Source organism: Mixophyes fleayi, chromosome 10 (assembly GCF_038048845.1).
Source record: "Mixophyes fleayi isolate aMixFle1 chromosome 10, aMixFle1.hap1, whole genome shotgun sequence".
In the NCBI taxonomy this organism is placed as follows: Eukaryota; Metazoa; Chordata; class Amphibia; order Anura; family Limnodynastidae; genus Mixophyes; species Mixophyes fleayi.
The window spans coordinates 75,574,104-75,646,192 of NC_134411.1; the positions used below are offsets into that span (position 1 = coordinate 75,574,104).

General features: G+C 42.7%; 1 protein-coding gene across 1 annotated transcript; it reads left to right on the forward strand.

The window, feature by feature from the left end:
* The first annotated feature begins 35,087 nt into the window (after positions 1-35,087).
* On the forward strand, positions 35,088-54,527 carry LOC142104292 (C-signal-like). The gene is made up of 6 exons (XM_075188879.1): positions 35,088-35,336; positions 45,630-45,681; positions 50,373-50,560; positions 52,405-52,542; positions 54,015-54,125; positions 54,337-54,527. Exons 1-6 carry the CDS (start codon positions 35,190-35,192, stop codon positions 54,448-54,450), a joined length of 750 nt encoding a protein of 249 aa, XP_075044980.1. The 5' UTR covers positions 35,088-35,189; the 3' UTR covers positions 54,451-54,527.
* The last annotated feature ends 17,562 nt before the right edge of the window (positions 54,528-72,089 follow it).

Sequence of the window (72,089 nt, forward strand, 5' to 3'; positions counted from 1 at the left end):
AATTCAGTCAAGTCATCCCTAGCTCCTATGTTTAGAAAATATTAAACTGTGTTAATCCCTTGTATGTGCAAAAGATTAGTATACAGGGATTCTACATCATGAGATGCTAATTGTGCATCCTTCTTAACTGTTATATCATTCATTTTTAATAATACATCCAGTCTGTCCGTATTGTATGACGGTAGGCTGAGTGACAAATTGACGTAGGTGTAAATTGACAAATTTTTCTCAGTCAGGCTCCCCACCCCTGAGACAGTAGGTCTTCCTAGTAGACATTTTTCATTCTTGTGAGTCCTGGGTAGAGCATACAAAGTACTCTCGGGTTCTCAACTTTATTTTTATACTTTTTATAATACTGTGTATTTTTAAGTTGTTAGTAGATTTCTGTTTTGTATTCAGAGATCGACCATAAAATAATATTGCCCCCCTTATCGGAGGGCTTAATTATTGCATCCTCCCAACTTTCAATCGCATGGAGAGTTTTTATTTCCACTTTATTTAGGTTGTAATTGATATTCTAACGTTTCCCTGTTCTAATAAATTATTTATCTAAATCTTTAGATACCTTCTGACCTGGGGGCAAATAGATATGTCAGGAGAGAAAACTGATTTATCCTCAAGTTCCTCCACCATCAGTGGAGCTTGCTTCTCCTTCTCTGTTTCAAATGTCATGTTACTCAACGTGGCATCTCCATTAGTCAAATTCAGATTTTGTTTCCCATCATCCTTACTACAATTACTGAAAAAAAAATTCAACAGGAGTTTTTTCGAAAATTTCATTAAATCTTTCTCATGTGAAGCGATCAAACGATTGAGTTGGGGATGATCTAAAAGAAATGTGCAAAGCTAGGCTAATGCAGGACTAATATATACAATAACAATAGCAGCTGTAAATCAAAAAACCGTCCACAATCTTAAATACAATAGCAAAAAACACACAGATTCAGCGCTTAAATGTATAGCCTAATAATTGTGTTGGTAATTACTCCCATTAGGTTGAAGACTGACAAATTATATACAATTAGAGTGCCATATACCATTATGTACAATGATGTTCTAATTATATATGATTCATAAGTCTTTTTATATTATATATGCTGCTGTATCCATTTCAGACTAGACCAGTATGGTATTTCAAGCTGTAATTATTTCAGAATAGACTAATAACACATATTTGGTAATTTACTCATTACTCTTGTCTGTGTGTCAGTACATGTTTTTAATAGGATTGTCATCTCAATGGCTTATTATAATTAGCCATAAAATTAATGGCATACACTTATATGCCTATTAATAGTTGTAGTTATAGAAGTAATTGTTATTTACAGCTGTTATTATTGTGTTGAAGACCTGTTGATATAGTAACATTCAACTTATCTATGGGACGCTGCATTTAATAACTGCAGCTAATACTGATGGCTGCTATTAGATAGTCCCTGAGAAATGCTGTGTTGTTAGCAGCAGAATCTCAGACCATGTTAGGAGTACACTTGTTAGCAGCAAAATCTCAAACCCTATTAAGGGTAGACTTTCTCCTTCTGGAACTAAGTAATTCTTTTCCACCAGACGTAATCACGATATAGAATTACAATATTATATTATATCTGAAATGATATCACATAGCGAGGCATGGTAGTAATCTACCTTTTTAAAACACATTTATTAATTTGCACTTTTTCACAAGCACTTGTTCAGTTTTTAAATATTTCGCTACGAGCAATTATTTAGGAACAAATGGGAAATTTCTTTTAATAACTCTAATGAAAGACTAAGTTTTAATTGGTGCTATTTAACAACTCACAGAGTACCCCGTACCAAACACATTCTTCTTCTTCTTTGAGTTCTAGTACAAGTATTATTACGTGTATTGGTGAAATGCAGGACTTGAATCAGCACCATCTGCATCAGAACGTGTCATTTGCGTTCGGACATGAATTGCATGCAATTGTATTCATCGGCTTAAAGTTCATTTTTGATCATGCGCAGAGTTATTTCACACTAGATGCGCTACATAAATGGACATATGTCTGAACATGAGATATATGAGGCCCCTTGTCAGTCTAAAAATGACTATAAACTCCAAAAATGTATCTCACACTCAATACTAAAAATAAAAGACTGTCACCACTAAGAATTAGTTGAGCTGATACTCTAAAGCTGGGTACACACTACAGGGTTTTTGTCCAATAATCGGCTCAACTAGCCGACATACGACCGCTCGTTCGAAAGTTGGGTCAGTGTGTGTAGTGACACGATGGTCTAAAGTCTGCCCAAATAGACGATTGTCGCCTCATTTGGTTGGTCGTACCATTAAATATTTTCCGATCAATCACCTGACGATCATGTAGTGTGTATGCACTCATGCTGACGATCTCCATAGAGTTTACAGAGTCTGGCTCTTTCAGCCGATGTTAGCACTGAATGTCAGAGAGAATAAATGTAGATAGTGCTGTAGAAGGAATAATTCATTTGTTCGTTCTGAGACAGATCATTTCAGAGTCACAGAAGCTAACGAAATCCGTTAGAACATGTGGATAGCTATAACAAGGCAGTTTTAATCAGTGTAACAATGTGACAGTAGTGAATGAATGAATATTGTGCTCTCATTCTCCGGACTAGAGGACCAGACAAAGGACCAGATGAAGAGCACAGATCTGAAGGTAAATCGTGTCAGTGTGTATGCATGAATCGTCAGACTGATCGGACCTTCAGTCGTAGGTACAATCGTTTAAGATAGCACCTGGGTCTGAACAATTCTTCAGTGTGTACCCAGCTTTAGAAAGTCTTCAGTTATTGTCTCAGGGTCTGATTCATTAAGGAAAGATAAGCAAAAGTAAGTAAGTCAAAACCATGTTACATTGGAGGGGAGGTAAATTTAAAGTGTGTTGGCAGATTTATAGTTGAGGTAAGGCATGTCCTAGATCAACTTTACATTTCAGTGTAGAAATAAGCTATGAAGTATTTGTGTGCTACATGAGAAAACAGGCAGTATTTTCCTTATCTGCAAAATAATAAACTCATTTGCACCCCTTGTATTGTAACATGGTTTTGTCCAGAAAACTTGAGTAAGAAAACTACATTTTTTGCTTAACTTTCCTTAATGAATCAGGCTCTCAGTGATTTAATATTATCGTTTTTACGAGTTCTTAAATAATTCACATATCAATAAGCTTATTTTATTTATAAACAGTCACAATACATATTAACAAAAACAAATAGAAATTGAAATGCAAACATTTTTTTTTAAATGAAGCAGAAATCAAAACAGGAACTGCAGAATTATAGCCATGTAATTTCTATTGAAATTTGTGGTATGTGGAAATTCTAGAAATGTACATTTCTCAGCTGGTTCCAAACAGGTTTAAAACCCTCTCTGTGACCTGAAAGAGGTGTGCTGGTATGTTAATCCTTTTTACATTTGATCTGTGGTCCTTTTTGTCAAGGACATTCCTATATACTCTTATATTCCATTACCCTGAAATATGCCACAACTCCTTTCTCAAACAGAGCAAAAATCAATGTTTTGGACTATCTGATTAAATAGATAGCAAACCTAAATAAATTATTTGGATGGCCAGTGAAGTTATACTATTTCTAGGCTAACTGCTTAGTATTCAACATGTCGGATCAATCAAGTATCTGTACGTATTCCTTATGAGTAGCATAACTGATAGCAGTAATTTGTCTACGAAAACATTGGCCTGTCCAAGAGGCCCATAAACTATGTTTGAATATTCATCCATCTGATAACAGATCATCAACATGATAGTAACCCTTTGTTTGCTATAAAACACAATATTCTTTGTTTGGGAAACATTAACATATTATGTTCCTAATAAGTGGCGAAACAATTGCCCTTGCAGAGAGCCATAACTAGGGCAGTGAAATTACGGGCGACCGCCCAGGGCGCAATGTTGAACAGGGGTCCAGTTTATGAATATTTTAGGTTCATTTTGTTAAAATTGAGGGTAAGGGGAGCAGTGTTTTTCTTTCTCGCCCCAGGCGCTAAAATTTTAAGTTATGGCTCTGTCCTTGCAGGGGGCAGTCATTGAATACTCCGGGCGTACTCTGCTTTTCTGAGTGCAGATTGAGGGACCCGGAGGCTGGTGGGCCTGGCGTTGCAATGTTCCTCCCCTTATCTGAATTATCCAGAATATCAGGTTGCTATCCCAATGCACTTTTAAGCATACTTGCCAACTTTTACTCGCTGGCTTCAGTGAGATCCTGGGGCAGGTAGTCGTGCGGGAGCGGGGCTTGACGAATCGCATCATTTTGGGCCACGCCCCCATCGCAAAGTGGCCACGCTCCCATTGTGGCATGGTTACGCCCCCTGTTCCACTGTTGAGGACTTAAATGTTGGAGGAAGGAGCCGGGGGCCACAAGTGAAGGCTTGAAGGGTCGTATGAGGCTCTAAGGCCACCTGTTGCCCATCACTGAAATAATCAATTTCCTTGATTGCTAGTTGGTCAGTGCCAATAATTTAGTTGACTATACTCTTATCTAAGGCACGTTGATTTATTAAGGTGTAGCTTAGCACACATTGTAAGTCATTTCTGATAAGAGTCCAGTTTGTGTAGCATTAAAGTAATAAAAATCATGAGAATGGGTGCAGTCACCTTTGCAAAATATTTTTTATTAAATGGCTGTTAAAAAAAAATTATGTACACGATGCACACAAAATTCTTTAAGCTGAACTACCACCTACTAAAAGGTGGCAGTGAGTGCAGTGAATAGCAGAAAGTAGTAAATTCACCTCGGTATCTGGGGATATTTTTTATGTTCCCAATACTGTGAGACAACCCTTTTGTGTGACTCCCTAAAATGTTTATCTTCACTAGTTTATAACTAATCATAATACACCTTTATTCTAGTTCAGTTTCCTTTTTGTTTGTCCTATATATGTGCAATCTCATTTCAGTTAATACATAACCCATGTTGTATCACAATTGATAAGTTATCTTTTAGGTAACAAAATAGAATGAAAAATAATATTTAGGGTCAGTACTAATAAATTTGCAGATAGGCCAGTCAGAGAATGCATAGATTTTGGCATACCTCCCAACCGTTCTGATTTGAGGGCTGCCAGTTTTGTTCCAATCGGTGGGAAAGTTAGGAAGTATTCTGTTCACTACCACTCTATATCGATTTAACCAAATCCCAGACATCTTCTAAGATTGGATTGAAGTGACCACTTATTTCAGTGGACAGTTATGGCTTTTGGCCTGTCTATCGCCCCTTACATTTTTACACAGGTCATGAAAGCAGTGGTGCGTCAGCAGAGTGTCCAATGTATAATTTAAATGGACGAAATGCAATTAGTACACCCAGACCACGATACCCCTTTGAAACACAAGGATTAAACACTTTCTCTGTTAGCAAACCTGGGGTTCATTGCTAACATCCCAAAGTCGGTACTGACCCTTTCCAAGACCAACACATTTCTTGGGTAGATATCCATTATTTAACTCTAGCAGTACCACCAGAAATGGCTAGACACGAAGGAATGTATTCTAAAATCTTCACAAAACCGCACCATAGCAAGAATTATTGGAAAGATGATTGCAATGTCCTCTGGTTTTGGACACATACCCCTGTTATGCAGAGAGTCACAAGGTCTACTGAGAGCTTTGATTAAAGGCCCAGTAGTCCTGGTCAGACATAATACATCTCTACAGGAGAGTAAAAAGAGAGTTCTCCAAATGGGACAGTCTCCCCAGACCTCCTCCTCGTCCCTCTTAGACGCCCCTAACTTTATGACGATTACCACTGATGTGTCCCTGACAGGTTGAGGAGATTTCTCATAAAAGAAAGCTGTAAGGAGCACCTGGTCAACCGAAGAATCCTGGTTGTTCATAAATGTACTAAAGCTGCTCTACGTTTCGTGAAATTGCTCTGAACGCTCTAGTCCCCAACCTCTGTCCAGCTGTGCTTGGACAACATAACTGCAGCATCATATATGAAAGGAACAGGAAGCACCAAGTCAATATCCCTAAGCAAAGAAGTATTAGAAGTCTGAGAGTAGGCAGTTCAGAGGGATATGATTTGTTCAGTTCCCCTGGTATGTAAGTTGCAGTTTCCTTATTCCGCAGAAGAATTTCCCTAGACTCAGTGGCACTTAAAAGTCAAGTCTTCCAGAAAATAATTCACACCTTCACAACTTATATATAGATCTCTTTGCCAACCCCATAGAACATAAGAGAAAGCACCATTGACATTTAAATTATTTGGCCAATCATTATTTATTAAGGGGCAAAATAAATTTAATATTAACTTATGAGGGAAATAAATTTTCATTATATTGAGGGGACAAAATTATTTAATTATTATATTATTCGGGCACTATGTAATGCCAAAATGTGCAACATAAATAATTAAATCCACCATTAACAATATGTTAATATTATTATATATCAACAATGTCCCACATAATATAATGCTATAATAGTGTCCCCTTAAAAAAAATATATAAAAAAAAATTCCCTCATAAGTTAATATTAAATTAATTTTGCCACTTAATCAATTAATAATCAATAAATAATGGTTGCCCAAATAATTTAAATGGCAATAGTGCTTTCTCTTATGTTCTGAATGGCAAAATAGCTCAAACAGCAGCAGTTTGACCAATCTCGCTACTCAAAACCCAGTCTTTCATTTTGGCCGCTTGGATGGTTGTTTTGCGTTGGTTTTGAAAAACAAAGTTTAGTAAATCCTGCTGCTTGTATGTTCATCATTGTTAAAATTGGGATAGCGGTTTGTAAAGTGGTGGGTTTGAAAAATGTCTATTCTGGCCATTTTAACAGTGGTTTGGGCTTTAGTAAATCCGGCAGTTTCAAAACCACCGAATAAATTGCCAAAAAACGGCGGTTTGACCAAGCCGCCCTTTATTAAATTTAGCCCCATGTGTAAAATCTGCGCTAACTAAAAACACAAGTTCTTTCCAATAGGCCCCCCCACTCCCCTTTCTACCTCCACTCCCCCTTCCTCCTAATATTTTGGAACCAAAAAGCAAAACCTCACACTCTTACACAACTGTTAGATGTATTGTACTACAATTTTCTGCACATTTCAGTTTAACTAATAGTATGTGTAACTTGCTTGTTCTTTTTATGTTTTCTGTGTATTGGCTCGGGGAAGTGCACACTCCTTGCTGGATTTATACATTGTAATTTGCTATGCCCTGTTTCGGTCCTTACTTTGTTTGAGGAAAATATGTGTTGGTGTTTTATAAATAAAGTTCTTAAAAAACAAACCAAAACAAAAAAACTCCAAAAAGAGACTCTCGAGATGAAGCTTCAAGAAGGAACAGCACTAGGTTTCATTCATCCTTTCATTACGTTCATCCTCCAGTTTGTATGCCACACTCCTCTTGATAAAGTTCAACTCGTTCATCCATAACAAGTAACAACTGAAAGATCAAGGAACTGACCTCATCTCGGGAGACTCATTTTGGAGTCTCCCCCTCGGTGGGTAGCTGGCCTTCGAGTTTGGGTGCACCCCTTTCTTAACGAATGGTTGGATGAGGGTCCTGTAAAATATCTTCGAGTAAAGCATGGATACCTCCTGGCCTATGTGGTTCAGGGTTTGAAGGTGACAACGAAATGGCAGATCAGAGTGGGTTTGGCAAAAAACTCCTCTACGAGGGTGTTGGAGAGGAGGATTATACATTCTCACTTTGATGTGCCCCTCTTACTAAAGGCTTGCCCAGGTGATATGGGCTTCAAGGGTCTGTATTTGGTGAATTCCAAGCAGATTCCTCCAAAGTTTAGATATCTCATTTTGCTTGCATTTCACTGGAGCTCTACGTTGTCCACAGGAGAAATGTTATAGGGAGGTAGAGAATGGACGACTTCTTGCTTCAGTGTCTTTTTAATATAGATGTCTACAAGGGAGTGTCCCACACCTTAGGCCTTCCCTGTCTTTCGGGGCTTAGTTACCCTGACTGCGTGTATGGAATGCTCAAAAGGTGTGGGGATTTTGAGTTAAGCACTCGTTTTTTAGTTAGAGCAGTTGTTAGATTTTAAACGTGGAATGCACTGTGTTTAGTCTCCATTAGGGGCAAAACCCTTCCCTGTAGTGAGGTGGTGGATAGTATTCTGCACGAGGTTTGGAAAATAAGGGAAATGGAGAGGGGCCGGATGGATGCTCTGATTTGGGGTAGACTCTGGCAGGGGTTGAGACATCCCTAAGTGGTAGCTATCTACTCTGTTGCTGTAATCACCTATTACCTGCTCCCCTCGTTAGTGGTAACTCCTGCAGATCATCGCTGTCATCTCTCCAAGCGTGCTGATGCAATCACCTATTACCTGCTCCACTCGTTAGTGGTAATTCCTGCACTTCATCGATGTCATCTCTCCAAGTGTGCTTCAGCAACTCACCTACTGCCTGCTCCACTCGTTAGTGATAACTACTGCCGATCATCGCTACCATCTCTCCAAGTGTATTGCTGCAACTCACCTACTACCTGCTCCACTCGTAAGTGGTAACTACTGCAGATCATCGCTACCATCTCTCTAAGTGTATTGCTGCAACTCATCTATTGCCTGCTCCACTCGTTAGTGGTAATTCCTGCACTTCATCGATGTCATCTCTCCAAGTGTGCTTCAGCAACTCACCTACTACCTGCTCCACTCGTTAGTGATAACTACTGCAGATCATCGCTACCATCTCTCTAAGTGTATTGCTGCAACTAATCTATTGCCTGCTCCACTCGTTAGTGGTAACTACTGCAGATCATCGCTACCATCTCTCTAAGTGTATTGCTGCAACGCACCTACTACCTGCTCCACTCGTTAGTGGTAACTACTGCCGATCATCGCTACCATCTCTCTACGTGTATTGCTGCGACTCACCTATTTCCTGCTCCACTCGTTAGTGGTAACTACTGCAGATCATCGCTACCATCTCTCTAAGTGTATTGCTGCAACGCACCTACTACCTGCTCCACTCGTTAGTGGTAACTACTGCCGATCATCGCTACCATCTCTCTAAGTGTATTGCTGCGACTCACCTATTTCCTGCTCCACTCATTAGTGGTAACTACTGCAGATCATCGCTATCATCTCTTTTAAGTGTATTGCTGCAACTCACCTACTATCTGCTCCACTCGTTAGTGGTAACTACTGCAGATCATCGCTACCATCTCTCCAAGTGTGCTGCTGCAAATCACATATTATCTATCTGTGGACTATCACTGAGCATCACTCCTATTCATTTGTGGCTATCTATTTCCTACATTCTCTTCTGTACTTGGTTCACTATCGCTGCTCACTGGGAACTCCCCTCGAGGGCCGCGACCTGCAGGGTGGACGCTGCCAAGCCAAAATTTCCTTGCGGGAACCTCTGGTGAAAACCTTCTACTTTGTTAGATTTTGCGTCTCTGGGTGAAGTACCACCAATCCCAGGTAGAACAGAAGGATCCCACTCATCCTAGTGAATCCTGACACATATTTTGATTGGGGGCAACTGTGTGGCATATTTTGAATTGGGAGGCAACTATGTGGCATACTTTGAATTGGGGCGACTGTGTGGCATACTTTAAATTGGGGGCACAACTATGTGGCATAATAAGGATTGGGGGCACAACTATGTGGCATAACATGGATTGGGGTGATTTATGTGTGGCATAAAATTAATTGGGAGTATTACTGTGGCAAAATATGAACTGAGGGCATTACTGTGGCATAATATGAACTGGGGGCACTATTGTATGGCATAACATGAACGTTTATTTGTTGGTCCCATTACTATTAATATTATCATGATATTAGCGTAATAAAATAAAAAATAATTTAATACACACACTGGTCGAAGTGGAAATTTAGTAGTGGTGGTATGGAAAATGTAAGTGCATGGAATTGGCGGTGTGGCTTACCACCGTATACAGAACACTGCGACATATATATATATATATATATATATATATATATGTATATATATGTATGTATATTCAAAATGTTCAAAATGCTGTCTGTGCCTAATTTGCCACCTGATTGCATGCCCAAAACAGTGTAATATGAACTAGGGGCAATATTGTGGCATAACATGAACTGGGGGCACTATTGTATGGCATAACATGAACGTTTATTTGTTGGTCCCATTACTATTAATATTATCATGATATTAGCGTGATAAAATAAGAAATAATTAAATACACACACACACACTGGTCGAAGTGGAAATTTAGTAGTGGTGGTATAGAAAATGTAAGTGGATGGAATTGGCGGTGTGGCTTACCACCGTATACAGAACACTGCGACATATATATATATATATATATATATATATAAATATATATATATATATACACACACACACACACACACACACACTACAGGCAAATCAACCCTTGCACAACTGCAGCTACTTATTCAAAATGTTCAAAATGCTGTCTGTGCCCAATTTCGCACCTGACTGCATGCCCAAAACAGTGTTGGGCCATATAAAAGGTGTTTTATATGTAACTGACCACCCTGTGTTGATTCTCACTGTCAAATTGATGGCCCAACGGCATTGAGGTGTGCTTGTGAGCTCCTGACTTCCATACCGTTGTTTGCTATCTATCCAGATTTCATGGAGCCTCCTGGGGATCCTCCCTGGGAGAGTCCCCTGGCTGTTGGGCCTAGTCCAGGCCTACGCACAGAAACACCACTGAGTACCAGCAGCCAGGGAGTAAGGCCTGGCGATGAACCTGATCGTGGTTACCCCACCCGAAATAGGAAAAAGGGAGCTGAAGGTGTTTCAGGGATTTCCAAGAAGCCCCCCAAATCTGTGGAGGTAAAACCTGGAGGAAGAACTCAGCCTGTGCAAGCAAAGAAAAAGGGGGTTAAGGCCCCAGAAGATTTTGCGGTGGCTAAAGGTACTGGTTTAATACTGGGGGAGACGATGCAGTGTAAAAAGAAGGATACCATCACGACAGAGTCCACAATTTCAGCAGATGATGCCTCTGTAATAGACACTGACTGAAAATAATAAGGAGGAGAATGGTGCTTCTGATGACTGGGGTGATACCATGGAATTGGAAGAAGTGAAAGGTAAACTAGAAGTAGCCAAAAGTGAGGTGGAGAAGTTAAAGGTGCAGATACTGTTGCTTAAAAAGAAAAGAAACTAAGCATTTAGCTCATATAGAGCATTTTTTCCCCCAGAAATAAAAGAACTGGAGAGTGCAAAAAGATAAAGAAGCAACAGTGCATTTACTAAGTGCCTGGATAAATGCAGAGGAAGCTGAATCTACAAGTGCATAGGAAGAATTATTTGGCAGCATGCAAAGCTCAGAGAGTACACAGAGATCACAAATTCCACCTAATTTGCCTGTTCATTCAGACTATGTACAAAATACAGACAATGTGACTTTAGAATAGAGATAATCACTGACCCCTGTGTTTTGGTTTTGGTTTTGGATCTGGATTACCGTCGTGTTTTGGTTTTGGTTTTGCCAAACCGTGATTGCGTGTTTTGGTTTTGTTTGGTTTTGTTTTGCTATTTTGTGGAAAAATCTATGTTTTTGGGACTAAAATTACCAAATTTAGTGCTCCACCTGTTTCTTGGATAAGTTATGTAATTGTAAAGCTAATAAATTATCCAAAAAACAGTTTAATTCCTGGTAGACCTTCATTAATTCTACACACAGACCAGATTGTCTTCCTCTCCATCTATGAATATTGGCAATGCATCCATCGTCTTTGGATGTATATTACACCCTACACTTACACTTAAATATGTAAAGAAATGGACAAAGGCAGTTTCGTTTCTGTCTCTCTAGGCCCCCCTCCAGTTGTAGAAAATACAAAAAAATGCAGCCGTTATAGACTGTACAATATTAATAGAAATGGACAAAGGCAGTTTGGTTTCTGTCTGTATAGGCCCCCCTCCACTTGTATAAAATACCCAAAAATTCAGCCGTTATAGACTGTACAATATTAATTGAAATGGAGAAAGCCAGTTTGGTTTCTGTCTCTCTAGGCCCCCCTCCACTTGTATAAAATACCAAAAAATTCAGCCGTTATAGACTGTACAATATTAATTGAAATAGAGAAAGCCAGTTTGGTTTCTGTCTCTCTAGGCCCCCCTCCACTTGTATAAAATATCAAACAATTCAGCCGTTATAGATTGTACAATATTAATTGAAATGGAGAAAGCCAGTTTGGTTTTTGGTCTCTCTAGGCCCCCCTCCACTTCTATAAAATACCCAAAAATTCAGCCGTTATAGACTGTACAATATTAAGAGAAATGGACAAAGACAGTTTGGGGTCACTCTGTGTATGACACCCTACCCTTAAGGAGAAATTGCCCAAACAGCAGCCTTTGAAGACAGTACGTGATATAGACGTTATAGACTGTACAATATTAATTGAAATGGAGAAAGCCAGTTTGGTTTCGGTCTCTCTAGGCCCCCCTCCGCTTCTATAAAATACAAAAAAATTCAGCCATTATAGACTGTACAATATTAAGAGAAATGGACAAAGACAGTTTGGGGTCACTCTGTGTATGACACCCTACCCTTAAGGAGAAATTGCCCAAACAGCAGCCTTTCAAGACGGTACGTAATATGGAACTGCCCCAAGTCACTTTTCTCTTTGGGGGTAGGTTGCACCCTACACTTACATGGAAAGTTTTAAAAAGATGTTATCGTCATCATCTTCAGCTTCATCCTCACCCTCATCAGTGTGTACGTCATCATCACAGACTATCAATTAATCGCCGCTTGAATCCGCCATTAGAGAACAGTCAGTGCTTGGATGTCTTTGATGGTGAAGGCCTTCCTCGTGGAAGATGTTGTTCATTTTTATAAACATCATCTTCTCCACATTTTTCGGAAGTAACCTCCTACGTCGATCACTGACAAGATTCCCGGCTGTGCTGAACACTCGTTCAGAGTACACACTGGAGGGTGGGCAGCTTAAGAATTGCAAAGCAAGTTTGTACATGGGTTTCCAAATGGCCTGCTTTTCTTCCCAGTAAGGAAAGGGACTGTCTGACATTTCCATATCAATTACCTCTTGAAAGTAATCCTCCACCATTCTTTGCATGTTAATACTCATATTGGATGGAGTTATGGGCAAGGTCACACATTTTTTTGAAAAATCCTTCAAACCAGCCCAGATGTTCAACTGTTCTGGTCTGCCCTCTGCGTCCTCCCTGCTTTTTTTTGGAAAATTTAATTTTTTACGAGCAGCAGCTACTTGAGAAACTGATGGAGGACACGTCCTCAAGCCCAGTTCAACGGACAACTTGCTGAGCAATAGCTCCTTGCAAAAGTTCACATCTCGTTCATTTTGAAGCAAAGAATCAATGTAGGTCTTAAACCTTGGATCAAGCACAGTGGCCAAAACGTACTGATCCGAGCTCAAGATCTTAATAACTCGAGGATCATTGTGAAGCAAATTAATTACTTGATCGAAAAGGCCAACATACTTAGCTGAATTGCTTGCTTTCATCTCCTCCCTCAGTTTGTCAAGCTGCTTTTCCAATAGTCTAATTAAAGGAATGACTTGGCTCAAACTAGCAGAATCTGCACTCACTTCACACGTCACAACTTCAAATGGTTTCAGCACCTTGCACAGCACTGAAAGGATTCCCCACTGTGCAAGACTGAAATACATGCCCCCTCCTTTCCCAATGTCATGACTTGTGCAATACGCTTGGATGGCTTTGCGCTGTTCCTCCATCTTCTGCAGCATGTACAGGGTGGAATTCCACCTAGTTACCACCTCCTGCTTAAGTTGGTGGCAGGGCAAGTTAAACTGCTCTTGGAGCTGCTGCAATCTCCTACATGCTGTGGCCGAATGCCTGAAATGGCCTGAAATCTTACGGGCCACCGAAAGCATCTCCTGCACCTCACGGTTATTTCGTAGGAAGCTCTGCACCACCAAGTTGATGGTGTGAGCAAAACAGGGAATGTGCTGGAAATCACCCAGCTGTAATGCTCGCACTATATTGTTGGCGTTATCAGAAATTACATATCCTGGGGAGAGACCAAGTGGTATAAGCCATGTATCAATCACAACTCTTAGTTTGCGTAAGAAATTGTCAGCTGTATGCCTGTTAGTGAAGCCGGTGATACAAAGAGTGGCCTGCCTGTGACAAATGTTACGTAGTGGTGTACATGCTGCTGCTGTTCCTGCTGGTGAAGGTGAATGACCAACCCAGTGGGCTGTCACAGTCATATAGTCTTTGGTTTGACCACTTCCACTTGTCCACATATCTATGGTTAAGTGGACAGTGGGCAAAATGGCATTTTTCAGCGCAATCTCTACATTTGTACACACTTTTTGGTATAGTTGTGGAAAAGCCTTACGGGAAAAATGGTGTCGCGATGGAATTCTGTAACACGAACACAAAACCTCAATTAACTGTGAAAAAACAGCTGCTTTTATTGTGGCTATTGGACGCAGATCTAACACTAACATGGCAGCCATGGCGTCTGTGATTCGATTAGCGACTAGGTGACTGCTGTCATATTTGCTTCCCCTAGCAAATGATTGTTTCACAGTTAATTTTTGAAATATAGGACTGCTCTTTTTCTTGGCCTTCCTCTGGGCTGATGATTCACCCCCAGCAGCAGCAACAGCAGCAGCAGTGGGACTAACGCTTTCTTCAGAGGAATCAATAATAGTGCAGGAGTCATCAAGCCTTAATAAGTGGGATGCAGGGCTAACTCTGAGCGCTACTGAGGATATTGGTGAGGATGGTGTGGTGGGTGAGTGCTTGTAATTTTTTTGGAAGAACTTTCAGCTTTTCCCAACACTTTGCCATGAACTCTCATCAAATGGCGTAACATAGACGAGGTTCCAAGATGGTTAAGGTCCCTCCCTCGACTGACTGTGGCTTGACATACACTACAAATGGCTATACAGTTGTTGTCTGGATTTGGGTAGAAATAATTCCACACATAAGAAGTGGATTTTTTTTGTTTTATGGCCTGGCATAACAATGGCCTTTTTCTTGCCACGTGCCAGAACTGCTGCCACTGGTGCAGGACTGACACAAACAAACTCATCCTCATCAACACCCTTATTAGCGCCCTCGTCGCCTACACAAATCTCCCCCTCATCCTCTTCTATTTCCAAAGTGGCATACTCAATTTGTGTATCACCGGCTACACTTGGGCTGTTCAGGCACACATCAGCAGAACTGCTGAAAGGGTCCCTGTTTATGGGTACACTAACAGAATGCTCACGATAAGATATCCCACTGTTGGATGGACTCTCCACAGGGGTTGGTGTCATTTGTGATTCAGAGCAAACATCATCCTCTAATGCCTTACTGTTATCTTGCAGCTCGTCTTTGACGCATAACAGTAGTTGTGCACCACTTGTGGGGCTCTGTAACATTTTTTGATCTGCCACTAATAGACAAAGGTGAAGGCCACATTCTCTCTTTGCCACTGCGTGTGTAGAATGGCATGTTGGCAATTTTTTTTTTATCGGCACTTAACTTTTCCTCAGTTACACTTCTTTTTCGCTTCAACACAGTAAATTTTTTTGGGGTGTGTGTTTTTTTGACTGATTTCAAAAGACTGTGTAGTTTGACATCGCCTTTCCCAGATGACGTACTGGGAACACTACCATCAGGACTGGTGACAGAACCTGGTTGCTCATTTTGCTCATATGTGGACTGCTTTGAATCCATTCTGAGCCCAAAGCACTTGTAGTGCTACAAATTGTTTTAGATACTGCTGACAAATATGACTTTTGACAGCCAGAAATATTAATGTAAAAGAATGGAGGATACCCCAAAAGCACTTGGAGTGCTAAATATTATTTTTTGAGACTGCTGACAAACAGGACTTTTGACAGCCAGAAATATTAATGCAAAAGAATGGGGGACACCCCAAAAGCACTTGTAGTGCCAAATATTGAAAAAAAAGACTTGTCTATCCTCCTCTCTTCTCTATCAATTGTTATCAGAATTGTAATCAGAATTGTAATCAGAATTGTATTCTCTGTTCCTGCTCTAATCAGCCTGTGACTACACCCTGCTCTCTCCCGCTGTCAAATAGCGATGGATTGCTGTGGAGGCAGGTATTTATAATTTTAAAATATCGCGAGAACCGAGCCCCGAGATCCGACGACGTCACAATGACGTTCGGCCTCGATTTGGAATCCGAGCGGGCGGGAGAGTACCGAGCCTACTCGGCTCGGTACACGGATAGGTGAAATTCGGTAGGATTCAGTTCTCGGGGAACCGAGCCCGCCCATCTCTACTTTAGAACAAATTAATTTATTGGAAAACAGTATACTAACAGTTGTGCAGTCAGGGGTAGCTGTGGAAAATTCTGGCAGCATGAAAACTAGATCTGGCAACCTGGATGCAGCAGGGAGAGCACTTCCAGGTCGTGACCTCATCCTGTCTGGAACTGAGCCTAACAGTGTGTCAGCATGTGATTCACAGAACATCCAGCAGAGGGAAAGAAAATCCCTGCAGTAATTTCATCCCAAGAAGTCTCAGAGACTATAGTTCAGCTGCCACTAAATAAAGGGATTCCCATGCTGATAACATCCACAGAGAAATCTGCTAGTGGTGATCTGCAGCCGCAGTACAGAAAGATTCAGGGGCTGTCTGCAGAAATGTCGCTGGCTGTGATAGACTTTCCTGCAGCTGTTGCAAAAAATATGTGAGAAGGCTGGCATCCCCTTTCCTGGACATGACAGATATGAGGCAGATGCACTAGGCATAATAGGTGTGCGAGCAGCAGGGGCCTCAGGCAGTCTTGTGCAAATGGAGACGGCTTCAGGGGAGAATGTTGCAAAAAGTAATATCATGCCTGGTGCAAGTGATGCTAATTTGTCTAAGCTCAGTTTAAGAAGTAATTCAATTTGTATGGTGACCAAGGACTGCTTAGCAGCTAGAGACAAGTTAAAAGCAGACTGGGATGTGCCAACGAGAGTAAAGAAATTGACTGATAGCCTGTTTGAAATGGGTGTTTCTGTCAAGGAATCTGAAATTACTTATTGGCTTTTTTCTCTAGAAAATGAGCAGGAAAGAAAGATCCAGGGGGGGAGGAGGAGGAGGAGGAAATATATCCAGAAGGGGAGGACCCGGGGGGAACAATTCCTGGGATTGACGGTGTAGTTCGGTCAGAAGATTCTCTGGCCAGAAGTGATGGTGTACAGGATCGGGGGATAGGGTCAAAGGTCATATAGGTGTTAGGTAATATAATGCTGAGAGAAAATGAAGTCAATGCTCATGCCTATAATCTTTAATGATGCCTCCCCATCCCATACAGTTTGCCATCATTAATGTGGCATCTGTGCATTCCGATCAAGCTTGTTATTTGGTCCTTGATTTTTTCAACACGCTTTAGGTTGTTTTTTTGTTTTTGCAAGTGACTAGGGTTGGGCGTCTCCCGGACCTCCACAAATGCAAACGGGAGTGGAGGCGAGGTCTCTCCAATTGGTCTCTTGCGGCCGAGCCGTACGGTAGAGTGGCAGTCCTTTTTACTGGCATGGTAACCATTCAGCGGATTATAGAAATAAGCATGGGTAGATGTATAGCTATGGTTGTTTCCCTAAAGGGGTAGGTCCTGAGGCTGATAAATGTTTATGATCCACAGACCCAAAGGAGCAGGAAATGCCTTTTCAGGGAAATGAATCCTTACCTTTTTACGGGCTCGCAGATTGTCTTCGGGGGTGATTTTAATACCATTGTTAGACCACAGGATAGGGAAGGCTTGTGGACATCGCTGGGCTACGATGCAGGTTTTTTAGTTAATATGGTAAGTCAGGCTGGGCTGGTAGATGTGCATATTCGTCACTCTCTAGACCTCACGGGGTTCACCTTTTTAGAGGTAGAAGTAAGTCAAGAATAGATAGCTTTTTTGTTAAAGGGAGCTGTGTCGCATCAACTCCAAAGTTGATGGCGGTAGAGTTGTCGGATCATGTTTGTTTTTGCGTGTCTTTGAACACTTCAGACACCCCTCAGAAAGGCAGAGGCCTGTGGCATCTATACTAAAGCCTTCTGCATGATGAGAAGGTTAAACAATCCATTAGGGACTTCCTTGAAACCTAAGAAACACTTTTGGACGCAGGTTGGGCTAGGCCAGAGTGGTGGGAGGAATTCAAAGGAAGAACTCAGAGTTTCTTTATGGAACTGGTGGTTCAGAGAAACTGGATAAAAAAGAACATCTGCCATGCCTTGAGACAGAAAATCAATATCCTGATTTCTGAGTGTGGATATAGTGGGGAAATCTCCTGGGTAAAATCCCAGATAAAAGAGTGCCAGTATGACTGTTATACCTCTTTTGGAAAGGGACTACGGTAAGTACCACTCTCCGCATCCCTACCTTAACTGTAAGAGTTCGGTTGATTCAAAGGAGTGAGGGAACTGCGCGATGACACAGGGGTTCTCCGGAGAGACCAAGGAGGTATCTTGTCAGTTGTGCACTCCTTCTACTCTGGCCTTTTATCTGGGAAGGTACTTATCAGAGAAAATATGGAACGGTTTCTGAGGGGGATGTCTGGGCTTTGTGGCCATCAGGCTTCTCTTGATCCCTTGGATTCTGAGATACCGGTGGACGTGGTCAGGAGGGCAATTGATAGTTTATCAAATAAGAAATCCCCAGGCTCAGATGTGTCACACACCGCTCTCCGGGTATTTCCACCCGAGCCTCAATACACTCTCACTTTCATTTCCTTCATTGTGCAGGCTGTCAGTTTGCAACTGTGCTTACTTCGCCTGAGTTTTGCCTGTGCAGACATTGGTCAGTCCTCCTTTATAAGGCTCCTCCTTTCACCCTTTCATTCCTGGTTCTTTAAGTCTACACCTGGCCTGTTTCGCCCTTCTCTCTCCATTATGATCTATGCCGCTACCTACGCTGCATGCACGGATGACTACTGCTGATCTGTTCCACATCCCTGTGGTAAGCTGTGGCTCATCGTTTGCGCATACCTGGACACGCTGATCTCTGCTCATCTGTTCCACTCATTCGTGGTAATCGCTGTGATCAACGCCCGCTACTTATTTTGCACACACCGCTGACTACTGCTGATTCATTCCACATCCCTGTGGTAAGCTGTGGCTCATCATCTGCTGCATACCTGGATATCACTGATCTCTGTTCATCTGATCCACTCATTACTGGTAACTTCTGTGATAATCTCTCACTATCTACTCTGCCTATTTCGCTGACCTCCGCTAAGCCATGTGGTGATAGTTGTGACTCATCGTCAGGCCTTCTCACCTCTTTGTCTGTTTTACCCAGTTTGTTTATTAGTTTACTATGTTTGTCCCCAATTGTAAAGCGCTACGGAATATGTTGGCGCTATATAAATAAATGATGATGATGATCGTCTGCTGTATGCTTCATGCTTCATTGAACGCTGCATAAAATGTTGCACTTTTTAGTGGTATTTGCTGTGATCATCGCATACTGTGATCATCGCATATTCTGCCTGCACCGGTGATCTCCGCTGACTGTTTCTACTCTCCAGTATAACAGCCGTGGCCCATCATCTGCATTATACTCTGTACTTCATTGAACTTTGCATTTATGGTCCACTCTTTAGTGGTAATTGCTATGATCATCATCTGCTATTAGAACTGTATCTCTCTGAATGCTGCTTAAACTTATTCTCTAATCTGTCTCACTGGGAACATCCCTGGAGGGCCGCGACCTGCAGGGTGGAAGCCGCTGAAGCCCAAATTACCTTGCGGGAATCCCTGGTGAATACCTTCCATTCTGTTAGACTCCACGCCTCTAGGGAAGTCTAGCCAATACCAGTTGAGACAGCAGGATCTCACTCATTCTTTGTGTGCAAACCTGATAGTAAGAACCAGCCATGACAAATCCTGAAAGAGAACCCTCTGTTAAAAATTTACTCCAACACCTGGTTGGTAGATTGGAACGCCAAGATGCCATGCAGATTCAATTGCTCCAGTGCTACAGTGTCACTGGCTACTCGTATGGACAATTTTCAAGCTTCTCCTTTTCTGCCTACTACGTTACAGGTGGTGGTTCATCCAGTTGTCCTGGAGACGTCTTCAAATTCTTCTGCTTTACGCCTGCCAACGCCTTCTAAGTTCAATGGTAATCCAAAGTCTTGCAGGGGCTTCCTGAATCAATGTCTTATTCAATTTGAACTTCCACAGAATTTTCCTTCTTCAAAGTTGCATATATCATTTCCCTTTTATCTGGGCAAGCGTTGGCCTGGGCCTTCCCTCTGTGGGAACGGAATGATAATCTTCTAAATGATTGCTCTGCCTTCATTGTAACTTTCCGAAGGATTTTTGATGAACCAGGGTGAGTTATTTCCTCAGCCTCCAGTATCCTCCGGTTACGCCAGGGCTCGCATTCTGTGGCCCAATATATAATCGAATTTCAGACTCCATCCTCCGAATTACAATGGAACGATGAAGCTCTGGTAGCTACCTTCTCTCAAGGCCTTTCCGACAAAGTCAAGGACGCCCTGTCCTCTCAATAATTACCAGCAACCTTGGACTCCTTAATTTCAATATGTATTAGAGTGGACATTAGACTCTGTGAAAGGTCTTCTGAGAAGGAGAATCCTAGATGTTCATCTTTTCGGCTAGCTCCTCGATTTCAACTCCCTGATTTGTCGGATGAACCTATGCAGTTGGGTCATTCTCATTTAATTCCTGAAGAGAGAGATTGGAGAATCAAGAATAAACTCTGTCTTTATTGTGGGGATGCTGGACATGTTCTTAAACTTTGTTCTAAATGGTCAGGAAACACCAAACCTTAGCTTGTTCAGGAGAGGTCAGGCTAGGGGCATTTCACCACTCTCCAGATTATTCTTTTGACCAAATCTGTTTGTTTCCTGTCAGCTTACACTGGGCCTCTGAGACTGCTCATACTGCTGCTTTGTTGGATTCAGGAGCTGCGGTAATTTTTATTTCTCTACATCTTGTCAAGCATTTGGGCCTTCCTACAGTGCCTCTGGAGAAAACATGATTACTGGTATTGATGGAGCTCGCCTCACCAACAGTCTTACTCAGCACCGCACTAGTCCATTACTGGTATTGATGGAGCTCACCTCACCAACAGTCTTACTCAGCACCGCACTAGTCCACTATGTTTACAAGTAGGAGCACTCCATCGGGAGAAAATTTATTTTCTTGTTCTTCCTCTTGCCACCAGTCCGATTATTTTAGGTCTACCATGGCTTCACCTTCACTCACCACAGTTGGATTGGCCTTCTTCTCAGATTACAGCTTGGGGTAAAGCCTGCTCAGGTAGATGTCTTACTCAAGTTAAGCCTTTAATGACTCTTCTTGCCTCACCAGACTCAAACACCTCTGTTCTGCCGCCACAGTATTCCTCCTTTGCTGATGTTTTTAATAAATCCTATGCTGAACGTTTGCTTCCTCATCGTCTATGGGACTGCCCCATCGATCTAATTCCGGGTAAAGTGCTACCCAGAGGACATGTCTATCCTTTATCATTGCCTGAGACTGAGGCTACTACAAATTATATTAAAGAGAATATACAAAGAGGTTTTATTAGACCTTCCACCTCTCCAGCTGGAGCTGGCTTCTTCTTTGTAAAGAAAAAAGACGGAACCCTTTGCCCCTGCATTGATTATAGAGGCTTGAATACCATCACGGTGAAGAACCGCTACCCCATTCCATTCATTACAGAATTATTTGATCGCATTAAAGGTGCAAAAAAATTTTTTAAACTAGACCTTTGAGGAGCATACAACCTCATTCGAATACAAACTGCAGATGAATGGAAGACTGCGTTCAACACACGAGATGGCCATTATGAATATCTTGTTATGTCATTTGGCCTGTGCAATGCACCTGCAGTATTCCAGAGCTATGTTAATGAAATTTTCTGTGACCTCCTGTATTCTTCTGTGGTAGTGTACCTTGATGATACACTCATTTTTTCTAAAGATCTCCCCTCTCATCGCCTTCACCTTGCCGAAGTTGTTTCCCGACTACGAAAAAACACCCTGTACTGTAAATTAAAAAATGCTCTTTTGAAGCCACTGAGCTTCCCTTCCTAGTGTACATTGTGTCTGGTGCCGGTCTTCGGATGGATCCTGAAAAAGTTTGGGCTATTTTTTCGCCCCAAAACACTCAAAACTATCCAACAGTTTTTGGGCTTTGCCAATTATTACAGACATTTCATTTTTGGATATTCCACCATTGTGGCTCCACTAGTGGCTCTCACCAAAAAATGTGCTGACACCCAACATTGGCTTCCAGAAGCACTTGAGACATTTTTTTTTCTCAAAGAAGAATTTTCTACTGCTCCTGTCCTAAAGCAACCCGACCTCTCCCTCCCATTTTTTCTCAAAGTTGATGCATCCATGAATGGGAGTTGGAGCTGTTCTTTCACAGAAGTCTATTCAAGGGAAACTCCATCCCTGTGCTTTCTTTTCCCGTAAATTTCTACCAGCAGAAAGGAACTACTCCATAAGCGATAAGGTTAAGTTACTGGCCATTAAATTAGCATTGAACGAATGGCACTATTTGTTGGAAGGGGCCCGACATATTGTCACAGTATTTACAGACCACAAAAACCTCCTTTATCGCCAATCTGCCCAATGCTTAAATCCTCGTCAAACCACTTGGTCACTCTTCTTCTCACGTTTTAACTTACATGTTATGTTTAAACCTGGTTTAAAGAACTGACGCTTTGTCTTGGGCATTTGACAGTACTGAACCTAAGGACTTTCTGGATCGTTCCAATTTGGATCCAAAGTGTGTCAATGCCATCAATCTATCCAAGAATCCTACCTCCCCTCCGGGAAAAACTTTTGTTCCTCCCTATCTACGGAAGAGACTACTGATCTGGTTCCGTGCCTCAAGTTTTGCTGGACATCTGGGAGCTCAAAAGACATTTGAATTAATTTCTCAACAATACTGGTTGCCCAAATATCAATCTGAAGTTAAGGAATTTGTAGCTACTTGTGCGGTTTGTGTGGGTCTACTTCAGCATCTTAGTGTGCCTTCCAAACCATGGACCCATATTTCGAAGGACTTCATCACTGATGTACCAGCTAGCAAGAATTTTGATTCTTGGACATCCAGCTAAAATTTTCCTCTTCATATCACCCTCAGACCAATGGGCAAATGGAGAGGGTTAATCAAGACTTGGAAACATTCCTTAGGATCTTCTCCTCAACCAACCAGGAAGATTAGGTCGATATGTTACCATGGGCTGAATTCGTGCATAATAATGCCTTTCATGAATCCACTTCAGCGACTCCATTTTCCATCGCCTACGGCATACGTCCTGAAATTCCAGAATTTTCGGCTTTACCATCTACCCAGGTTCCAGCAGTTAATTCCTTGAGACAGGACTTTCTTTCTACTTGGGTACAAGTTCGAAGGGCATTTAAGAAGACAGCAGGATCTCATTCATTCTTCGTGTGCAAACCTGACAAGATGGTTTAACCTCCGAGTTTTAAAAAGCCTTTGTGGACCTCCTGACCACGCACCTAGTGGCGTTTTTAAGCGAGTGCTTGGGTAGAGGGTTACTCCCTCCCTCCATGAGCCCTTATTTTGCTATCCAAGGGGAAAGACCCATCCAGGATGGAGAATTGGCGCCCCATCGCTCTTGTCAATTCAGATAGAAAGATTCTGGCATCTTTAACAGGATTATTGAAGTATCAGGCCTGTTGTTCTCCACTTCTCAGCACTGTACGGTGAAGGGTCGAAGCATGTTTAATGCTGTCCTTGGCGTCCGGGAGGCCGTGGAGCGGTGCAGGGCTGAGAAGTGGGGTAAGTACCTTCTGGCGCTGGTTCAATCTAAGGCATTTGATCATGTCAATCATGAATATCTGTGAGCACTTCTTGAGAGGTATGGACTGCCAGTGAGGTTGGCTGATTGGCTGCGTACCATGTATAGGCAGGCCGAGAGCTTCCCTCTTGTAAATGGTTGGGTGGGTCCTACTTTTGCGGTGTCATCTGGAGTCAGACAAGGTTGTCCCTTGAGCCTTCTCCTCTATGTATTTGCGATTGATCCTTTTATCAGGAAGATTGAGAACAGTGCAGTGAGGGGAGTGCAGCTGGCTGTGGATGTTCCCTTGTAGATAGCGGCCTACGCTGATGATGTCACAGTCATCTTGTCAGACATGGCCAAGGCACGTGGCATTGAAAATCTAATCTGTGAATATTCTGAGGCTTCCTGCTCAAATAAAAACCAATAAAAGAGTGAAGTTCTCTGGTTAGGGGAGGAAGGACGGCAGTTTGTCCTTCCAGATGCGCTCCCTCGGGCCAGTCGAGAGGTTAAAATCTTAGGCATTCGATTTGGTTTGGGTGGTTATGCCCAGCGAAATTGGGCATTGAAACGGGCAGATGCCGCTTTTAAGGTGGATAACTGGAAGAAGTGGAAGCTGCCCTACAGAGAATGGATTGATTTGATCAAAACTTACTTGATCCCAATTTTTTTGTACGCCAGTTACATGTTTGTTGCCAGAATCATTAAAGGTCAAGGTCAGTTCCTTGTTCTTTCAGATGTTATGGGTGAACAAGTTGAACTTCATTAAAGAGGAGTGTGACCTACAAACCAAAGGATGAAGGTGACCTGGGAATGGTAAACCCAGTGCTGATCTTTAGTACTGCCTTGCTGAAGCTTCATCTTGGGAGTCTATTTTTGGTGTCTCCCCCTCAGTGGGTAGCTGGCTTTCGTGTTTGGGTGCACCCCTTTCTCTATGCATGGTTGTCTGGGGGTCCCGTAAAAAATCTTCGAGTTAAGCATGGATATCTCCTGGCCTATATGGTTCAGGGTTTAAAGGTGACAAGGAAATGGCAGATTGAGGCGGATGAGGCAAAAATCTCCTCTAGAAGGGTGTTGGAGAGGAGGATTTTGTGTACTCACTTTGATGTGCCCGTTACTAAAGGATTGCCCAAGTGATATGTGCTCGAAGGGTCTGTCTTTGGTAAATTCCAAGCGGATTCCTCTGAAGTTTAAAGATCTCACTTGGCTTGCATTTCACGGGAGGCTCTTCATTAAGGGGAACCTGAAGTATAAGGGTGTCGATGATCGTGGTTGTCCACGGGAGGAATGTTACGGGAAGGTGGAGACAATGGACCACTTCTTGCTACAGTGTCCTTTTAATATAGAGGTTTACAAGGGAGTGTTCCACACCTTGGACCTTCCGTGTATTTTGGGGCTTAGTTACCCTGAGTGGGTGTATGGAGCGCTCAAATGGTGTGGGGTTTTTGATTTAAGCACTCGTTTTTTAGTTAGCGTAGTTGTTAGGTTTTACACGTGGAGCGCACAGTGTTTAGTGCCCATAAGGGGCAAAATCTTTCCCTGTAGTAAGGTGGTGGATAGTATTCTGTACGAGGTTTGGAAAATAAGGGAAATGGAGAGGGGCCGGATGGATGCTGTGAGCTGAGGTAGACTCTGGCGAGGGTTGAGACCTCCCTAAGTGGTAGCATCTGGCAGTCTCTCCTTTCTTGGCTATCTATCCTGTTTTACCACTATTTTGTGGAAACACCTTTTTTTAAGTAAGGTTTACATACTTTTAAAGTTTGCTTTCATTACCTGAGAGTAAAGGATGTGTGGGTGGTATTATAGATTGGTGGCGGGGGTTGTGGTAATGAAAAGTATTGTGCTAAGGGTTGGCATGTTTCTCTCGTGGAAAGTTTTTGATTTGTTTTGTGTTTTTTTGTCTTTTTTTATATTTGTGAAGTGGTCTATTAGTTGTTCTGTGATGAGATTGTAGTAGAATTGGATATGTGAAGTTTTTGTTCATATTGGTCCTTTTTACCCTTTAGATAATGTATATAGTCTATTTTATCTTGGACAAAGTGATACTGGATTTATTTTTGTTGCAATTTTTAATAAAAACATCAACCCTTGCAAAACTGCAGCTACTTGTTAAAAATGATTTCATGCCCAAAACCTTGTTGGGTCAGGTTAAATACTATTGCAGTTTGTATACGGGACCCCCTTTATTGTTAATCTGATGTGAAATCAGTGATCCAACTTGATTTTATCCTTTAAAAATAAGTTTTTCTGAATAAGAAGCTAACTTCAGCCTCGTATTTAGCTACTACTTTTATTATGGGCAGGGATTCACTTTCCTCTGTCTTAGCATATTCAGTAGGCTTGCTGCCTAAGGCACCTGCTATTGCATGAAAACTGGTTTATTTCTAGTGAACAAGAATATACCTAGTAATTTACTAGGTGGCATTCTTGTTAGGGATGAGCGCGCTCGGATTTCTGAAATCCGAGCCCACCCGAACGTTGCGGATCCGAGTCGGATCCGAGACAGATCCGGGTATTGGCGCCAAATTCAAAAGTGAAACTGAGGCTCTGACTCATAATCCCGTTGTCGGATCTCGCGATACTCGGATCCTATAAATTCCCCGCTAGTCGCCGCCATCTTCACTCGGGCATTGATCAGGGTAGAGGGAGGGTGTGTTAGGTGGTCCTCTGTGCTGTTTAGTTCTGTGCTGTTTAGTTCTGTGCTGTTTAGTTCTGTGCTGTTTAGTGCTGTGCTGTGCTGTGCTGTGCTGTGCTGTGCTGTGCTGTGCTGTGCTGTGTTCTGCAGTATCAGTCCAGTGGTGCTGTGTGCTGTGCTCTGTCCTTCTGAGGTCAGTGGTGCTGCTGGGTCCTGTGCTGTGTCCTGTTCAGTCCAGTGGTGCTGTGTCCTGTGCTCTGTGCTTCTAAGGGCATAGTTATTTCCCCAATATTCCCCTGTGTTTAAAAAAATAAAAAAAATTTTTTTTTATAAAATACCAAAAACTACTTTAATATTTTTTAATTACCACAAAATTTTCACAACCAATCCTGCAGTATAAGCCCATTGGTACTGCAATATTACCAAGTTCACACATTCAGCAGTAAAAGTCCAGTGGTACTGCAATATTACAAAGTTTACACATTCTGCAGTATCAGTCCAGTGGTGCTGTGTCCTGTGCTCTGTCCTGCTGAGTTTCGTAGTGCTGCTGGGTCCTGTGCCGTGTCCTGTTCAGTCCAGTGGTGCTGTGTCCTGTGCTCTGTGCTTCTAAGGGCATAGTTATTTCCCCATTATTCCCAAGTTTGTAAAAAATAAAAAAAAAGTAAAAAAAAATAAAAAATTTAAAAAAAAAAAAAATATATAATAATTATAACCAAATTTGCAAAACCAATCCAGCATTATAAGTCCATTGGTACTGCAATATTACCAAGTTCACACATTCAGCAGTAAAAGTCCAGTGGTACTGCAATATTACAAAGTTTACACATTCTGCAGTATCAGTCCAGTGGTGCTGTGTCCTGTGCTCTGTCCTGCTGAGTTCCGTAGTGCTGCTGGGTCCTGTGCCGTGTCCTGTTCAGTCCAGTGGTGCTGTGTCCTGTGCTCTGTGCTTCTAAGGGCATAGTTATTTCCCCATTATTCCCAAGTTTGTAAAAAATAAAAAAAAAGTAAAAAAAAATAAAAAATTAAAAAAAAAAAAAATATATAATAATTATAACCAAATTTGCAAAACCAATCCAGCATTATAAGTCCATTGGTACTGCAATATTACCAAGTTCACACATTCTGCAGTATCTTGTGCTACATATAATGGAGACCAAAAATTTGGAGGATAAAGTAGGGAAAGATCAAGACCCACTTCCTCCTAATGCTGAAGCTGCTGCCACTAGTCATGACATAGACGATGAAATGCCATCAACGTCGTCTTCCAAGCCCGATGCCCAATCTCGTAGTACCGGGCATGTAAAATCCAAAAAGCCCAAGTTAAGAAAAAGTAGCAAAAAGAGAAACTTAAAATCATCTGAGGAGAAACGTAAAGTTGCCAATATGCCATTTACGACACGGAGTGGCAAGGAACGGCTTAGGCCCTGGCCCGTGTTCATGACTAGTGGTTCAGCTTCACCCACGGATCTTAGCCCTCCTCCTCCTCCCCCCCCCTACAAAAAATTGAAGAGAGTTATGCTGTCAGCAACAAAACAGCAAACAACTCTGCCTTCTAAAGAGAAATTATCACAAATCCCCAAGGCGAGTCCAAGGGTGTTGGTGGTTGTCAAGCCTGACCTTCCCATCACTGTACGGGAAGAGGTGGCTCGGGAGGAGGCTATTGATGATGTAGCTGGCGCTGTGGAGGAACTTGATGATGAGGATGGTGATGTGGTTATTGTAAATGAGGCACCAGGGGGGGAAACAGCTGATGTCCATGGGATGAAAAAGCCCATCGTCATGCCTGGTCAGAAGACCAAAAAATGCACCTCTTCGGTCTGGAGTTATTTTTATCCAAATCCAGACAACCAATGTATGGCAATATGTAGCTTATGTAAAGCTCAAATAAGCAGGGGTAAGGATCTTGCCCACCTAGGAACATCCTCCCTTATACGTCACCTGAATAACCTTCATAGTTCAGTGGTTAGTTCAGGAACTGGGGCTAGGACCCTCATCGGTACAGGGACACCTAAATCCCGTGGTCCAGTTGGATACACACCAGCAACACCCTCCTCGTCAACTTCCTCCACAATCTCCATCAGATTCAGTCCTGCAGCCCAAGTCACCAGCCAGACTGAGTCCTCCTCAATACGGGATTCATCCGAGGAATCCTGCAGCGGTACGCCTACTACTGCCACTGCTGCTGTTGCTGCTGTTAGTCGGTCATCTTCCCAGAGGGGAAGTCGTAAGACCGCTAAGTCTTTCACCAAACAATTGACCGTCCAACAGTCGTTTGCCATGACCACCAAATACGATAGTAGTCACCCTATTGCAAAGCGTATAACTGCGGCTGTAACTGCAATGTTGGTGTTAGACGTGCGCCCGGTGTCCGCCATCAGTGGAGTGGGATTTAGAGGGTTGATGGAGGTATTGTGTCCCCGGTACCAAATCCCCTCGAGATTCCACTTCACTAGGCAGGCGATACCAAAAATGTACAGAGAAGTACGATCAAGTGTCCTCAGTGCTCTTAAAAATGCGGTTGTACCCACTGTCCACTTAACCACGGACATGTGGACAAGTGGTTCTGGGCAAACGAAGGACTATATGACTGTGACAGCCCACTGGGTAGATGCATCCCCTTCCGCAGCAACAGCAACAGCTGCATCAGTAGCAGCATCTACAAAATGGCTGCTCATGCAAAGGCAGGCAACATTGTGCATTACAGGCTTTAATAAGAGGCACAACGCTGCCAACATATTAGAGAAAATGAGGGAAATTATCTCCCAGTGGCTTACCCCACTTAGACTCTCATGGGGATTTGTGGTGTCAGACAATGCCAGTAACATTGTGCGGGCATTAAATATGGGCAATTTCCAGCACGTCCCATGTTTTGCCCACACCATTAATTTGGTGGTGCAGCATTACCTCAAGAGTGACAGGGGTGTGCAGGAGATGCTTGCGGTGGCCCGCAAAATTGCTGGACACTTTCGGCATTCAGCCAGTGCCTACCGCAGACTAGAGGCACATCAAAAAAGCTTGAACCTGCCCTGCCATCACCTCAAACAAGAGGTTGTGACGCGCTGGAACTCCACCCTCTATATGCTGCAGAGGATGGAGGAGCAGCAAAAGGCCATTCAGGCCTACACAGCCACCTACGACATAGGCAAAGGAGTGGGGATGCGCCTGAGTCAAGCGCAGTGGAGACTGATTTCCGTGTTGTGCAAGGTTCTGCAGCCATTTGAACTTGCCACACGAGAAGTCAGTTCCGACACTGCCAGCTTGAGTCAGGTCATTCCCCTGATCAGGCTGTTGCAGAAGCAGCTGGAGAAAGTGAGGGAGGAGCTGGTAAGCCATTGCGATTACAGCAAGCATGTAGCTCTTGTGGATGTAGCCCTTCGTACGCTTTGCCAGGATCCGAGGGTGGTCACTCTTTTAAAGTCAGAGGAATACATTCTGGCCACCGTGCTCGATCCTCGGTTTAAAGCGTATGTTGTGTCTCTGTTTCCGGCGGACACAAATCTACAGCGGTGCAAAGACCTGCTGGTCAGGAGATTGTCCTCTGAAGAGGACCGTGACATGCCAACAGCTCCACCCTCATTTTCTTCCACATCTATGGCTGCGAGGAAAAAGCTCAGTTTTCCCAAAAGAGGCACTGGCGGGGATGCTGATAACATCTGGTCCGGACTGAAGGACCTGCCAACCATTGCAGACATGTCTACTCTCGCTGCATTGGATGCTGTCACAATAGAAAAAATTGTGGATGATTACTTTGCTGACACCATCCAAGTAGACATGTCAGACAGTCCATATTGTTACTGGCAGGAAAAAAAGGCAGTTTGGAAGCCCCTGTACAAACTGGCTCTATTTTACCTGAGTTGTCCCCCCTTCAGTGTGTACTCGGAAAGAGTTTTTAGTGCAGCGGGGAACCTGGTCAGTGAGCGGCGAAGGAGGTTGCTTCCTCACAACGTTGAAAAAATGATGTTTATAAAAATGAATAATCAATTCCTCAATGAAGTACAGCACTGCCCTCCAGATACTACAGAGGGACCTGTGGTTGTGGAGTCCAGCGGGGACGAATTGATAATGTGTGATGAGGAGGAAGTACACACTGTAGGGGGAGAGGAATCAGAGGTTGAGGATGAGGACGACATCTTGCCTCAGTAGAGCCTGTTTAGTCTGTACAGGGAGAGATGAATAGCTTTTTTGGTGTGGGGGCCCAAACAAACCAATCATTTCAGTCAAAGTTGTTTGGTAGGCCCTGTCGCTGAAATGATTGGTTTGTTAAAGTGTGCATGTCCTATTTCAACAGCAGACCTCTCAACTGCAGCTCATCCCTCCTCTGCGGGGATAATGTCTCCTGTGCTCTGACACGTCACTCTGTGTACTCTCAGCCTCAGGATCTGACACTACAGCTACCATGCCTCTTGTAGCAGCCCTCACTCCAGGGCCTCTTCCATGTGCAGTGTCCCCCTCTCTCTTGGGTTCACTATAGTGGCATGGAGTTCTCCCCCTCATCCAGGGCACACATTCCTTGCCCTGGCTCAGTCACCACGCTCAGACTTCCAGGCAATGCTGGGGGAGCCTGGGAGCTTCCACCCCAGGTCCGCAGCTACAACTCTCCTCTCCTGTGTCTTCTCTCTCTTTCTGACACTTTAAAGATCGTGCCTTTAAATGAAAAAGTCAGTCTTCATTGCACGACTATGTGCAAGTGCAACAGGGACATTTTTTTGGGTTTACAAAGTCAAACAATAACACTACGACCCTGTCTGTCTGGGGTCTGTCAATGACGAATTGTCTGGAGCATGTTTTGAGGAGGTATTGTGGCCCCGGTATCAAATTGGGTACCGGGGCCACCCCACTATGCAGTCCAGATACTTGTTTGGTGGAATTCCGACACGTTGAGGGTTTTTAAATTATATTGTGGCCTCGGTACCAAATTGTGTACCGGGGCCACCACACTACGCAGTCAAGATACTTGTTTGGTGGAATTCAGACCAGTTGAGGGTTTTATTATTATATTGTGTGGACCACTCTATCTATACCACACTACAACTCTATACCACTCTATTTCCTACTTTAATTCTATTTAATTCTATTTCCTACTTTAATTCTATTACTAATTAATTACCATAAAGAGGAACAAAAAAAACTAATTTTACCAAAAGTATAATATGACTTAGACTTACAAACACTACACTTGAAAGATCGTGCCTTTAAATGAAAAAGTCAGTCTTCATTGCACGACTATGTGCAAGTGCAACAGGGACATTTTTTTGGGTTTACAAAGTCAAACAATAACACTACGACCCTGTCTGTCTGGGGTCTGTCAATGACGAATTGTCTGGAGCATGTTTTGAGGAGGTATTGTGGCCCCGGTATCAAATTGGGTACCGGGGCCACCCCACTATGCAGTCCAGATACTTGTTTGGTGGAATTCCGACACGTTGAGGGTTTTTAAATTATATTGTGGCCTCGGTACCAAATTGTGTACCGGGGCCACCACACTACGCAGTCAAGATACTTGTTTGGTGGAATTCAGACCAGTTGAGGGTTTTATTATTATATTGTGTGGACCACTCTATCTATACCACACTACAACTCTATACCACTCTATTTCCTACTTTAATTCTATTTAATTCTATTTCCTACTTTAATTCTATTACTAATTAATTAACATAAAGAGGAACAAAAAAAACCAATTTTACCAAAAGTATAATATGACTTAGACTTACAAACACTACACTTGAAAGATCGTGCCTTTAAATGAAAAAGTAAGTCTTCATTGCACGACTATGTGCAACAGGGACAGTTTTTTTCTTTACAAAGTCAACTAATAACACTTGGACCCTGTCTGTCTTTAACATACTTAATGGGATCTCAATGACGAATTGTCTGTAGCATGTTTGGAGGAGGTATTGTGGCCCCGGTATCAAGTTGGGTACCGGGGCCACCCCACTACGCAGTCCAGATACTTGTTTGGTGGAATTCTGACACGTGGAGGGTGTATTTATTTTATTGTGGCCCCGGTATCAAGTTGGGTACCGGGGCCACCCCACTACGCAGTCCAGATACTTGTTTGGTGGAATTCTGACACGTGGAGGGTGTATTTATTTTATTGTGGCCCCGGTATCAAGTTGGGTACCGGGGCCACCCCACTACGCAGTCCAGATACTTGTTTGGTGGAATTCTGACACGTGGAGGGTGTATTTATTTTATTGTGGCCCCGGTATCAAGTTGGGTACCGGGGCCACCCCACTACGCAGTCCAGATACTTGTTTGGTGGAATTCTGACACGTGGAGGGTGTATTTATTTTATTGTGGCCCCGGTATCAAGTTGGGTACCGGGGCCACCCCACTACGCAGTCCAGATACTTGTTTGGTGGAATTCTGACACGTGGAGGGTGTATTTATTTTATTGTGGCCCCGGTATCAAGTTGGGTACCGGGGCCACCCCACTACGCAGTCCAGATACTTGTTTGGTGGAATTCTGACACGTGGAGGGTGTATTTATTTTATTGTGGCCCCGGTATCAAGTTGGGTACCGGGGCCACCCCACTACGCAGTCCAGATACTTGTTTGGTGGAATTCCGACACGTGGAGGGTGTATTTATTTTATTGTGGCCCCGGTATCAAGTTGGGTACCGGGGCCACCCCACTACGCAGTCCAGATACTTGTTTGGTGGAATTCTGACACGTGGAGGGTGTATTTATTTTATTGTGGCCCCGGTATCAAGTTGGGTACCGGGGCCACCCCACTACGCAGTCCAGATACTTGTTTGGTGGAATTCTGACACGTGGAGGGTGTATGTATTTTATTGTGGCCCCGGTATCAAGTTGGGTACCGGGGCCACCCCACTACGCAGTCCAGATACTTGTTTGGTGGAATTCTGACACGTGGAGGGTGTATTTATTTTATTGTGGCCCCGGTATCAAGTTGGGTACCGGGGCCACCCCACTACGCAGTCCAGATACTTGTTTGGTGGAATTCTGACACGTGGAGGGTGTATTTATTTTATTGTGGCCCCGGTATCAAGTTGGGTACCGGGGCCACCCCACTACGCAGTCCAGATACTTGTTTGGTGGAATTCTGACACGTGGAGGGTGTATTTATTTTATTGTGGCCCCGGTATCAAGTTGGGTACCGGGGCCACCCCACTACGCAGTCCAGATACTTGTTTGGTGGAATTCTGACACGTGGAGGGTGTATTTATTTTATTGTGGCCCCGGTATCAAGTTGGGTACCGGGGCCACCCCACTACGCAGTCCAGATACTTGTTTGGTGGAATTCTGACACGTGGAGGGTGTATTTATTTTATTGTGGCCCCGGTATCAAGTTGGGTACCGGGGCCACCCCACTACGCAGTCCAGATACTTGTTTGGTGGAATTCTGACACGTGGAGGGTGTATTTATTTTATTGTGGCCCCGGTACCAAATTGTGTACCGGGGCCACCACACTACGCAGTCAAGATAGATAGATGCGTATCATAGATAAAGTACATTCAGTGGTGTGGGGCAAATTGAAAAATATTCAAAATGCACTGACATTATCAAAAACAAGAGGTTGTCACACGCTAAAACTCCAACATGTATATGATGGAGAGGATGGAGGAGCAGCCGTATGTGTAGTGTAATGCAGACCTGTTGAAGGTTTTTTATATATTTTATTGTGGTGCCCAGTGCCCACTCCTCTACGCAGTCCAGGTACATTTATTGGTGCGATTCATAAAAGTTCAGGGTTTTTAATATATTGTGGTGACCCACTCCTCTACGCAGTCCAGGTACATTTATTGGTGCGAATCAAACAAGTTGATGGTTTTCTTATTATATATATTGTGGTGACCCACTCCTCTACGCAGTCCAGGTACATTTATTGGTGCGATTCATAAAAGTTCAGGGTTTTTAAGATATTGTGGTGACCCACTCCTCTACGCAGTCCAGGTACATTTATTGGTGCGATTCATAAAAGTTCAGGGTTTTTAATATATTGTGGTGACCCACTCCTCTACGCAGTCCAGGTACATTTATTGGTGCGATTCATAAAAGTTCAGGGTTTTTAAGATATTGTGGTGACCCACTCCTCTACGCAGTCCAGGTACATTTATTGGTGCGATTCATAAAAGTTCAGGGTTTTTAAGATATTGTGGTGACCCACTCCTCTACGCAGTCCAGGTACATTTATTGGTGCGATTCATAAAAGTTCAGGGTTTTTAAGATATTGTGGTGACCCACTCCTCTACGCAGTCCAGGTACATTTATTGGTGCGATTCATAAAAGTTCAGGGTTTTTAATATATTGTGGTGACCCACTCCTCTACGCAGTCCAGGTACAATTATTGGTGCGAATCATAAAAGTTCAGGGTTTTTAATATATATTGTGGTGACCCACTCCTCTACGCAGTCCAGAAAGATACCTTGTTGCAACGTTTTGGACTAATAACTATATTGTGAGGTGTTCAGAATACACTGTAAATTAGTGGAAATGCTTGTTATTGAATGTTATTGAGGTTAATAATAGCCTAGGAGTGAAAATAAGCCCAAAAACTTGATTTTTAAACTTTTTATGTTTTTTTCAAAAAAAATCCGAATCCAATACCTTAAATCCGAACCGAGACCTTTCGTCAAGTGTTTTGCGAGACAAATCCGAACCTCAAAAATAACGAAAATCCGGATCCAAAACACAAAACACGAGACCTCAAAAGTCGCCGGTGCACATCCCTAATTCTTGTTCACTAGAAAAAATCCAGTTTGCATGTCCTAGATTCTAACAAGGTCAGAGTAGCAAATGGAAAAAAGCTAATTACCAGGTCACAAAGCAAACAAGAGACATTGAGCACAAAAGTCACAGTCACAGGGAGACGCGGAGGGAGAGTATCACAGAAAGCAGCCATGTCTGACAACAAGATTATGTCCGTCCTAGTAACTGGCTCAAACAGGGGGATAGGATTTGAATTTGTGCAGCAGTTTCTGAAGAGACAAAATCCACCAGAAAAGATCTTTGCTACATGCAGGGATCCGGAAGCACCACGGAGCCAGGTAACGAATGCAACAGCTAAAATATAATAGTGTGATACACCTTGTATGGGAGCACCAGCAATCATATATTTCTAGAACATGGATAAACCCTACATACATATAAATGTCTTTCAGGTTGAATTCATGTAAATTGTCTATGTCTATTGCCTATATATTTCATATAACCATTGCATTTTGTATTTCAGTTAGGAATGAGTATCAGTAAAGGATGTTTGTATAATATGTCACAAATAAAAATAATAAAATAATAGGAAGTCTGTTGCATTTCATCTTCATCCACGTCAGCACCTGGTATTAATTCATACTGTACACATTATATATTGGATGTGTGCTAGTCTGAGTGTGAATGTTGCTGTGTAACTAGCAAACTGACCTATTATTTACAGTCTTCCTGTAGCTCAGAGGCTGGTGGGGAACTACAAGTCTCAGCATACCATGCCAGCCAAATAATTAATGTTCCACAACAGCTTCAGTGAAACAGGTTGCTTTGCTCTACTGCAGACAATTGTTATTAGTGCTTTTTAAGTGTTTATGTGATAAACAGATTCATTTCAGTGTTTGTTTTAGAATTACGTCAAGTATATATAATATTCCTTTTCTAAAACACAATTCTTAGAGGGCTGCTGAAAGATTCAGCCCTTGTTTCTTCAATAGTGCATACATGGAGAAGGCTATTTACTAGCATTGCTCATAGTGAATCTGTACAAAGCCATAGCAACCAATCTGCACTGTATCTCTCAAGTGCAAGTTCCACAATTAAAGTCAATGTGTACTTGTTTGCTGTGGTTTGGAGTGAGAAATATTAGAAAATAACAATCACAAACTGTACATTCTAATTTTTTTTCTTAAAATTGGCATTGGAATACCAACAAAAAATAATTTATAAAAATGTTTATTTTTTTACCTTCCCTTTTATCAAGTGCATTTGCTACTATTTGTAAATGTATTTTGTTGTATGAACAAAATTATGCCACATTATCAAGAGCTGTGAGAATTTATTGGAACCCTTATTTTACAATAATAATAATAATTGTTATTATTATTATTATTATTATTATTATTATTATTATTATTATCTTTTATTCATAAAGCATTAGCATATTACATAGTTTTGTACATTGAGATGATAATGACACAAACAATGACATGAAACAGATTCTAAGCTCATTTGGGCAGGGCCATCTTTTCCTTCTAAGAGGTGTGGGGTACACTTGACATAAAAAGTAGTGGGATAACAATTATCATCATCCTCACCACCATTTATTTATATAGTGCCACCGATTCCGCAGCGCTGTACAGAGAACTCATTCACATCAATCCCTGCCCCATTGGAGCTTACACTCTAAATTCCCTAACATACACACACACACAGACAGAAAGAGGGAGAGACTAGGGTCAATTTGATAGCAGCCGATTAACCTACTAGTATGTTTTTGGAGTGTGGGCGGAAACCAGAGCACCCGGAGGAAAGCCAGGCAAACACGGGGGGAACATACAAACTGGTCGGGAATTGAACTCATGACCCCAGTGCTGTGAGGCAGAAGTGCTAACCACTTAGCCACCGTGTTGTTGGGGATATAAGGATTCCTGTAACCTTGTTTGTTCAATTGACAATTACCGGAACAATGCTAGTTCCTGCCGTTGAGTAATGGGCGATTACTAGCAATGTCCTAGTTCAGTGTACTAGTTCCTATCTACAGGCAAGTGACTATTACTGGTAGAGTGCTAGTTACTGACTTCTGCTAGAGTGTCATTCACTTGGGCTGTAAATTGTTGGCTGTCATTTTTTTCTGTTTACCTTTCAGTTTCCTTACCTTAGATAATTTCATCATGATAATGCAAAACCAACATTTTATAATAGCCAATGTAAAAATAGAATATACACTCACGGCATTAAGCACATCCTAGCAATGGCCCATTATATAAATAATAATTTTTTTAAAACGTGCCTCTGGGTCTTCATTGCACATGCGGCACTTCACAGCACCGAAGCGCCAATTCCGATCCCAGCTCTGTTTAGATCGGGGACCCGAAGGTGAAGAGAAAAGGCGCCCATGGTATTTTTTTGGGTGTGGGCGGGCTGGCGGGGTGACCAGGTAAATTCAGTTTCATTTACCAGGCTTACCATGTTCTGCCAAACTGGATATAGGTGACATAATTGTGACAAAACGGGGTCTCACTGGACTGAGGACTTTTTATTCATCACCCGTTTCTCACGGTTTAATGTACCTTGGCCCAGTTTAAGTATATACACCAGAGGAACAGTGTATTATGTGTATCATTTCATGTTATTAGGTACATTTTGCCCTTGCTATTACCTGCAATATTGATTGTATTAGAAATAAAGAATATTGCCATATTGTGTGATAATAACAGGACAGCAGCAGTCATTTTGCTTGTGTTAGGGAATGTAATTACCATTTGTCTCAAATGTCCATTGTTATGAGGTGTGGCATAGATCTGGGCTGCCAGTAATCAGAACAATGTCTGAGTGACTGTGAAGATAATTAGCTGAAAGCCCAAGTTAATTACATAGGTCTGCAACCAAAAAGCTGTTTTCATAATTTTATCTGATTCTTATGTTTTTTGGTGCGCTGAATTCGAAAATGACCCCTGTTTTTTCCTGGGACGTCAGGTTTTTTCACAATCGAAATGTGCCTTGGTCAAACAGGTAGCTGGAAATCGCTAAATTTCAAATTCATCATACTTGGGGGAAAAAAACTGAACATGGAAAAACAAATTTATTTTCACTGCCAGTGCTCCCAAAAACATGAAAATACATGTTTATTGGTCCTGATGGTGATCACTGCATTGTTGAATGTGCTTGCTAGAGAGGTTGATGACTTCCATATTCAGTATGATTCTTCTGAATGGAGACTTTTCATTGACTCTTCCGAAAGAAGCTTAAAAGCAGTTTTACTTCACAATGGTGGCCGTTATGCGTCCATTCCTGTTGCTCATTCTGTGTACTTGAAGGAGACTTATGAGAACTTGGAGTTGGTACTCAAGAAAGTGGGTTATCAAAACCAAAACTGGTTGGTATGTGGGGATTTAAAAGTATTGTGTATGCTGCTGGGACAACAGGCCGGGTACACCAAATACCCTTGTTTTCTATGTTTATGGGACAGTAGAGACCGACAAAATCACTGGAAGCAAAAAAATTGGCCACCAAGAAGTTTAGTTGTTGGTGGAAAGAATGTTCTCAGAGATACATTGGTACCCCTTGAGAAGGTTTTATTACCACCACTCCATATAAAATTAGGATTAATGAAGCAATTTGTTAAGGCACTTTTCAAAGATAGCAAATGCTTCAAGTACTTGGGATCCAAGTTTCCAGGATTAATGGAGGCAAAACTGAAAGAGGGGGTTTTTGTTGGCTCGGATATTAGAAAACTCATATTCGACAAAGACTTCATCAGTTCAATGACTCCAACTCAAAAAGAAGCGTGGGTTGCCTTTACTGTGGTCATAAAAAACTTTGGGAAACCAAAAGGACCCAAATTACAAGGAAATGGTGGAAACAATATTGAAAGCGTTCCACAAGCTTGGTTGCTCCATGAGTTTAAAAGTCCATTTTCTCAACTCACACCTTGACTATTTTCCTGAAAATTTGAGAGCAGTGAGTGAAGAGCAGGGAGAACGTTTCCATCAAGATATAAAAGAAATGGAAAGAAGGTATCAAGGGAAATGGAGCGTTACAATGATGGCTGCCTACTGCTGGATGTTGTAGAGGGATCTTCCGGAAGCCACCTACAAGAGAAAAAGCTCAAAATGAAGTTTAGAGTTTAAAAAATAGACGATTTCACAAACAATCTACTTGAGTGTGGTGTTAATTTTATTGTCATCTGTGCAAATGAGTTAATATTTTTCATGTAAATAAATTATTTGCGTTACGATATTTTTTCAAACGACGACCACCCGTTTGTTCAAAAACCTGACGTCCCAGGACAAAACGGCTGTCATTTTTGGATTCAGCTCACCAAAAAACTTAAGAATCAGTCAACTAAACCAAAACAGCTGTCCAAAAAATTTTTTTTGCAGACCTGTATTATCTATGCAACAGGTAATCTGAGAATTAATTATGTCAAATGATGTGCAATGTATCAACAGTGCTATACTGGCTGAAATAGCATAAATAACATTATTGTATCAAATTGTGAAGTGTCATGTTATTCCCTGATGTAATATTGTAACCCTTTTGCTAAGTGTATCCAGCCAAAGAGCTAATTGAGTCAAGCCATTCCATTGTATACTCAAGGTAACAGAGATGGGTTGTCTAACAGTTAAAGTGTCCATAGATAGATCCCTGCTGAAAGGGGTAGGAGTTGGACATCTGGGGGTAAATGTATCAAGGTCCGATTTTTTTCAGCGTGTTTTTCTCAAATGTATCAGCTAAGCTCATTGCGTATCGGAGCTTCTACTGTGTAGAAGCTGTTTGCGGCGGTCCTGCACTTTTTTTATTTTCCTTTAATCAAGCAAGAAAATTCGGGGATGTTACAAATATGGGCCCCCCCCTGGCTGAAGAACAGAATACTGCAAGCAACAATGGGACCCCCTGGGCAGAAGAACAGAAGACATTACAAGCAGGACTTTTGGAATTACAAATTTATCTTGGACATGGTCAAACAAGGACTTTTGGAATTACAAATTTATTTTGGAATTGGTGACAGTCATTTTTGGTTTGAAAGCTGCTGACAACAGAAGAAAACTTAATTGGTGAGTATATTGGGGATTTATTATTTGCAATAAAATATGTGTTGTAAATGAGAGTGTTTACTGTCATTATTGTGGGTTTATTATTTTTAATAAGTGTTAGTGGTTTTAACGAAGGTGTTGTGGATTTGTAAACATTTTGTTTTGTGGAACTACAGGTCCCAGCCAGCCCTGGGTGTCAGGGCATGTTGGCACTTGTGGTTCACCAAGTGCCAACATGCCCTGGCTGCCATGGGTATGCTGGAGCTTGGAGTTATACAAGTATCAGCATGCCCACACTATTTATGGCACCCTGGCTGGCTGGGACTTGTAGTTACACAAAACAAAATGGCGTCCATTTATTTTTTCTACTATAATTGCCGTTATTACCCTACACCCACCGCCCAGGGGTGTAGGAAGAGCCCTAGTGCTTTCAGCACTGGGCTAGGTGTCCATAGAGGGGGGGCGCTCATTTTTTTTTGCAGACCCCACTTCCTAGGTAAACCAGCCCAGCACTGAACAGCCTGGGGTTGGTTTGTCATTATGGCAGGGGGACCCCTGCCGCATGTCCCCCTGCTATAGTGCCACCAACCCCAGCTGGTTTGCTTAGTGCTGGTTCCGTCAAAATAGGCGGGGACCCCACGCAAAAAATTTTCCCGATTTTCACGGAACCAGCAGTAGTCTGGCAGCACTAGGGTTAAGACTGAATAGAGGGTGGACCCCACGCTTTTTTATTTTTTTTTACACTTTGATCTATTTTTTACTGTTTTGACAGCTGTATGACAGGCGGTGTAACAGTGATGTGTTTATACAACTCGCTGCTAGCAAGCAGAGTGTTGTATCTCCCGTGTTTTAAAGCAAACTCTCCAGAGTTTGCTTAATAGCAGCTTCATACATTTGAGACTTGTATAGCTGCAGTGGCAAACAGTCGGGAGTTTGATCTCTATCGATTTTGACAGAAGCACAACTCTGGCGATTTTACATGAAATCTCAGCTTCATACATCTGCGAGTTTCAACTCTCCCGAGAAAATTGCTGGATTTGCAAAATCGCACATTGATACGTTTATACAGCCAGGTGTATAAGGAGGACAGAATGTCAATAGATTAATTCTAGCTTGGAGGATCCTGGAGTACAAAACACCAGCAGAAAGGACTGATGGGCCAGGCATGGAGGGTAACCACCATCCCAGCTAAGGGTGGTTTCCTCACAATAATAAAGAGGGTAAAATAATAAAACACAAACACAATGTTTAAAAAAAAACATTTATTTGAAGTAAACTTACATTATTCCCTGGTGTAATACAGGTCCTAGTGGGCCCTGGGTGTCAGGGATGCTGAAACATGTGGCATGCCCAAAAACACATTACGGCGGCCTGGGCATGCTGGGATCTTATTACACCACAAAAAACAAAATATCAACTTAAATTGTTTTTCTTAATAATTATCCTGTTTATTTAACATCACCAGATCCATCCTCATTAGCAGCTGTCCGGATCTAGCACTCGGGGACTAAGCAGCCTCCTAGAGGCGCATCTGCGGCTTTTTCAAGTTCAGTAAATTACGTAAGGACCGTTACCACAACATTTCTATTCTATGCCTACACCTGCTCACTCATTCTCTCCCCCATTCTGCCCTCTACGTGCTGAGGAGCACCAGGTGGAGCTAGCCTGAGAGCAGACTGAGACATAACTTATGCTAGTAGGCATGCGCAGTTGTAAAAGTGATTTTTTAAGCTTACCACTTGGACTTACGTCTGAATCTACATGATCCCCTTAGTTATTAGGCACACCTGCTTGTTATCGAATCAGCCAATCATGAGGCAGCAACTCAAAGCATAAATATGCAAACATGGTCAATTGGTTAACTTGTTCAGACAAAACACCAGAACAGGAAAGAAATGTGATCTAAGGCTGGGTACCCTCTACAGAGTTATCAGCAGAGTATTGGGTCAATCAAATGATAAACGACCGTTCGGCCCGATATTTCATTAGTGTGTATGCTCCAGTGATGAACGTGGATCATTCCAAACCACCAATTGTCATTTCATTTGATTGTTCAGCAGAACTATAAATCTCGTTCAGCTTTGGAACGAAGTCCTTCCAATCCTTCAGTGTGTATGCACTCATGAGCGGAATCTCCAAAGAATTTACAGAGTCACAATCTTTTCAGACGAAGGTTATGACAGTTGAAGAGCACAGATCTGAGGGTAAATCTTTTAAAACATGTACAGTGTGTACGCATTAATTTTTTTAAATTTTTTTTAGTCAATGGTACAATTGTTGTAGATTGGTTGGAAAAATCTGTAGTGTGTACCCAGCCTATGTGACTTTGATTGTGGATTGTTTGTTGGTGCCAGACGGGGTGGTTTGAGTTCTCAGAGACTGCTGATGTCCTGTGAGTTTCAGTTTCCACGCCTTTTCTCTGTGTGTGCTGATCTCTATCTATATTGCCATTGCTCTTTGGACCTGTTTTAGAGCTAAGACAAACCAAATGCAAGGGGTGCAAATGCAATTATTTTTCATATACAGGGGGAATACTGGTTGCTTTCACATGCAGCATACAAATAGTGTTGAACTTTATATGTACACTGCAACTTAAGGTTGAGCTACTTCTTCCCAATTCTAAATTTGTTCACACACTTTTGAGTCAGACGTCACCTCCCACCCTGCGGTGCAACATGGTTTTGCCCACCTGCGAAATTGCACCATCTAGCTGCAATTACTCTTAAACCATATATAATGTCAGCTAATCAAGTCAACCAAACACTCAATATACTATAAAAAACAGGATCATTTTATTAATTATCCAAGACATAACAGCAATACATAATAAGTGTGACAATACAAGTAAATTCCATTGTTGGTTGATATCCCTTAATATATAATATATGTACAAAAATAATATCAGGGTAGTGATTTATAAGTAATTCCACATTTAATAGAATACAAATAAATTAATTGAAAAAAATCCCAAAATCTTAAATGTGGAAGTGCTAGTGGAAAATAGGACTGATATTACACTAAACACCCACACCCATATAAAGTACCGTATTTCCCCATGTATAAGACACACCTTTTTCCCCAAATTTTTGGGTCTAAAACCTGGGTGCATCTTATACAGGGGTAGCGGGGATGCAGGGGGAAGGGGGGGATATCGAGGGGGAGCTGGGCAGCGTTACAGTGGCAGCGGGGGGGAGGGGATCCAGCAGGCGAGGGACAAGCAGAGTGGCAGCAGGGATCCAGCAGGCAGGGGACAGGCAGAGAGTGGCGGGGGGGATCGAGGGGGAGCTGGGCAGCGTTACAGTGGCAGCGGGGGGGAGGGGATCCAGCAGGCGAGGGACAAGCAGAGTGGCAGCAGGGATCCAGCAGGCGGGGGACAGGCAGAGAGTGGCAGCGGGGATCCAGGAGGAGGGGGACAGAGGCACAGTGGCAGCGGGGGGCGGGGGCGATTGCAGGGAGCGTGTGCTGCCCGGCTGCTCTGATCACAAGATCACAATCAGAGCAGCCGACCATTACACTCTCCCTGCCTTTTTTGACAGCTACCGTAATATTTATTTTTTTTAAATTTCGGGGCCAAAATTAAGGTGCGTCTTATACATGGGGAAATACGGTACATACAAAAATACCAGTGATTAATACATAAAAAAACAAAAAACGTTCACAAATCATGATTGTTCTGTACAATGCTTATCCTAGTAATTTATCTAGTGCAGTGTATACACCGATCAGCCACAACATTAAAACCACCTGCCTAATATTGTGTAGGTTCCCCTAGTGCCATCAAAACAGTTCTGACCTGTCAAGGCATGGACTCCACAAGACCCCTGAAGGTGTCCTGTGGTATCTGGCACCAAGACGTCGGCAGCAGATCCATTAAGTCCTGTAAGTTGCAAGGTGGGGCCTCCATGGCTCGGACTTGGCTGTGACTTGTTTTTTCAACACATCCCACAGATGGATTGAGATCTGGGGAATACTGTTGCCATGAAGGGGTGTACTTGGTCAGCAACAATGTTTAGGTAGGTGCTATGTGTCAAAGTAACAACAACGTGAATGCCAGGTATGCAAGGGTTACCAGCAGAACATTGCCCAGAGCATCACACTGCCTCCGCCAGCTTGCCATCTTCCCATAGTGCATCTTGGTGCCATCCTTTCCCGAGGTAAATGATGCACACACACCCGGCCGTCCACATGATGTAAAAGAAAACGTGATTCATCAGACCAGCCCTCCATCATCCACTGCTCCCTGGTCCAGTTTTGGCGCTCACATACCCATTGTAGGTGCTTTCAGCAATGGACAGATGTCAGCACGGGAACTTTGACCGGTCTGCAGCTACGCAGCAAGCTGCGATGCACTGTGTGTTCTAATACCTTTCTATCATAGCCAGCATTAACTTTCAAAGCAATTTTTGCTATAGCAACTCTTCTGTGGGATTGGACCTGTAGGACTAGCCTTAGCTCCCCAGGCTCATCAATGAGCCTTAGGTGCCCATGACCCTGTTACCTACTTTTGTAGATACTAACCACTGTATACCGGCACACCCCACAAGACCTGCTGTTTTGGAGATGCTCTGACCCAGTCATCTAGCCATCACAATTTGGCCCTTGTCAAAGTCTCTCAGATCCCTACACTTGCATATTTTTCCTGCTTCTAACACATCCACTTCAAGAACTGACTGCTCACTTGCTGTCTAATATGTCCCATCTTTTTAGAGGTGCCATTGTAACAAGATAATCAGGTCCGCCATCAGGGGGGTACGCGGGGTACTGTTGTACCGGGCCCGGGCTCACCAGGGTGCCCGGTACTACAGCGCAACATATACTTACCTGGGGGCCCGCCGCTGGTCTCCGCTACTGTGTCTGTCACTGTGACAGCCAGGCACCAGGATGCGATCGCAGGGGTGGAGGAATCATTCCCCCTGCGATCATGTGATCTGTCACAGGGCAGAGCACATGATTGCAGGGGGAATGATTCCTCCACCCCTTCGATCGCATCCTGGTGCCTGGCTGTCACAGTGACAGCCAGGTTGAAGACACAGTAGCGGAGACCAGCGGCGGGCCCCCAGGTAAGTATATGTTGCTGTTGCTCATGAGGGGGGGGGTGCTCATCAGGGGGAGGGGGGGACACGGGGGGCCCGTACTGGGCATGAATATTTCTGAAGGGGCCCCTGAAGATAATCAATGTTATTCACTTTACTTTACAATGGTTTTAATGTTGTGGCTGATCGGTGTAAAAACAGACACAATACATCTTGTTTTTCCATTTTGTATTTTTTCCCCCTTGCCCTCAGTGCGGCTGCTGTCAGTTAACGGTGCTGGGACACCCCATTATTCATGTATGCCACTCTATGATCAGTGTGGGCAGCTCTGGCTGTACTCTCCCATGTTCCGTGATGCATGCTGGTGAAACACGATAGTGCGCCCCAATGCGTTGCCTGGCAGTGGGCTCACATGATCGGTAGCATCTACTATTGGAAAATGTCCATTGATGTGTATTTACTTATTGTGAAAACTGGATATGCAAAAAGTCCTATGTTGTTTTGCATTAAAGTTCGATAGTATCTGATATTTATTTATAGATGCAATTTTATTTGTCTTTTGCAGGAACTAAAGAACTTGTCTGAAAAGAATTCAAATGTCATAGTGATTCAGCTAGGTGAGCTGGCAATTTGCTCATTTTTCTGTGGAGGATAATATGTTCTTGACTCTTTAACAAATAAATAAAATATGACTGAATAGAACAACGGCAGTGGCAGATTATAATAAGGACACTTTACGGGTGGCCTCCGGGGCACAGAAATTTCACATTTAAACTATGTTCCACAACTTGGGTTGATAGTCTTGCTGTATGAATAATTATGTTCTTTCTGTTTATTGCAATTGCTCGGCACATGAGGCTTGGCTTTCTGCAGGGTAACTATTGCGTGGGTACAGGGGTTGCAGCAGTTATGGGGCATGGAGATGAGGGGGCCCGGTATACCAGGTTGCTCCCACCACCGGGGCCCCCTTTGCCACCTGACACACCCACTGATGACCCTGCTCTGCAGAGTCCTCTTCTGGTAATATGGAACGTGCATGCTCACAAGAGGTCTTAGCTCTGCTTGATATATCTACAGAGAGGGGGGGCCTCAGGATGATGGAACAATATTGCCAGGCCAATACATACGTATGGTTGTTTAGATTCGCCACTGACCAATGGTATATAACCCAATATTTAAAAAAAAATCCTCAAAATCAGCACAAAATAAACCCTGTCTCCAATCATTCCAAAACAGAAAGCCACTGAATTCTGTATATTTTACATGTGGCCAGATTTAAATGGTTGATCTGACAACTGTAACTATTGGTCACGTTTGGCTGCCAGAAGACCTGAATGTGGTCCCATAGATTGTAAGCTTGCGAGCAGCGCCGTCTCACCTCTTTGTAGAAAAAAAATCCAGTGCTGGGAGTGGCATTCACTCTACAAATATAATCCCTGAAATACAGAGTAGTAAATAAATTAAATATTTAATATACAATATTGCACAATATACATCCTGTCCCAAAACCTAATTATTAGGATCGATATAGTGATTGTGCTGTTTGTTATTTGCACAACAACAGTGGTTTTTTTCTCTTACTGTGGTTCCACTGAAAAGCCTAGAATTACCAATGACCACATTCATCATCATCATCATTTATTTATATAGCGCCAGCAAATTCCGTAGCGCTTTACAATTGGAGACAAACACAGTAATAAACAAATGGGTAAAACAGACAAATAGGTGAGAAGGATAACACCAAATTCTAGCGCTGATAGATAAAGATTCTAGGATACCACAAATAAATGCAACAACCGCAGCTGTAAAGGATTTATGATATCCTAAAGGAATGTTCAATGTAGAAACAAACAGTGCTGGGAGTGGCATTCACTCTACAAATGTAATCCACTAACACGCCGCTGCATACGACTAGTGGCAGGTGCTTTCTGGGTCTAATAATAAATGTGAGCTGTCTAAAGTGTGCATCAAGATGTGGAGAATGGTTCAGTTCTGATTGTTACAAAATGCTTTTATGTTTTACTTCATAAAATGGAAGCTTTTGCTTTACAAACTGGAGGCAGAATGTGTGATTCCACAGTTATATATAGCACCTAAAATGATTCACACACTTAGCAGATGTCATCAACAATAAGATTGTATTTAATCAGAAAAGCTATGTATCTGCTTTCGGTATATACAGCACTCATTCAGTGAAAGCTCATATTATATAAGTAAGGATATAGTGCTCTATCACTCTCACTTTTCATATATGGATTTACATTTAAAATATGTGCTCAGTTTTCACTAGACTGGCTTTTTTTTGGACTATATAATGCAAATAAAAATAGAATCTACTTTGCAAATATAACCTCTGTCCTATAGCTAATCATTTGCTAGATACACTGTCTAGCAGAGGGTGAAGTTATTCCAATGCAATAATTTAACCCTTTACACAGTATGACTTCTCAGATGATCTATCTAGTTGTCCTAAACTGCAGATTGATGATCACTCTAGAGATGGGGGTTTCTGTAGGATTCAGTCAGTGATAGCCAGTGGGTCCTGCACAGGGCCGCCGAGAGGGGGGGGGGAGCGGGTACAGTTTACCCGGGCCTGGCCATGCCAGGGGGCCCGGGCTGGGCCCTCGCTGCTAATTAAATTTATTTATTTATTTATTTTATTTTTCTCTGTTGCGCTATTTTTTTTTTTACTATTTTTTTTTTTTCCCGCGGGGGGGGGTCTTGGGTTTCTTGGGAGCTGTAAGAAAAAAAAAAAAAATACTCACGTGATCGCGCGGCGCCGTGTCCCTCCTCTCCTCCATTCACACTGACTGCCGGGCGTGACGTCATCAAGTCACGCCTGTCAGTCAGTGAGGAGCGCCGCAGCCAGCATGAAGAAAGAAGACAGAAGAGGAGACAGAAGAGCAGAAAAGAAAAGAAAGAAGTTGAAAAAAGGTAAGTAAAGAAACGGAGAGGCAAGGGGAGGAAAACAGGAAGGGACAGTACTATAAAGAAAGGGGACAGAGAAACAGAGGTGGAAAAAAAGGAGAGAGCCACAGAGTAATAAAAAAAAAAGTGGGAGAGAGGAACAGAGGAGGAAAAAAAGGAGAGAGCCACAGGGGAATAAAAAAAAAGTGGGAGAGAGGAACAGAGGAGGAAAAAAAAGGAGAGAGCCACAGGGGAATAAAAAAAAGTGGGAGAGAGGAACAGAGGAGGAAAAAAAAGTGGGAGAGAGGAACAGAGGAGGAAAAAAAAGTGGGAGAGAGGAACAGAGGAGGAAAAAAAGGAAAGAGCCACAGAGGAATAAAAAAAAATTGGGAAGAGAGGAACAGAGGAGGAAAAAAAAGTGGGAGAGAGGAACAGAGGAGGAAAAAAAAGTGGGAGAGAGGAACAGAGGAGGAAAAAAGTGGGAGAGAGGAACAGAGGAATAAAAAAAGTGGGAGAGAGGCACAAAGTAAAAAAGAAGGGGGAAAAGCAGCATGGAGGTCGCAGTGTGAGCATAAGGGGGTACAGTGTAGTTGTGATGAAGGGGCACAGTATTGTGTGTGTGATGGCACAGGGGGCTTGTTGCAATGTAGTGTGTGTGAGGTAGGTGGCAGCTAATTAATGGGCGCTATTTTGTTTGTAGGGTGATGGTGAGGCAATTTAATAGTAGGGACTATTAATTTAAGATGGGGTGGTTTGGGGGCTATTGAATCTTGGGGTGAGTTTAGGGAGAATGAGGTCTATTTATTAAATGTGACTATGAATTATTTAATGGCAGTGATGGTTGCGGGAAATAGGTATTGCTGGGGCTGTTTGCAGGAAGTGAAATAGGTTTATTTATTAAATGTGAATACTATTATTTTAATGTTGGGGCTGGAGGAAGGCCTAATTATTAATCGTGAGTGCTATTGATTTAAGGCCGGGGCTGGCTGTAATTTTCTAAATGTAGCCATTTTTTTTCAAAATAGGTCCTTCAACATTCCTGGATCCAGACAAGCCACAACTAAAGAAACCAGAAGCCACAGGTGGAGAAAGTGAGAAGAACAGGTAGGAGAGAGCAGCACAGTGTGTGAAATGTTGTGATTCTAGTAGGGACAATACCAATTTTTGGTGAATGTTGTGCCCAATGTAAGGTGTAGGCCAAGACTGAACTGTTTGTGTACACACTGCATTGTTTGTATACTACACTGTGGTGGTAGATGTCCTGAAAGTCAGGAGTGCTTGAACATATGTGACGCTCCTGTGTATTGAGAGCCTAGTGGTTTTTATGTTAGCCACGCCCCAATGGCATGTTTGCCACGCCCCCAAATGCATGACCACACCTCCCAAACTTTTTGCACCGCCGTTTGGCTAGCCACGCCCCTGAATGTATGACCATAAACACAAATTTTTTGCAAAAAAATTTTGGGGCTTACTTGAATATGAGGGGGGCCCCATGAATTTGTTGTACCCGGGCCCTGAATTCTTCTTGGCAGCCCTGGTCCTGCAACAAGGACAGGAACCATTTTGTTCTGTTTCTGACCCTATGCAAATTGTGTCCAAAGGCAAATGTTATCTCTACAATGTAGTATACTTGCCTACTCTCTGGGAAAATAAAATCTCTGGTAGTTCTTCCGTATTGCATGGATAGTAGCTCAACCCTATTGGAAAAGCGTAACAGATTTAAGATTGACAGTCAGGTATGGAAGCCTGGATGGATATCTACTGATAGATCCATTCTGACATGGATCTAATAACAAATACTATTGCAGTTACCAATGTGGTAGACCTACTTGACTATCTGACTGCTAAAGGTCTCCAGTGGTTAAAAAATCTAAAATAAACAAAAACCAAAAAATACTACCTCTAATACTATTTTTGTCCCTATAACTCCTTCTGCATAATTGGTATGCTTATACTCTGATCAATGTGCCAAATAAAGTAAATAATTATGTGTTGCTAAACCAATATAAAACTTGCTTGGGTAGTTAAGAAATGAAAACATAATTGCAAGCCAAAGTGAGTCAGCACAAATCCTAATGGATTGGATCTGATTGTAGAGTTGTAAACCACCAATGGCTTAGAAATCTGGTACTTTCAAAGAAATATTTTGATAACCAGTGAAAAGTCACAAGAATCTGGAAAGATTTGTCTTAGTATTTATAATGAATAAACCTTGAATCAGTTGAAAACACAACTATTTTAGTGTCAAAACATCAAAAAGTTTGGGATGAATTTGTAAACAGTGGGACATGATTTCAGAGTGCCCACACATATTTCCATTGAGGATCACTGCAATATGTTATATGTGCAACAATTATGATGTTTGCCAGCTCTTACACTTTACCTTGATACTGCTCTATAGATACCACCGACCCCGCCAGTGTCAGCAGCTCTGTGAAAGAGGTGGAGAAACATTTAAAGGGACAGCGCCTGGATCTGCTGATCAACAATGCTGGCATTCTGACACCCAATACCCTGGAGACACAGAGCCCCGAGGATATGATTCACGTCTATAACATAAACGTCGTGGGCCCAATGCTAGTTACCCAGGTAAAGTCCAAGACAACATTCTTCACAGTTCTGTTGGCTAATGTTACCTTAATTAATGTTCCTCCTAAATTCCTCATTTTCATTGGTTGGTAAATATATGATGATATTACAGTGGATGGCTGGGTAAAATAAATATCTTGGCTAACTCTGCCTTAAAACAGAGCTCTTGTAATTTCATTATAACCATTTTCCTATGTTAATAATCGTGACAAAGGCTAATTTGCTTTAAAATCTGAGCGTTGTTTAATATCTCTTCTCTTTCTCATTTGTGTGCTGGGACCAAATGCAATGGGCAAGAAATTGAGGTTTCTAACCCATGAAAATATTTTATCAGGTGGCAGTTTTACAAAATGTATTTACTGACAACCAGCATTTTTTTCAGACTTAATTGAATATTGAAATTCAGTGGAAGGCGACTAAGTATTAACATCTGGGGGTAAATGTATCAAGGTCTGATTTTTGCAAATCCAGCGATTTTCTCGGGAGAGTTGAAACTCGCAGAAGTATGAAGCTGAGATTTCATGTAAAATCGCCAGAGTTGTGCTTCTGTCAAAATCGCTATTTCAAAATCGATAGAGATCAAACTCCCGACTGATTGCCACTCTAGCTATACAAGTCTCAAATGTATGAAGCTGCGATTAAGCAAACTCAGGAGAGTTTGCTTTCAAACATGCCAGATACAACATGTTTCCCACGAAAATCCCCTAATACTATAAATAGACCTAGCACAATGAACTAAGTTCATTTCGTATCGGAGCTTCTACCTAGTAGAAGCTGTTTGCGGCAGTCCTGCCGTGGATGTTACAAATATGGGGCCCTCCTGGCTGAAGACAAGAAGACTTCAAGCAACAAGGGGGGCCCCCTGGCCAAGAAAATCAGAAGACTGCAAGCAACAAGAGGGGCTTTTTGCTCAAGAAGAAAAGAAGACATTACAAGCAGGGACTTTTGGATACAAATACTTTTGGGTCATTTCAAGCAGGGACTTTGGATCTACAAATTCTTTTTGGACTTTGCAAGCCGGACTATGCAAGCCATTTTAGGATTAAAAGCTGCTGACGACAGATGGAAACATCAGTGGTAAGTATAGGGCATTTATTATTTTTACTATTTAATAAGCTTTTAGAACCAGAGTAGTAGAGGTCTTCACCTTTAGCAGCCGCCTTTCCCCTAGAACTAAATGCATTTGGAGGTGCTCAGATGCCTACAGTTCTTAACTCTATGGTAGTAAAAGCTTATCAGAATAACCACAGCACAAGGTAGAAAAACCGGAATACTGCAGGCAAAAAACGGGGACAGACCTAGGCAAAGCTCAAAAGGGCGCAGGAAAACAAGCAGAGTTCACGAGACGAGCCAAGGTCATAACAGGAAAATCAGGTCACAGATAGCCCAGTAGCTAGAGGTACAGAGAAGCTGGTCAGCAATAGTGTCATTCACTGAGTGCTATACCTGGCAGGGAGGCTAAGCCCTCCCTCCCTTAAATACCAAATCTGTGCAATAGGATAGCGGGGGATACAGAGGACAGTAATTAGCCCCAGGAGTATTTTAATTAATTAGGTTTGCGCACACGCCCGGTTGCTCCCTAATGTCAGGACGCAATGCTAAACAGAAAGCATCCCGGCTGTTGCCTTGGTGACGTCCCGGTCATCATGTTGATGGCGGGACATGGCCAGATAGAAAACCTATACATTTGTAATAAGTATACCCTGTCTCAGTCATCACTAAGTTTCCAAGTGTTCCAGGATGGACTATAATCAAAATGGTGAAGGATGATTTTGTAAAACATTGTTGGAGAATATTTGATGAATTCTCTTATTATTTATTCCCATTTTACTCATTCACTTCAGGCATTTCAACCTTTGCTGAAAAGGGAAGGAGGTCCAGGAAGCTCAGCCATTGTCAATATCTCAGCACTGCTTGGATCTATTGAAGACGTTCCCCGCTTGTTCTCTCATTTTCCAGTAATTTCTTATCGCTGCAGTAAGGTAGGAGAGCAAGGCCTAATGTACAATGAGTAGGTGATCAATCACAGATATCTGCTGCTTTACTAGTGAAGTCATTTTCATTAATTATAATTTAGAACAATATTAGATCTAAAAAAAAAAGTATCTGGCCATGTTTATTTGTTTCTGCCCCCTCTGCATCTCCTAACACACTCGAGTCTGTGCCCTCTCTGCATCTCCACACACACTCTGTGTCCCTTCTGCATTTTCACACACACTCTGTGCCCACTCTGCATCTCCACACACACTCAAGTCCATGGCTCCTCTGCATCTCCACACACACTGGAGTCCGTGCCGCCTCTGCATCTCCACACACACTGGAGTCCGTGCCCCCTCTGCATCTCCACACACACTCCCTCCCCCCTCTGCATCCCGGGGCCAGGAAGAGAAAAAAAAAAAACTTACCAATCCCACGGCGCCCAGGACCCAGGATCCTCCTTGGGACCCAGCATCCTCCTCTCTCCTGCTGCTTGTCACTGAATGTCGGGTGTGACGTCACGCCCGACATTCAGTGACATGCGGCAGGAGAGAGGAGGATGCAGGGTCCCGGGCACTGCTGGATTGGTAAGTTATTTTTTTTGTTTCTCTTCCAGCCCGCGGCACCATTGTGACAGCGCCGCGGCGCACACTTTGGGAACCACAGTTAACCTATTAAACATAAGGTGGGGCAATTACAATACAACAGACCCATTGGGTTTATTTTCTATCACTAAAAATTCAATTAAAATAATAGCCATAAAAGAGCTTATGCACAAATGGATGATATTTATTCTTTCAGACTAAAATTGAATGGGTACCTAGAACAATGAATATTTGGCCTGTTCTGTAAAGCAAGGTATTTACCTTGCTTTACAGAACAGGCCAAATATTCATTGTTCTAGGTACCCATTCAATTTTAGCATATGCTAAACAAACAAGGGCACCACCAACAATATATGAACCTTCGTTGCACAATGAACGCTCGGTATATGCCATGGCCTGTTTATTAATAATAACGTCAGTCTTTCTTCATTTAACTGGCTTAAATATAGCCTTTCGTAAATAATGCTTGTTTTGAGCTTTCTAACAAGAATACATATAAATTACAAATAAAAAATCCTTGTTATTTTTGCTTAACACTCTCCTCTTTATGTCTAACTCATTCCGTGTAGCCCCTATGTGCCCATATTCGGATCATTATGTTAGGCCAGAGGTAGGATTCCGCACTTCATTAGCTCCATCCCTGCAGTGCACTATGAGTACCAGAATTGACTTTTTGTGGGATACCCCCTTGTAGTGACTTTAGAGTTTATTTAAAGGTGAAAGTACAATGTGTGGGAGTCCAGTGGCCAGTATTAAAGTCCAAATAGGTTAAGTCACTGGAGGTGGTGGGCATGGTCATTTGTACATGAACACTATGCTTGTGTAGGTAGCACTTCCTGTTGATTGTCTTGTGTTCCCAATCTGTCATGCAGGCTGCTCTAAACATGCTCACAAGATGCCAAGCGGAGGGGTACAAAGACGATGGCATCATATCTATTGCTATACATCCTGGTTGGGTGAAGACCGACATGGGAAGCGATAGGGTAAGATGAATATTAACATTTCAATTTTAGATTTGCCAAACGCATGCACTGTAGGAGCTTCTACTTCTATGGGTACGTTTAAATATTTAAAGTAATGAAGTTCTTTAAAAAAGTTATTCTGCAATATGCTTTACTGAACATTTTTAAAAACAAGCTATATATTGCTCATAAAACTACAATATCAAGTATTTTATCTGGGTTTTCATTACAGGCGCCACTAACGAAAGATGACAGCGTCAGTGGCATGATGAAGATCATTTCTTCTCTCAGTGACAAGCAGAGTGGCACTTTTCTAGATTGGGAAGGAAAACCTATCCCCTGGTGACCTCAATAAATATGAAGTTACAATTACAAGATCATAAGTGACTTAAATGATGACTGTCATTTGGTAATAGAAATAGATTTTCCTACATGTCTAAATTTTCTCATTTCCAATTGAAGTTTTGGTAAGCTAAGTGCACAACCTTATCCCTCATCCCATGCCTCGGGATTTAGGGAGAGGTTGTCCCCCTCCTACGTCCTCGGTGCCTACATTGTCACTCTACTGTTTTTGCCTTTAATGTATTGCCCTGTTTTTCCATGTTCTGTCTTATTATATACACTCTGTACGGTGCTGCAGTCCCCTTGGGACGCCTTAAAAATAAAGGATTATAATAATTTGACTTCACAAACTTTTGCATTGAAACCCTTCGAAGAAGGTTCCCCTGAAGTCAGACTATCTGTTAATGCTGTGACCAGTTGCTGCATGATTCAGGCGCTACAAACGGCTCCAAAAAAAAATCAGTATTTTGCTAGTTTACTAATACACATCTTACATTTCAGTATGAGGTGCCACCTACTTGACATAATAGGTGCACTTGTACATTTAGATTTGAATTGCAAACAATTTTAAAGGGTTTGTGCACCTTCAGATGACTTTGATTGACAGTCGTCCTGAAACCCGGTGGCAACAGTATGCCATCAGTAGTGGCTGGCAATGGGCAATGGTAGAGCATGTCTACACTGATACTTAGTAGTAACTGTGGCTGGATCACTTATAAATAACTTATTGTATAAATATATTTAAATTATTAGCACAGTGCCCCAATTTATATCATTGCAAATGTACTGATTTTTGAGAGGGTATGTTTGGGTTTTGTAACTTTTCAATTGGAAATCCCAAGTAAGCATATGTGTGGAGGGGATGTGTTTTTGAACCGCTCTGGAGACGGGTAATCTCATGTTAATTAGACCTTGTCATCGCTGAGTGACCAATACATCTGCTGAGCCTGAAAGCACAGGAGGGGCAATTAGACTTGCTGGTAGACTTTCTATGTGTGTAAGACTCAAGATGCAAGTGATCATAGAGTAATGTGAATTTTGCTATTTAAATTGCATTAAAAACAAAATTTGAGAAAATTTTATATCCTGATGGTAAACATTAAATATAAAACCTCAGAAGTTGTGGTGCCGCTAGCAGCAATGTAAAAAGGTGTTAAGCCTTTCCAGGCTGATTTATGTGGAGGCTGCATGAAACAGCTGGATTGGTTAGAAGGACAGGAGACTGGAATACCTCCTGCCAGGGTATCTGTGTAAATCTGTATAAAAAGCGCACTATTTGGCCATGTAATGTAGTAGTATATACAATCTGTACACTTCTGAAGATCACTAGTACCGCAAATACTAGGGTAAATGTCATTAGGACACTTGAGATAATAAAACTTCACTGCTTCAAGATCCTGCATTACCCACTACTTACCTACTGTAATTCCTGTGACCTACAGATTAGAACAATCTAATCCGGTATCCGGCTGTTCTGATGTTGGAACTCTGCATCCAGTACCAACGCTCTGCCTGCTACCTGCAGCTCTGGCCAGTTTGATAGGCCAGGGGGAACCATCCACAGTAAGCGGTCAGGTATAGCAGGCCAGGTGACCAGCAAGTGGGTACTCTAGCAGCGAGAGTTACCCAGAAGGAAGCAGTCCTAGGTGCTGGTGAAGGACCCTAGTGGTGGCAGCAGGTCCCTCCTACTGTGGTTAGAGGGGCGCAATTTAAGATAAAGAAAGGAGACGGTGGCAAGGCAGCCCAACAACAATACAGATGTGCAAGGGAGACCGGGATTAGGTCCCATCTGTACTAATCTGCTCTGCTTGATATGGTCTAGACACAAAAAAACAACACTCCCTGTATACCACCAAAACAATCACCAGTCTTTCGAGTTATTGCCATGTTGCATCAAAGCGCACATTCATGCCAACATACATGAATGCAAGCAGCACTAGATATCCGCTATAGCCCTTTTCCCTTCATTTCCAATTACTGTAAATAAATGAAGGCGGGCACAGGTTACATGTGAGGTGACATAACATTGGAGGCCACCTTGACTATTCATTACATACAGCATTTGCAAGTGAATGGGTAAGGGCCAGAATGGGATTCATAGCTATTGTATACCTGTCCTATTGCTGCTGCCATGCACTTGTTAGTTACTAAGTGCAGGATATTTGGGTTAAAATAAAAATGCATCCTGTGCAAAAAATGAAGCACGCTATTCACTCTATTACCTTGGCCGGAGATTACACATTCATATAAATATATGTAATGGGATTTGGCTTGATGAGATTACTCTATCTATCTTGTATCACTCATCTACAGCTTCATATCTCTCTCCTAAATACCCCCCAACAGGTCATGTCTTAAAGATTTCCATTAAAAAACATGCTGGTAATTGTTACCAGTCACTTTCATTCATTGACCTGGGTATGATTAAGATTATTATTTGAAGAAAAGAAGAAAGGGTAAGAGGGTATGTGTAGTCTCATTGGTGGCAAATTATTCACAGCTAGACCAAAGCAATCATTAATTCAGATGCCCTTAGTGCTATTAACCATTACAGCAAATATTCATGCATTGAATGCAGTCTAAAGCCTATTGTCAGTGATGATCATTATGTCTCATCTGGACGAGCCCTTTCACTTTATACATATGCTTTCTAAATTATTTTTTAAATAATTATCACGTATTTCTGACAAAGCTGCTGCTCCAGCTTAGCGGTCTAGTACCTATTCGTAGAGGACCCTGAAGGAGGCTGCAGAAGAGAACCGCTCTATCAGGGTACTGACACTCACAGGTTGCTAAGCAGAAGCGTGCATAGCAACCAAACACAGGAAGAAGGGCAAATTCTGAAAAAACCCTGCTCAAATCCTGCGTAAAGACCTCCTGCTTTTCTTACGTGACTTGCACAGTTAGCTTTCAAAAGTTAAGAGTAGAATTCTGTGCCTTCATTAAATAGAAAACAGGGGTGTCCCATGACTCTTTTGGCAGCTTGTGTTGTGAAGCCACACATGCTTCTACATGGCAACCACCAATCTGTTGGCCCCATAACCAGTGCTTTGGATGCAGTATGTCCAATATGTAACAGAATATATTGCAGAATTGTATTGAGAATATTCCACAATCAAGGGCTCAAAATAGATTTGGAAAAACACACTACAATTTATTGCACCAAACATAAAGAGGCATATTCAATTGTAAGTTTTCAGCGCGGCGGAAAAACTAGTACAGTTAATACGGTAATATGCTCGCGGCTAAGGGAGCTGCGAGCTGAAATCCAGTGAGTAAATTACCGTATTAACTGTTTTTCCGCACACGATTACCATTAATTACCGCAAGATTTTCGACGTTTCCGCCGAGAATTGAATATGCCCCAAAGTGTGACAATTTAAAAGACAAAAGAACCACTTGGATAAAACAAATAAAAACAAAAAACAAAAACAAAGCAGAGACTGATTCATAATGACAAAAGTAAAGTGCTAAAGTACCAGATAATTACTGTACTGAAATACCACTATGCCCATTTAATTAGAATAATCCATACTTGTCGACTTTCTGTTGGTGGGCTCCAGGTGGCGTGTTGGAAGGGATAAAGGGGGCGGGGCACAACAAATCGCATCATCAAAATGCTCCTCTTTGTCGCAGAGGATGGGGCCGAAATGGCACTATTCACCACGAATCGTGTCATTTACGCTCCCTACGAGCAGGATGCAGGGAATTTCCAGTCCTACTGGGGACCTACCCGGAATTCTGGAGTCTTCCGCCATAAAGAGGCGAATTGTTGACGCTATAGTGGTTAGAAAGGGTGAGTGAATTTTTTTTTTTAACAATCTTACCATGAGCGCTACAAGCAATTCAACTCTTGAGCAAATGTATGCACAGCGACCAGCTGGCGGCATCTTGCAGGAAGTCAGAGCCATGGCTGACAGCTGTTCACAGTGGAGAAGTAGCATTTGAACAGGGGTAAAAAAAAGCCCACAGCCCTTCCATTGGACCAAAAAGTGAATCTGCCCCTAGACTCTCTTCAAATCAAGTATTTTTTCAATCAAAAATTCTCGATGTCCTTCCAAATTAACTGCGTGTGGCCTCCGAAACTGAACACGTTTAAATTTACTAGAAAAAATGACAGGCTTGAGCAAAGAGCAAAGAGGGAATTTTCAGAAAGCGGGGAAACTTTAACCTAAAAGCCATAGGATTAACTTGCTTAATGATGGAAAAGGGGCCAATTGTCAGGAGCCGTGGCGGCCGCGGGCACCGCCGCAACTCTTTCCTCCTGGTCCCGACGTCCCTGTTACCTAAGCAACAACCGGGACGCCTGTAGTTAGCTCTCGCAGCGCCCGGCCAGCTGTCAGATAGCCTGGCGCGTGCGCACAGGAGGTATATGAACTCAGCCAAAAGTGACTGATTAAGGGAGCTCTGTTACTCATTTACTGGCTGTATGCCAGTAATTTATCATGCAGCCACCCGGCTGATTACTCCTAGCTGGGCACCCTTTAGCCTCATTGGCCATTAGCAATTTAATCAATTAGGCTATTCCTGTGGATGCTGGTAGGGCTCTATTTTGATTGGCTCTTTGTACTATTTAAGGCAGTGAGGACTGAGCCTCACTGCCTGCTCCTGTTCTATTGTTTGGTGTGGAACCTGTGATTGATTACCCATGTATGACCTTTGCCTGTCCCTGGATTCTGAACCTGTGCTAGTGACCCTGACCTATCGCCTGTCCCTGGATTCTGAACCTGTGCTAGTGACCCTGACCTATCACCTGTCCCTGGATTTTGAACCTGTGCCTGTGACCTTGACCCTTTTGCCTGTACCTGACATCCTCTCTGGTGCTCTATCCAGTCCGCTGACCTTTGGCCTGCCACTATACCGTGCGCTACCTCCTGTACCTGTGCGCTGCCGTGTTAGCATAAACTCATACTACTCTGAGCATAAGACCTGGGGGCATAACCAGTCTCTACGGGAATGGCAGCTGCTAAAGGTGAAGACCTCTTCTACCTGTTCTATGAGTTTATGCCGCACCGGTAGCCATAACACCAATGAATCTAGGTCCGAATTTTCTACAAGGTTGTCTGAGCCTAATATTATTGTTGGAGAGCCAGACCTTCTGACCTGCTTTGAAAGAACAGACTCTACGGTGTTGATCCGCAAACGTCTTAGACTGAAACGAGGCTCGATTTAAGGCAGAATGAACTTTCTTCCAGATATTGTTCAGACTAGAAGTCTTAGAGTGTATGCCCGGAAAACCAGAAGGGTTAAAGAGTTAGGGTGGAAACAAAAATTGCAATAGAACGGGGAGATAAAAGTGGAGGAATGGCAGGAGTTGTTGTATGCAAATTCTGCCCATGGTAACAGGCCTGACCAGTTGTTGTGGGATTCAGAAATATATAGGCGTAGAAATTGCTTCAGGGATTGATTAACCCTTTCAGTTTGTCCATTGCATTGTGGATGATATGCTGATGAAAGGCTGATGTTCATTCCGAGGAGTGCACAAAAAGACTTCCAGAATTGGGCAACAAATTGAGAGCCACGATCAGAGTCCAAAAGGTAGGCCATGGAGCCGAAAAATGCGTTGGACAAAAATTGACACTAAAGTCTGTGCACTAGGAAGTCTGGTTAAAGGAATGAAGCGAGACATTTTACTAAAAGTGGTCAACCACTACCCAAATAGTATTGTGGACTGCTGAAGATGGGAGATCCACAATAAAATCCATAGACAAGTGTGTCCAAGGTCTTGTATGAACAGATAATGGCATAAGCTGACCAGAAGGGTGGTTCCTAGAGGTTTTGTTTGTAGCACAAATTTCACAGGACATAAAGTTTCAAACATCTGAAGATATGGTGGGCCACCAAACAATGTGAGAGATTTTCCGTGGTTTTAAAGATACCGGTATGTCCGGCAGTCTTATTTTCGTGGGCTTCAGTGAGAACAGCCTTGCAAAGGTGAACTGGCACAAATAAGCGGCTTGCGGGTGTCTCAGACGAGACGGAGCCAACTTTTGAAATCTGTGAAGGGTTATACCCAAGTCCTGGGCTAAACCTGCTTGAATAACTGAAGGTGGTATTATAGGCAGCGGTTTCGGAACTGAGGCATGATGAGAGATAAAGCTTCTGGATAAAGCATCTGCCTTGGTGTTCTTAGATCCTGGTCTATAACGGATAATAAAACGGAAGCAGGTAAAGAACAATGACCAGTGGGCTTGCCTTGGATTTAGCCGTTATGCATATTCAATGTACTGGAGGTTCTTATGGTAAGTGATGATGACCGAGATGACATGGATGGCTCCTTCCAGCCAGTGACGCCATTTTTCAATAGCCCATTTGATGGCTAAGAGCTCCCGATTAGCAACATCATAGTTGACCTCTGCAGCAGTAAACTTGCGCCAGAAAAAGGCGCAAAGAAGCAGTCTGTGATAACCAGGATCCATCTGAGATAGGACCGTGAGAGTACCAATGTCAGAGGCATCAATCTCCAGAACGAAGGGCAACTCAGGGATAGGATACCTCAAGACAGGAGCGGAGATAGATGCTTTCTTTAAAGCTTCAAATTAATAGCTTCTGGAGGACCAATTACCAGGATCTGCCCCCTTCTGGGTAAAGGCAACAATGGGAGCCACCAAATCAGAAAAGCTTTGGATAAATCTTCTGTAGTAATTGGCGAAACCCAGGAACCTTTGTGCAGCTTTCAGATCAGTGGGCCGCACCAATCCAAAATAGCCTGAGTCTACTTGGGTCCATAGAGAATTCGGTAGAGGATATTATATATCCTAGTAATGATAAACTCCGAACTTCAAACTCGCATTTTTCAAGCTTGGCAAAAAGATGATGGTCCCATAAATTATGGAGAACCTGCTGAACATAGAGCCAATGCTGAGACAGGAAGTAGAAGTATATTAATAGATCATCAAAGTATATGACCACGAACTGATCAAGAAACTCCCAGAGAACTTCATTAATGAGGTCTTGGAAGACAGTTGGTGCGTTACAAAGACCAAACGGCATAACTAAATACTCGTAGTGGCCGGAATGGGTATTGAAAGCCGTCTTCCACTCATCTCCTTCTCTAATGCGGATGAGAGTGTATGCCCCGCGAAGATCAATTTTGGTGATCAAACAGGACCAAGATGAGAGAAAATGGGTAGGTGTTTTTTTATAGCAATTTTGTTAAGGCCTCTGAAGTCGATACAAGGACGTAGTCCACCATCCTTCTTGGAAACAAAGAAGAAGCCAGGCCTAATAAACCCTTTTTGCAAATTTTCCTCAACATACTCTTGCATGGCCTTGGTTTCAGGACCAGAGAGTGAATACAGTCTTCCTTTTGGTAATTTAGCACCCGGAATTAATTTGATGGCACAATCGAAATCCCGATAGAGAATACATCCCAGGATTCCCGGTACTGAGGAGGAAGAAACTCGGAAGCAGGCTGCAGATCCGAAGTGGCAAGTTCAAACTGTCACAAATCTGAATAATATTTAGTGGATCCCTTGTCTCTGCCAAAAGATAGAACTCACTCAGGAGCCCGGAGTCCAACGAGTAGGAGGTTTTCGCCAGTGACCCCTGCAAGAGGGTATGGACTTCGCTGCTCCTATCCCGCAGGTCGCGGCCTCCTGAATGAATGCTGGCAGAGTGATAGTGGAGCTTAAAACAACAGGTTGGTAACGGGCAGTCAGAGAGACCCTGGAAGCAAGAGCTTGATAGTCCCTGGTTCAGTGGCAATATAAATGAAGGCAATACTGGAACATGATAACTGAGATATAGATGATACATACAGAACAGTTGAACCAAAGAGGTAACGGACTAGGGCTGGCTGATCCGTAGTTGGTAACTCAGAGCAACAGCAGATAAACTAGTACAGCAACAGTTCAGATGGGAGTGATGATGAGGTAGAACTAGCTAATCCGTAATTGGTAACCCAGGGCAACAGCAGAAGAACTAATACAGCAACAGTTCAGATGAAAGTGATGATGAGGTAGAACTAGCTGATCCGTAATTGGTAACTCAGGGCAACAGCAGAAGAATCACTGCTACAGCAACAGTTCAATATAAACAGTAATGGAGTGAGACTTAGCTTGATGCGTAGATGGTAACTCAAAGCGACTGCGGGGGATCACTAATACAGCAACAGTTCAACGACAGCAGTAATGAAGATAGAACTAGCTGATCCAAAATGGTAACTCAGAGTATAGTAGGTGAATCACTGGTACAGCGGCCGTTCAGATAAGAATAGTGATGAAGTAGAACTTAGCTGATCCGTAGGTAATAACTCAGAGCATAGCAGGCGAATCATTGATACAGCGGCAGTTCAAACAGAGGCAGACATGGAATAGAACTTAGCTGATCCATAAATGATGATTCAAGCAACAGGTGAGTTACTGCTACAGCGACAGTTCAATATATGAAAGTAACGGAGGAATAGAACTTAGCTGATCCGTGAATGGTGATTCAGAACAACCGGTGAGTTACTGTTACAGTGGCAGTTCTAGTGTAGATGCAACAGTGGTGTTGAACTAGCTGATCCGTGGATGGTGATTTCAGAGCAGCAGCAATGAGTACATGTGCAATAGGCAGTTCGTTAACAGCAGTTCAATATACAGGAGTAATGGAGGAATAGAACTTAGCTGATCCATAGTTGGTGATTCAGAGAAGCAGCGATGAGTACAGCTGCAATAGGAAATTCATTAACAGCAACAGCAGAGAGGAGTTCAGCTGATCCAGGACGTACGAGCAAGCCACAACAGGAGAGTCAGACCAAAGGAAGCCAAATCCTATAAAGAGAAGAACAGGCATTGGACAGAGGGACAATGGGAGGTTTAAATAGTGTTCCAAAATACTTAGAACCAATGGGAACAGGTAGGAGGTCATAAGTGAGGGTAATAGGTAGCACATGCGCAGAACCAAATACAGATGATGCCTGATAATGAAGTTTAATAACCTCTTTAATCACTGCTTTCAGGAAGAAGGTAATAATGCCGGTACCTGTCTATGGGACTGGCATGTGACACAAACAAGTCTGAGAACACGAGGAACTCCATTGGGTAATTTCTCCTTGACCCCAATCTATTACACTGTTATGGAGGCGAAGCCAGGGATGCCCCAGTATTAATGGTACAGATGGGCAATTGATGAGATAGAAGGACAAAGTTTCTGAGTGAAGGGTTCCCACTGTCAACTATAGCGGGGGAGTTTCACACAAGACCTTGCCAGCTGGGAGTGGCCCTCCATCTAAGCCACATACAGTAACAGCAGTAATGATACCTTTGAAAGGAAACCCAGAAGATTTGGCAAAACCAACGTTCAGAAAATTACCGGCGACACCGCGACACCACTATCTATGAAGATATCAACGGAATGAGCACCATAAGCGATATGTGCAGGAACCAAAACTGCATTTTTGGAGGAGATGATCTGCAGACCTAGGTGAACCTCCTCTGTAAATCCTAGGCCAAGTCTTTTCCCAACTTATTGTGGCAGGAACAGGAAAAATTACCTTTGATACCACAGTAGAGACACAGACCTTGGGTTCGTCTGTTGGCCTCTGGTAGGCTCCTAGTTGCATAGGCTTTTCAATGTCCACTGGTGCGGGCTTGCCTAGGATCACCGTGGGCAGCACAGTGGCTTAGTGATTAGCACTTCTGCCTCACAGCACGAGTTCAATTCCCAACCATGGCCTTATCTGTGTGGAGTTTGTATGTTCTCCTTGTGTTTGCGTGGGTTTCCTCCAGGTACTCCGGTTCCCTCCCACACTTCAAAAACATACTGATAGGTTAATTGGCTGCTATTAAATTACCCTTAGTCTCTCTCGATCTGTGTTTTTGTGTGTTAGGGGATTTAGATTATAAGCTCCAATGGGGCAGGGACTGATGTTAATGAGTTCTCTGTACAGCGTTGCAGAATTAGTGGCACTATATAAATAGATGATGATGATGCAGGAACAAAGGCTGAACATGAAGGTACCTCCTTTTCCGCCCTCCTCTCCTTGATCTGCTTGTCAAATAGCGAGCTGCATGAGATCTTCCAAAGATGTTGGAGCAGGATACTGTACCAAAACGTCTTTGATCTGCTCTGACAAACCTAAGCGAAATTAACTGCTCAATGCGGGATCGTTCCATTCGCCGTCAGTAAATCATCGCTTAAATTCGGCACAATATTCCTCAGCAGAGCGCCGACCTTGCTTCAATGCCCTAAGGTGAGCCTCGGCTGAGGCCAACCGATCTGGATCACCATAGCGCAGGCCTAAAGCATTAAAGAATGCATCCACGGACTGTAACAAAGGACTTGCAGGAGCCAGACTGAACTCCCAGGACAGGACTGGGAATCGACTTGGAGAAGGGATATTATGATTCCGACCCTTTGCTGCTCTGAACTTGAAGAACGGGGTCTTAGCCGGAAATAGAGCTTACAACTTCGTTTAAAATTGCAAAATGAAGCTCTTTTCAGAGAAATGGTCTTGCAGATTCAATTCGAGTACTCCACAGCAGGTGCTATGGGAACTTGCTGGGCTTGCGAAGTCCTAGAGGATTCCTCTTATGCAGATAAATGTTGCAATAGTCCTTGGACCATCTGGGACAGGGTTTAGATCTGTCCTGCTAAGACTTGGGCTGCAGAGGGATTCGTCCCGTTTTCATCCATGAATAATCCTCTCCAGTAATTTCACAGGCCGGTTATAATGTTAGGGCTCATGACCACCAATATGAGCTTTTAGAACAGATTAGAGTAGAGGTCTTCACCTTTAGCAGCCACCTTTGCTCATAGAGCTTTATATGCTCACAGGTACTCAGATGTCCCCAGGTCTTAAACTCAGAGTAGTAAACGGACCCAGCCGTCATTGATGTAATGTAAGTATTATTTTAGGGTTTAGGATTAGAGTTAAGCCTAACCTTAATTATCAAACCATAATACCCCTAAACCCTAAAATAATACTTATATTACATCAATGACAGCTGGGTCCGTCCATCGCCGCTTTAAGACAAGTCGCGCTTTCTTATGACGTTATCTAACACAGTCAGCAACACAGCGAGTCGTCCCATGAAGACATCTGCATCTTGATAGGTAGTAGGTTTTTTTTCAGGTCGCTGTAGTATCAAGTCAGTGTCCTCCTGTCGTCCTCTTCTTTGTCGGGGTAGTCAGTACCGTTAATAGGTACTACACCCGAATATTTATCTGTATTTATGAGACTATAAAGAATACCAAGCAAAAAATATCTAGTTTTACCTTTCAACAAAAATACATTACTTTTTCCAATAGACATGTATGTGTGTATTCTATTTTATTTGTATTCATCCAATTGAATAAGTGACATATATAATCTTTCCCCCATTAGATAACATTATTTCACATATTTAACTTGCAACACAATTGTTTTATCAAACTATCAGAACTACTTGTTAGAAGAATTCCAAACATCTTTATTTCATTTTCACTCTTATTCATGAAAATATCCACAAGTTCTCAGACCATGCATTTTCAATATAAAATGTTATTTCTGCAGCTTAATTTATTAGAACAATGAACATGGAGCAATCAGAAGCTACATGAAGCTACCCCAGGATGGGCTTACTCTGCCACATCTTTCTCTCTGCAGTTTATCTGCGATTGTTACAGCTTGGTCTTTACTCAGTAACTTACCGCTCCTACTGGTGCTAGACACTCTCCGACTGTAAGTGTCAAATGCGCACCAGTTGTAGGAGAGTAGTTGCTGTTACCACAATGCTACACCCTCAGCTGGAACTTTTTGGGTGCTTGATAGAGCTGCTGCAGCACCTCTTTGCTGGTGACTTGCAGATAGTTCCTCCTGACAGCTTACCTCGGATCAAGACTGCAGAGTTATTTCATCTTCCTTTGATCAGTCAAGAGAGCAGATTTTCTTATTGCAATCAGGATAGCTTTCCACAGTGGTTATTAAATAATAATGTTTAGCATCAGGGGCAGGGGCGGGTTGGACCGGGGGGCAGGGGGGCAGCGGTCCCCCGGGCCGCTCTGTCTAACGGCTGTTCGAGCGGGCCGCCGCCAAATAGATGCAATACTGTCCGAATACTACCGTCGGTCGCATCACTTGTCACGCGATGCGGCCCCGTCAGCGCACAGGCGGCCGCATCAAATGACAAGCGATGCGGCCGCGTCATAATGATGCGGCCGCCTGTGCGCCCCCCGGGCTGCAACCTGCCAGCCCACGCCTGATCAGGGGGTAACAATTAAAGATCAGAGCACAAGGGGCTATCTACAACTAGTAGTTAAACATAATAGAAAGTAATCTGTAATTCCCAAACATTTGTAAATTGTCAAGATGATACACTCCTCTTGATCCTTGCCCAGGAGAGATGTTAATTTATATAGGATTTCCTGGTTCAGTGTTAAACAATATGCTGTAGGCATTATACCTTGTAAATAAAGACACTTTTCGCATTTTCAATAATATACACCAGGCTTGCCATGCCGATAAAAGACATACATATAAACAATATTTATTTCTATTTTCATGTGTGTGTTGGGGGGGGGGGGGGGTTGGATTCTCTTTACGTGCTAATTTCTTCACAAAAAAAAACAAAATAAAAACCTGAAAGGCTTTTGAGCATTTTGTTGTTGGTTTAGGAATCCTTTGAGAGGCACTATAGTGGTGTATCCAAAAAGCAGCATACTTCATATAAGCTATTTAAAAGAAAAATGCCCATCTGGATGTAACATCACTTATTTCCTTGCACAGCACATCCCTTGAGAAAGGTGACATGAGGCCCCCAAAACATGGGGTGTAATAATTCTCAATTTCCAGCAGTTAAACACACGGCAGGGGGTGAATGTATTAAGCTGGGAGTTTCCTGTGGGTTTAAAAAGTGGAGATGTAGCCTATAGCAACCAATTAGTTCCAAGCTCTCATTTATTTAGTATATTCTACAAAATTATAGATAGATTCTGATTGGTTGCTATAGGCAACAGCTCCATTTTTCAAACCCACAGGAAACTCAGAGCTTGATACATTTAAGTCCAGGACTTCAGAGGTCACACTGCATTTCAGAGAGGGGGACTTTTTCAGTCCCTATCTGGACAGATCTAAAAATAGCCGGTTTTAAGTTGTTTTAACAAGCATCAGAGCCGGATTTACACCTCATGGGGCCCTAGGCAAGATATCGGTTTGGGCCCCCCCCCCCCTTCACACACACAGTGGCCCCTCGCACACACATAATACACGCACGCAGTGGCCCCTCACACACACACATAATACATGCACGCAGTGGCCCCTCACACACACACACATAATACACGCACGCAGTGGCCCCTCACACACACACACACATAATACACGCACACAGTGGCCCCTCACACACACACACACACATAATACATGCACGCTGTGGCCCCTCACACACACACACACACACACACACACATAATACACGCACGCAGTGGCCCCTTACACACACACACATAATACACGCACACAGTGGCCCCTCACACACACACACATAATACACGCACGCAGTGGCCCCTCACACACACATAATACACGCACACAGTGGCCCCACACACACACACACACACACATAATACACACACACAGTGGCCCCTCACACACACACACATAATACACGCAGACAGTGGCCACACACACACACACAATACACACAGACAGTGGCCACACACACACACAATACACACAGACAGTGGCCACACACACACACAATACACACACACAGTGGCCACACACACACACACACACACAGGGCCTGATTAAGGGTTCTGGCCGCCCTAGGCTAATACGGCCGCAGCGCCCCCCCCCCGAATATATAAGTGTATAGGAACACTCCTGAATATGAATGCTCAGGTGTATTCTCCAGCATTCAAATTTAGACAGATTGTGCCATTGTCTCTTACCTGTTATTGCTCTTCTCTCTTGCAATTTTGTTATCCTCTCGCTGGCTTCTGAAAAGTTGGTGTCCTGTTTTGAAAATGCTAAAATTTATTATAATGCAAAATGTTAACAAACCCTGAATGATTAGGCCCTTTAGTTAAAACAAAACACTCCATTATGGCCAGCTAAAAGTACCCCATTGTACAGGCATATATAAGCAATATCGAAATATTTGTGGTCAATCAAATACAAACCTCTACCAGCCCCATCTCACTAATATTTAGTATTCTAGGGATTGCTGAGACCACAGAGAGCATCCATGTGACCACCACACAATCATGAGATTATGCCCTCCAAAGCTGCTCTATTTTTTTAAATAACCACTGCAGCCATTTTCCTTAACCACCCCCCCCCCCCCGCAGCCATTTTCCTTAGACCCTGCTGCAGCCATTTTCTTTAACCCCCCCCCCTACAGCCATTTTCCTTACCTCCCACCCTGCATCCATCCCCCCCTGCAGCTATTTTCCTTACCTCCACTCTGTAGCTATCCCCCCGTCACATCAAAACTCCCCCAGTCACATATATCAGCCACCCTCCTCTGCCCTCCTTCACACATATCAACCTCTCTCCCTCCCTATAGATTTTCATGGCAGCCCCCCCCCTCCAACTCTATAGATTTGTATGACAGTCCCCCCCTCTCCCTCCCTATAGATATGCAGGGCAGTGCCCCCCCTCTCCCTCCCTATAGATATGCAGGGCAGTGTCCCCCCTCTCCCTCCCTATAGATATGCAGGGTAGTGCCCCCCTCTCCCTCCCTATAGATATGCAGGGCAGTGTCCCCCCTCTCCCTCCCTATAGATATGCAGGGCAGTGCCCCCCCTCTCCCTCCCTATAGATATGCAGGGCAGTGTCCCCCCTCTCCCTCCCTATAGATATGCAGGGCAGTGCCCCCCCCTCTCCCTCCCTATAGATATGCAGGGCAGTCCCCCCCCTCCCTATAGATATGCAGGGCAGTTCCCCCTCCATCCCTATAAATATTCTGGGCAGTTCCCCCCCCCTCCCTATAAATATGCTGGGCAGTTCCCCCCCCCCTCCCTATAGATATGCTGGGCAGTTCCCCCCCTCCCTATAGATATGCAGGGCAGTTCCCCCCCCTCCCTATAAATATGCTGGGCAGTTCCCCCCCTCCCTATAAATATGCTGGGCAGTTCCCCTCCCTCCCTATAAATATGCTGGGCAGTTCCCCCCCCTCCCTATAAATATGCTGTGCAGTTACCCCCCTCCCTATAAATATGCTGGGCAGTTCCCCCCCCCTCCCTATAAATATGCTGGGCAGTTCCCTCCCCTCCCTATAAATATGCTGGGCAGTTCCCTCCCCTCCCTATAAATATGCTGGGCAGTTCCCTCCCCTCCCTATAAATATGCTGGGCAGTTCCCCCCTCCCTATAAATATGCTGGGCAGTTCCCTCCCCTCCCTATAAATATGCTGTGCAGTTCCCCCCCTTCACTTACCTGTAGTTGTGCCAGCGTCGCTCCTCGCTCCTCAGATCAGCAGACAGGAAGTGAAGACGTCCTGCTTCCCGTCTGCTGCACAGCAACAGGCATCCTAGCGATTGGCTGCCTGTTACCACTGACTACCAATGCTTTAGATCGTGGAGCACCAGACCCCCCCTCCCCCGACTCACTGCACCCCCCCTGAGGGGGGTGCCGCGAGTCGGGGGAGGGGCCGAATTTATTTATTTATTTTTTTAATTGCTCCTGTCCCCCCCAGCTGGGCCCCCGAGAGCCGCTAGGCCCTAGGCAGGTGCCTAGGTTGCCTAGCGGTAAATCCGGCCCTGACAAGCATATAGAAAAATAGGATTAGGAAAATATCAAACTTCCCTTGTAGTGGAGAATGGGTACAAGATTATTACAGATTACTCTGCCTACCATTGTGGTGTTACTGCGATTATCTAGACATTTATCATATTATTTCTCGTGTGTATGATCACAAGCAGCATCTCCTTTAAATTACTCTTTTTATTTGTTTTTAACCAACTGTTTTATTTTCAGATCTAGTGCAGTAGTAAATTGTGGGGGTTATTTTTACAATTCTGTTTCAAGTCCTTATACATCCATCATATTCCAGTTGCAACTATATAGATAAAAAAGTTTTTTTCATGTAATGATGCCTGTTTATATATTTAAACCATCCTTGTTTTCTCTCTTCAAGTACAATAAAATAGTCTAATGTGCATTGTAGCCTATTCCTCACAGGAAGCAGAGATTACTCAAACATTTTATTTTTTTTACAATAATGAAAAATTACATTTGAAAAATATAGAAAAGAACTTGAACAATCAGAAAATACAATCATGGAACGTAAGAGAAACAAATTTGAGAGAGATAAATCAGACTATTTGCAAAACAAGGTTTTCAAATGGCCATACTCCAAATTTACACGTTTCAACCGGATTCGACGTTGAATTATACCACCTCGGATGTTGAGTCATCTGAAAATGAGGAAACAACAACTAGACCAGATCTTAGAAGTAGGATAGATAACATACACCGCCCAGAATCTAGGGGGGATTTTTTAGAAACAAATTTCTCTATGCAAGAACAGAAACAAGGAAAAAGAAAATACGGAGAGATAAGGGAAACAACAAGAAACAGACATCACTGGAGAGACAGTTTACCACGACAGAGAGAGAGACCACATTGATACCAGAACTGAAAGATCAATTAGAAATCATCAATTTATCAGATAATGAACTTACGGAACCATATATTTCAGCACTTGAACGTGGACTCTCTTTTTCTCCAACCTGTAACCTTGAACGTTTTGGGTGGGAAAAAGATCTGAATCTATATGCTAGAAAATTGATCCTCCATAAGTTTTTTAAAAATCGAAACATCGAATCCTCAAATGATATCCCAAGAAATTTAAACAATGTGGGAAGTTTAAATACTGAGGAGGAACATATTGCCCTCCAAAATTTAATAGATTTGGAAATAGAATCAGAACAGGATATAATACAAACCACTACATCATCTCAAAGGCCTCTGTGTAAGAAGAAATCAGAATTTTTTCCAGATTTAAGTCTCAGTCCTCAAGTACAAGTTTTTATCAAACTGGTTTCTAAAGATATAGATGCCCCTATAAGAGTCACTGTTTATACAAGAAATCAAGATTACAATCTCACTAAAGCAGAAAGCCTTGCGATCGAAGAAATTCGCCATTGGGAAAATGTAATAGTGAAACCATCGGACAAGGGTGGGAATATCGTACTATGGGACAAAACCATGTATTTGAACGAAGCGATGAAACAACTAAATGATACCAACTGCTATAAGAAACTTATTTTCAACCCCACCGGAACTCTTGTCAGGACATATCAAAAACTTATTGAGAAAACATTCAATGCAGGTACAATACTCAAGGGGGAGAGAGATTTTCTCTGGGTAGATAACCCTAAAATATCCACCCTATATCTATTACCAAAAATACATAAGAATAAGAAAAACCCACCTGGGAGACCTATTCTATCAGGAATAGGGAACCTTACTGAAAAGGCGAGTATCTTCATTGACAGATATTTGAGAAATTATGTTACAGCCTTACCGTCATTTGTACAGGACACTGCTGATGTTTTAAAAAAACTTGAAGATGTTACAATAAACACAGAAACCCTGTTAGTAATATGTGATGTAGAGTCACTCTACACCAGTATCCAAAATGATACTGGTGTAGAGGCAGTTGAATATTTCCTGAAAACCAATCAGAATGAGGAAATGAATAACTTTGTTGTGGAATTGTTAAATTTCGT

What these genes read in the sequence shown, in the direction of transcription:
- LOC142104292 (XM_075188879.1), top strand. Translation starts at nt 35,190, where the DNA reads ATGTCTGACAACAAGATTATGTCCGTCCTAGTAACTGGCTCAAACAGG. An exon ending in TTTCTTATCGCTGCAGTAAG is followed by an intron (nt 52,543 to 54,014) that starts GTAGGAGAGCAA and finishes TCTGTCATGCAG; the next exon opens with GCTGCTCTAAACATGCTCAC. An exon ending in CCGACATGGGAAGCGATAGG is followed by an intron (nt 54,126 to 54,336) that starts GTAAGATGAATA and finishes TTTTCATTACAG; the next exon opens with GCGCCACTAACGAAAGATGA.